We start from the raw sequence: 72,089 nt of genomic DNA on the forward strand, positions 1-72,089 counted from the left end.
AGAGACTACCTGTGTCTGCGTTCCCTGATGACCCCCTATGCTGACCCACAAACAAGGGCACAAATTTAGTGTGGTTCACAGTAGCACAAGGGTCAGGATAGACAAGACATTTGGGGTCACCAAAGCACGCTTTGCTTGTATGCAAGGCTTGCGGGTGTGTCTGGAGCGGGCATGTGAAGTGGTGGCAACATGTGTGGTGCTCCATAACATTGGCACTATTAGAAAAGAAAGAGCACCATGCCAACTGCCGATGCCACCAGATGTAGTGGACTCAGTGACACTGGATCACCAAACAGGAAGAGCCATCAGAGGAGCCATCACAAATCAATTTTTCAACCAATAAAAGACACATGAAATTATTCTTTTTTGATTTATGTATTTATTTCTCCCTTTTCTAAAAACTGAAAAAAAAAAGTTACAGATGGTAGAGACATATTCATCAAAGGGTGGTCAATGTATAGCAAAACCTTTTTGTCATGTTCCAGTTTTTCTATTTCCAGTTTAAGTTTTTTTTTATTATTATTATTTATTTATAGCATTTTTCTGGCAGTCCAGCTCAAGCATGCACTTATAAAGCTACCGCACATTGTCAGATCCAGCCTGCACGGTTAAAGACATTGAGAGAACGAACATGGCATGCAGGATTCATTAATGCTACATATGGTCAGTATGAACGATCCTTTTAATAGCAAAGGAAAAGCCACCCTTTGGGTTCTCTAAGAGGCCTGAGAGGAGGCAGCCATGGGTGGGGAGAGTGGTTCATTTAGCTCCTCCTGAAACACAATAATGCGATTGCCAACTTACCAAAGCTTTGCACTCTTGAAGGTTATTCTCATTCAATACAAGTATGAGTGGAAATATCAGCTCATGACAATTTTTCATACATAGCCTAGTATTAGCCTGTTAGTCACTGTTAAATAGACATAAAAGTACAAGGGATGAAATGGGTCAGCCTGGATGTGTGTGTCAGACATTATGCAAAAACTCCACCTGCCCTGCCAAACACGCCCCTTTTCTGTGAATGCGCACAAAGTCCGAGTAAGTTAACATCGAATCAACTAACCGACATCTTAATAACCTTCGCAGTACCGTTTGACACCAATTTAGGCAATCAGAGTTTGTCAACCCTGACTTTCCTTGATAACCCCAAGTTAAATCTGAGTAGGTTAAGCTCCCTTCGTATTACACCCCTCAGTTTTTAGGGGGGTATTCCAGAAAGCGGGTTTAGTGAAAACTCTGAGTTTGTTAACCCTGTGATGAGGGAAACTCTGGGTTTTACATTCTAGAAAGCAAGGTAACTCGAACTCTGGCTCAGTTACCATGGTAACTGACTCTGTTAACCTAACCTGCTCGCTGGCAGGTTGTCTTCAACAAACCCTGAGTTTCTCCCTAACTCCTCCCTCCGGCTGAACCTGAAGCAGCTGTCAAACATGGCGTGTCCTTTCGTCGCTAACCCGATCGGTGTTGAAGCCAAATTAATTCGCATAGCCTTACGTCGGGAGAGGATTTTGAGACCCCGATTAGATGTATTATCATTCCCTGATGACTACCTAATTGAGCGTTACCGTTTTTCATCACAATCTATCATTTATCTGAACAACTCCGGCCTACATCTCTAATATTAGACACCGTGGACTTCTTGCCCTCAGATCAGAACAAATTCTTTGCTTTGCTCCTCATTTTTTTTACCGACGGGAGTTTCTTTTATAACACTGGCGACGCTGAATATATGGGGAAAGCAACTGTTTGTAGAGCCGTAAGAAAGTGTCCCTTGCACTTAAATGGCTACTGCTCATTTTCGTAGTGTCTCTTGGGCAGAAACCTCTAAGGACCATCAAAGAGGAATTACACAGGATTGCAGGTGACTTATGTAGAATCGTTCAGTTGAAGTTAATGATGATATTTTAAATTATATCGTGTTCATGACATTCTGCTGCGACCTCAGACTGAGATCAGTAGGGTTTCCCAGTGACATGGGCAGCATAGATGGTACACAGATCTCTATCACTGCTCCTTCAGTTAATGAAGTAGACTATTTGAATAGGAAGTCTTTCCACAGCATTAATGTGCAGGTACACTGACTATTGTCTTACAATAACAAAGACTATACATCACAATATACTGCAACTAATATTTCTCATTCTCTGCACTGTCAAGATCATATGTGATGCAACGCACTTGATCACAAATGTTGAAGCCAAGTGGCCTGCCTCTGTGCATGATTCATGAATGTATCATTAGTGTACCCTAAGCAACAGATTTGCACATGGTAAGTAAAGCTTTGCACACATATCATTCCCTTGTCTCCCTCTTTTAACACCTTTTAAATGTATCCACTATATAATTACAGGAGAGTTTGATGGCCACCTGCTTAGTGACAGAGAGTACCCATGCCAGCCCTCTCTGTTGAGCCCTTACCCTGACCCTGAGCTGGGCCCCCAACAACGTTTCAGTGTGGCCCACTGCAGGACTAGAGCCCGGGTTGAGATGACAATAGGCATGCTCAAAGCCTGGCTCTAGCGTCTGCGTAAAGTCAGAGTAACCCCAGAGACGTGTGACATTATTTTGCCATGTGTTGTTCTCCATAATATTGCCACAATTAGGAGAGCAGCACCCTGCCACACAAATGAACGACCCTGAGGAAGACAGTCCCATCCACCCTGCAGATGTCCTGGATGGAGGAGCCATCCAAGACATAATTTGCCAAAATCATTTCACAGATTAAGATACCACCACCACCCCCCGCAGTCAAATAAAGAAAAATCAGTCACAGTTCATTTGGTCTTCTTTATTTCCTACAAATGCAAATGCAACAAGTACTATATTTAGACTGTTCCAACAATTAACAATTCACCTGTGACCTTGCACCCACCTCTAACTGATGTTCCAGTAATTGAATTTCAAGATAGGCCCTTTTAATCTGCTGCTGCTAGTACACCATTTCTAAGTCTGTTTTAGCCATTTTCTTCAGGAGATGCATTTTATGCAACTCCTTAATATAAGGATAAGGATGGGAAACATAAGGAAATAAGGAAATAAGGATAAGGAAATCATAAGGATGACATTAAATTCTACAGTTCTACATGCAGAATTAACCTGGCATTTACTGAACATCTCACTGTATCAATCTGTGCTGTAGAGGTTGATGGACTCTCCTCCTTGTAATGCCCAGTCACACTCTGTTAAAAAGGATAAGAATGTGTCATCCCTTCAAAGTGCATTTTAAACTCAAAATTCCACACGAGAATGTAAAAACATTGAAATGGGGAGAGAAATATCAGTAGCTACCATACATAATATTAAGATGTAAACCATTGTAGGCCTTTCTGAATCCCTCTCTGTGGCAGCAGACAACGTGTCTTCATCATCATCCTGGGATGAAAAAGAGCATTCTGTTTCAGCATGGGGACTCAGGAATGCATAAAAATGTTTGCCTTTGCAATTAATGTTTACATTTTCAAGTTATGAGAATTTGCCTTACTTTTTTTTTCTTTTCTTGATTGTTTGTTTCTTTTGTTTGGATTTTGTTTTTATTTTTTTTTCCCCAGGACCATGGGAAGACTGTAGTTTAAAAGTGATATATTTGAGAAACTGTCACATGCTTCTTGGACCCAGTTAATCACAGCTTGCTAAAAATCTTTCTCCATCATTGCTATTGCTATTTTTCTTTTTTCACTGTAATCATTTATATATTGTTTAACTAATTATCATTGATTGTCCATTAATCTGCATACTGAAGGTCCATTATTTTGACCTACATTTCCCCTGTCTCTTCATGTCGGTAATTTGGCCACTGGTTTTGTCCTTGTTTGACCTCCTTTACGATTTGTTTATTTTCCACACACATCCTCATATTGTCCTCACATGTTAGTCATTCACTCATCTGAATCGTTTCTCCTGTACTGCATTTTCTTTTTAAATTCTCTTTAAATTATCACTTAATGTCTTGCAGCTGTTAGCCTTTGCCTGAATGACATGTGCGCGACAGGCAGATGCATGGATTATACAACACAGATTCACTGCAGCACTGCAGCACACACAAGCATCATCATACCACAACACTAAAATAGCCACAGGCTCTTTAAAGCCAGCATGGGCCAATAAGTCGTTCCATTAGCATTGGAGGAAGTGCAGCACTGAGGTAGAGAGGAAAAGAGTCACCCATTACGAGGGCATGCTAACGAATGGTTCCATTCATCCGCATCTTTCTCCTTTTGTGAATAACACCAACTGCTGGAAATATATTCTTAGGTAACAGCATTATTTCGTGTGATGCTACAATTAGTATTCAGGGTCTTGCAATAATCAATAAGCGACACTTTGAGTTGTCTTAGAGGGGATGTGGATGACACAGTGTATGGTAATGCAATGAGGTGTTGTCCTCCAGCAGGGCTGTCCAGATCAGGCAGTGCACAGAGGACAGTTTAGTCAGGCCAAGAACAGGGATATGGTTCATCAGATTGAGAACAGGGATATGGGGATTTATTGTGAGGAGTAAGACTGTAGATATAGCAGGTTAGAGTACTCCATAATTTCATCATAGGCTGATAACATTCAAAGACTATATATGAACTACGCATTATGAGTGTTCTATTACATTATAGCCCATAATGCATGTAATATCAGAACTGTCTTTAAATAAATTCCATTGTTATTGTTGTTAAGAGTGAACCTCTTTTTTATGTTTCTTCAGCAGCTTTTGATTCTGGCCTGGTACTTATAGACTGTGTTATCAGCTGACCTGAATAATTTAGTCTCAGTTCAATACATGGAGTCCTGGAGGCATGAGCTGAAAAACAAGTCTTGTAACTGCTAGTGTGGCCTGAATTCTTGGCTTGACTTAACAGAGTATTTGTAACAAGCAACTCTACACAAGCAAATCATATGCTTTACTGTATGGGGACTTACCTCACTATGTCACCCACATACACGTCAGCCTTGTGTTGAGGATATGTTGTCACCAAGCCATCTGGTAGATGTGTAACAACCCAGCCCACACTGCTCCGGCAGAATTTTACAAATGTGGCCGCAAAACCTGCTTGGAAAACAATATTAACGCCTAGTAGGTGAAATGAGGAATGCCACAAAATCTTTGCAAAGGAGGACAGCAGAAGTGAAGGAGAGAGAAAAATACCTTCCTCTCTTTAATTTGCAACCCCTCCTAAACAAAGCAGAGCTTAATGAATTGGAAATGGCATTATTCACTGGAGGACATGAAAGTAAATATGGCAGAGCACAAGATCGTGTAACATGGAAATTACTTTTATCAAGTTCACAATGATAGTCCAATGCCAGAGTGCAAATGAGCTCTCCGACATGTGTTGTTTGAAATGTGAGACAAAAGAGTGGTGGGAGGGGCTTGCTTGCCAGACAAGGACAGCAAGAATCAAAGGCAGTTTCATAACGCTCCCGAGTTTCTCTGGTCTTCTGAGGTGAGAAAGATATTAGACATTAAAACACAGATCAGTTACAGATCTAGAATATATGTTCTTGAAGGCCTTCTGACCTGTATCAAAAATCTCGTTCAACATGGAACAAAGACACTAGAATCTAACTGGTTCAGATGAAACACTACTCAAACTCAATAATACTGATTGAATTTTGTTAATTTATCTCGAGTCAGTATAGGACAATATTCAGGTAGTAGCTTTTCCTTGATCCTGGCGGTGGCAGTGAGTAAAGCCGCTGTATAGCACACCAGATGTAAAAAAAAGTATGAAATACAGAAGCCATCTGTCTGAATGTACAGTGGACAAGATTTCACAATGGAAATTCATCCCCGAGTAGCCCCGTTCAAAATCTACATTATTTGTGCATTGCTATACTCTCACTCACTCACTCACTCACTCATTATCTAAGCCGCTTATCCTAACCAGGGTCACGGGGGGTGCTGAAGCCTATCCCAGCGCTCATAGGGTGAAAGGCAGGGAAACACACTGGACAGGTTGCCAGTCCATCGCATTGTTATGCATATTGTTAAAATTATTAACACGTGTAAATTCATTGTGTTGTTGCTGTAGTTCATGGATTTCCGTTTGTTAGATGAAGTTTCTTTTGAGGCATGTTCATTATACTCCTATATGATTGGCTGATTTTTTCAAGTCAAAAGTAACTCATTTATTGTCTGTGTACACTAATGTGCAAGTTTTTTATTTTTGTCTACTTGATAATCGGAGGAAAATTTGTACATTGTTTAAACTAGTGAACAACTTGATGGATCTGTACACACTCTCAAACATACATGTTATACACACACCATTTGGAGTATGGGTTGTTATGGTGATAACTGCTGGGTTTTGGTGTATATGCATATATATATATATATATATATATATATATATATATATATATATATATGTTGTGAGAATGTGTGGCAGAACTTAGTAAAAAAGTCAAACTCACTCCTGTTGAACTGGATTATTTCTTGCTTTCTTAAACACAATACGATCTCCATATTGAGTTGATAAGTGTTTTCACAGATCCACCAAGCTGATGAATTAGCCAAATTCATATCAGTTCACTGATGAGGTGAACAAGCTTTCAGCTGCATTTTTTAGAAGCACCTATAAATACTACTGGCATGAGATCCACTGTTTTGGATTTGGAAATGAATAAAGTTAATCAGATAGTGCCTTGGGTTACCTGGTATGCGCTAAAAGTATCCCTGGCACCGCTGGATGAAAGAACCTAACAGAGGCTGCAGGGGGTTCAAAGTACTTTATGTTCTATTACCTTACCTTACCTTGTGTGTAAAACTGGGGAGGATGGACATGACAGAGCACTCAATTCTATTCTGCTTTAATATTTGTTGAGAAAATAGTTGGGAGCTATTATTTCTAAATTTGAGATCTTAGATAAGTGTGTTATCACAAAAATTATAACTCAGAAGAACACATACTTATGCTACACGTATGTTGACTAACTGGTATGATACACAAATGCTGTGGAGAATGCATGTTAGATCATTCCAACTCTGGATCCTTTCTGTTCTTGAGTACTGCACATACCAGCCTACTTTGTCCTTTCTGCTCTTGAGTACTGCACATACCGGCCTACTTTGTTCTGAGGTCACATTTGGATTTAGTACCACACACACAGAATTTCTCAAAAAGTCAGTATTAACAAAGTTTTTATCTAGTGAAACCAAATCGTCATAATTTTTTGGGGAACTTGAGATTTTGTGTGTGTGTGTGTGCGTGTGTGTGCTGTTTTCTTTTTCAATTTGAATTTCACACAACATGCAGAAAGTGTGGATAGGAGGAGGTATTACTTGTTTTATATTATTGTATGTTTGGCTGACACTGACAGCTATGACAGGCATGACTGTTGGACACTGCAGAGATAGTTATGCCTTCTCCTCAGTATTTTGTACTGAAATGTTATAATATTACAATTACAAATTATCCCTTAACCTTATATGTTGGACTGAGGGGACTCTCAGACTATCAGTGCTGCCCCCCCTCCTTTGATCAGCTTTGAACATTAATTAATGGAAGTGGTTGAACAGGAAGTGTCCAGATGTAGGAGTGAGAGCAGAAGGGACCAAAAAAGTCAGAGGGAAACAGAGACAAAACAAGTGAAAATCTAGAAGGAAGAGGGTAGGTGAGAGTCATGGTCCTAATTACCCCGAGGCCAGGGAGACTGTAGAGACAGCACAACACACCTCTCTGTTTTAGCATGTAACCTTTCCCTGCCACCTTCAAATGTCACGTACCACCAGTACTGGGCTTTGAAAATGAAGGAAAACTTGCCTCCCTCCCCATTTTTTGACCCCTGAATTTCCAAACTGGAAAACCATTCAATGGCAAAGAGGTTTACAAGGAAAATATAATGTATTCTCATCATTTCTGTTATCATGGGTTCTCTCATGACCCATTACACAAAGCTTCTATTCAACCTGCATTTGCCAATATGACATAATAAATGTTTTCTTAAATTAGGCTTTTTTGTTTGTTTGTTTGTTTTTTTTTGTTGTTTTTTTTTACTTTTCTTCTTTATCCCTCACTCCCTTATTACCTTTCATTGATTTTGTCCTTCTGTCTGTCTCCTTGTCTACCTGTTCACCAGTCTGTTTGTCATTCTACAGCATGTCACCTGTCTGTCTGCATGTTTGTTCGTTTGCCTGTCCACCTGTCTCCTCTGTACACAAGTATGTGGACTTATCAAAAACATTTATAAAAAGAAACAAGGAAAAAAAGAAAGAGAAAAAAAAGAGAAAAGTACGATGTGACTCCCATGTTGGAGGGGTGGTGGCAGGCTTAGGAGAAAGAAAAAAAAAATTAGGCTGAATGATTAATACAGACCACAGTATGCTCCAACCAAAGACAAGCTGGTGTACACCTCAGACTCTCTTTATCTCACATGTCTTGTACGTGTTTCACTTAACAAGACTTCAGAAGCCACATTATTTGGATATTCTGTTAATTCTGTTTTAACACAGACTCTATTAATGTGGATACATGACTGGCACACACATGTCTTTTAATTTAGATCTGCAATAAGCAAGCCCAAATTAATCCAGTAATTTGCCCACCTGTTCTCTCCAGTGTGCAACTAGTAGTTCATTATGTAGTTGCATTGTACTGGTTTATTATTCAGTGGCCCTTGGTAAATTGTGGTAATTTGTTGGTAATAATGTTTCATGCTAAATTGGACAGGAAAAAAAGCACTGGCGTTGGGTACACTAATCTATACAACTTGTGTGCCACTTCAGTAGCAGCTGTACTGAAGTTTTCACAGTGGAGACAGCCAAGCCCTGTAACATACCGCCCTGTTACATATTGCCCAACCTCCCCATAACAAAGCATTCAAATGGAAATATATCAAAGAGCAGAAAAACATGCCTAATGTATTTTATCTGCACCGATATTCTAAACTCACCACAGCTCTTTGGTTTTCACTGTAGAAAACACTTAGAGGAAAAGGATGGTAATCCATTTCAGTGCTGAAAATGTCTTTCCCTAATCCATTATTACTCTTGCATATTCATGTACAAGTCCACCTCAAAAAACAAAACAAAACAAAACAAAAAAAACTGCTGTTCATTTACAGCCAAGATTTTCCTCCATTAGAAGGTGGGCTGTGTATTCCTTCTGAAGTGATTAGATTTGTTTTAGTAATATGACATGAAAAATAAAAACAGCTTGTCAACAAAAAAATACAAAAAATACAAAAAAAAAATACAAAAAAACAACTGACCAAAATTAGGCAATAGAAAAACAAATGTTTATGCAGGTGTGCTGAATGTATAAGGAGCCAGTCAACTGATTGGATTTTGATTTATTTGACAAACTGAAAAGACAACCAATGAACACTCTTGCTCTATCATTTCCATTTTTTCTCCTGTTTTTTTGGGGTTTTTTTTGCTTTTTCTTGAACTGAACTTGTAATTAAAGATGGGATTGCTGATAATGTTCACATTTGATAGGAGAGATTACGTGAACAAAGCAGCACACAGAACAGAGGCAAGCTAACACACAGCAACACTCTACATGTCTCTTGTACATTAATCATGCAGTAATCCACATGCACAAATGACTAACATTCAGTAAAATCTAATAAACTAAAAAGTACATGTTCCAAGCATCAACCATACAAACTGTGGCATTTTGAATATTTGAAGAGTAAAAACCTGTGGTGAAATACACATCATTTCACATACATATATGTTAGAACACACTATGATTCAGCTGACTTCACTCAGCTTGTCCTTCATCCTGAGCAGAGATTTCAAAGATTCTCTGAACACACACTCACACACTCATACAAACTTACATGAATGGCTAAGTGCATGGTTTGTGTATTGACATATAAGGTGATAATTGTCTCATAGTATGAACAAAAATGTAAACTCAGAAGACAACACTAGCTTGATTTTGATTTGGCGATGCAATGATGGCAGAATTAAGTAAAATCTTCTTTTTCATTTTCTATCTGTTATCCTCCTTCCTTCTCAGCTGTTCACCCAACTCCCTCTCTCTGCCCCTCTCCTACTGAGAGCTTGCCAAAATCAAGTCTCCCTCTATTCTCTCTGCGTTTCTGTCTCTCTTTCCCTCTTAACCCCCCCCCCCACCACCACACACACACACACACGCGCGCGCACACACGACACATCCATCTCCACTATCTAAAAACAACTCAGTTCACAGGAAATACGAAGTGCACCAGGGACCATGTGTCTGTCAGATCCAGTTAATGTGTCGTCTTGCCTGGCTCAGACTGTGGGAAGGGAAAGCAGTAGAGTAGTGCCAGACAGCCCGTGTGATCTTTCATCCAGTGGACGCGAGGAAGAGGAGTAAGGCCTCATTAGCCTACAGCTATAGCTAGCAGCAATGGATAACTGAGACCAAGCCCACGAGAATACACATACACACAGTCACAAATACACGCACACACATATACTCTAAAACATAAACACACAAAGATACACACACACACACAGACCCACAAACACACGCATGCACGCACACACATTTTCAAACATAAATATACACACACACACATATACAAATATATACGGACAGACACCAGTACACATGAGGCTATCATGCAGACTCACACAGATGGGGTGGAGATGGAGGTGGAGAAGAGAGGAGAGGAGAGGAGAGGAGAAGCAAGGAGGAAATAGAAAAGGAGAGGGAAAAAGAGAGATAGAAAAAGAAAACTGGAGAAAGCCACAGTGACAGACTATGTACAGACTATGTAGCTTAAAGGAAAGACAAAAGGCAAAGTTGGCATCAGTACAATGTAGAATAGATAACTGAGTAAGAGAGCCTGAGTGTAGTGACTCAGTAATGACTCCCGAGAGTCAGGTATGGTAATTCATCATTGGACAGAGGAGGGGGTTTGGGACATGTAAGGAGGAAACATGTCCCAAACCCCAGAGGAAATAAAAAAGATGTGTGTTTGGTCCTGGTCTCCTGAGCCTCTCTGCCCGCTTATAGTACAGAGTTGTGTGTCTTGAGGTGGGATTATAGTACAGAGCTGTGTGGCTGGAGGTGGGATTATAGTACAGAGTTGTGTGTCTTGAGGTGGGATTATAGTACAGAGCTGTGTGGCTGGAGGTGGGATTATAGTACAGAGTTGTGTGGCTGGAGGTGGGATTATAGTACAGAGCTGTGTGGCTGGAGGTGGGATTATAGTACAGAGTTGTGTGGCTGGAGGTGGGATGATAGTGTAATCCAGGTTCTGTGTTCATGATGAGACACACTGTTGTGTGTAAACCTTGATTATAGAAATACAGGTTCTGTGCTGTCTCTCTGACGTCTTTGCGTTGCCTCTCTGTTGTTTCCCTGTAATCCCTCTGACGTCTCTGTGTTGTCTTTCTGTTGTCTCCCTGTCATCCCTCTGACGTCTATGTGTTGTCTCTCTGTTGTCACCCTGTCATCCCTCTGACGTCTATGTGTTGTCTCTCTGATGTCTCTGTGTTGTCTCTATGTCATCTCTCTGACATCCGAGTGTTGTCTTTCTGTCATCTCTCTGACATCTCTGTGTTGTCTTTTTATTGTCTCCCTGTCGTCTTTGTGCTGTTTCTGTGAATTCTTTGCCTGTAGTGTCAACACCAGCTCTATCATCTCTTTCAAAATGTGATATATCTCTCATATTGCTGTCAAAAATATACTGGTAATTGTTATTGAAATTAAAAACGTGTATACAGTACTTTCAACCGTGGTTCAGTTACTTTTTTCACCTGCAGTTAGTGTATTCCCCATGGTAGTGTTAGCTGGACAGTTTAATTGTGCTGTATTTCAAACAGTCATAAGAGTTCGATTAGAGTTAATAACAGTTAACTCACCCAGTGGTGCCAGTTAATGTAATTAATTATGTAAATGAGCTATGCTTGTGTTTCTTAATCGCTTCTATAAACTCTGGATATTTTTCCCCCGTAAATGATATTGCATGTTAAGGCCATGTTCCGTTTATGTGTGCAAATCAAAGTTAATAATGAAAGAAACACATGCAGAATAACAAGAAGAGACAAATATAGTCATATTCCATGATATTATGTTCACAGGAAACTGTTGTTAAATGGAGAATTACTTGTTTTCATGTCATTTTAATGAACATTAAGACTCACTGTCAACCAACACCACGTTTTTCCCAGTATAGTAAAAGTGTAGCAATTTCCATGCTCCTAGAAAACAGGGCAGTTTTTTGGTCTCAATTTAATAATTGGGCTGGACACAGTGGAGACAGATGACCTCTGCTTGTACCGAAGGGTCTTCTTCTGAATGCCTTGCATCTCTGTCCTGTCGTTTCTCCAGCATATCCTCAGTTATTTGTCTTATAAAACAGGGTTTTCTCACACCATCGTTCCAGTCGGCACTGTGAGCACAGCCTCAGCCAATCTGCCTAATCTCACTCTTCATTCTCCTCCCATTAACCTCCTGATATCATTTGTTTTAGCATTAGCCACAGACTTAATTGCTTTCAGGAGTAAATTAGAGTTGATTTCCAAATCATAACACAGATAGTCTCTGTTAATTAGCCCTGCCATATTTTTAACACATCCGATGCAGTGGGCTGGCCTGGGCTCGGGGTGGGGGAGAGGACTGTGGAATGAGTTTATCAGTGATGTGGGAAATCTTCCACTTTGCTTTTCCATGGCACGACTGAGACATGACTGTTCTAGTCACAGAATATCAATGTCAAAAAGACAGTTTAATGGTGAATGAAGGTGTTAGAAACAGTAAAACAGGAGTGTGTTCTACCTCTGTCTTTATCCAGACTAAGAACAGATTGTCAAATGTATGTACATAATATGAATAATGTTTTATTCATTCTTTCAACAGAGGTCCACAGCACACATGCCAATGTTTAATTGTCCTTTAGAAAAATTCATGTGATGCCACACTGCCATTTGATTTAACTTTCTGACCAAATTTAACACTGTGCACTCAGACCATAAGGCAAATTTCTCCCCAGTAAGTCGTGCAATAACAGCCCTGGACAGTGTGTTCACACAATAAAACATACAGACTAAACAGATGAAGTATTGTAAACCTGGTGAAACAAATAATAAATTTAAATACGCATTTAAATAAATTTAATTTAATACAAAATAAATAAATAAACCAGAGAGCAACAGTGGAGACCTCCAATCTCCGTAAGACAGAGTCTCACTGTGACAGAGGGCTCTGTCTCAGGCCGCGGGCAGCGTCTTTTCCCCACAAACTAGCCACTTCCCTCAGTTGTACTTTGTTTGTTCGTGTTTGTGTCCTGTTACGTGTACGCCATTCATACATATCTATAATACACATATTCCGATAACATAATGCGTTAGCTTCGAGGGTGCACACTCGAAGCGCGCAGCAGGTTACCCGGTTTCATACACACAAACATTTCCAATTCACGTTCACAATCGTACAGGTTAAAACACCCCACAAACACCCTAAATTACACCTAAATGTTTGTTAGCGTCTTTACTGTTGTTTGTTTTACCGTTACCGTCTTTATCATGTTACAAACACGCACAATTACTCATTGAAATGTTTGGTCCCGTCTTTATTGTACTTAGCGTTTGGTTTAAATGTCTTTTGTTTTGTTATAGGATTTTGTTCGTTGTCTTGTCTTCCTCCGTTCCTCGTTTCCTCTCTCCGTGTGTCTGTTTGTCTGTACTACAGCGGGGTACAACTATGTATCTACGGTTGTGCAAAGTCTACGTTGACTGTAGACAGTTTACGCGTTCTGATTGGCCTAGAGCGTACAGCGACCGTAGACTCTCACTGTAGACTGCCAATGGGATCGTAGAATCGGAGCGTAGACTACCAATAGAATTTTGCGCTTGATTGTACAATTTCATTCAAGGCTAGAAGAACTCGTAAAGGTATGGATTAACGGACATTAATTATTAACTGTTTAATCGTTACGTCAATAATTACATTAACGCTAAATTGCCCATTTAGGAGGTCTAATATTACTCGTTGAGTAAGTTAATAATTAACGCTAAATTGTCGATTGAAACTTGGTTGTCTTTTGTCGTTTATAATGGGAAAACGTCCAATATTAGCAGCGGTTCCCAGATGTGCGATAATTAGCCTGTCGTATTTGAAAAAGAAAAAGAAAAAAAACGTTTTCTGAAATCACACATTTCAGAAAACGGTGGTTCGAATTACGGGGGGGGGGGGGGGGGGGGGGGGGGGGGGCGAGCTGACCCTGCTTACCCCCGTAACTAAGACACGGACACCTGTAAAAATAACAGTTCGGGGGTGGGGTGTGGGGTCGAATCATTTATAAATATTATATATATCCTATCCCCCCCCCCCCCCCCCCCCCTTATATATATCCTATCCCCCCCCCCCCCCCCCTGTTATTTTTACAGGTGTCCGTGTCTTAGCTACGGGGGTAAGCAGGGTCAGCACGGCCCCCCCCCCCCCCCCCATGTCACTGCATAATTCACAATCTGGTTATGACTACGATAATTGGTATCACACAAGAGGGAGTGCTGTAATACTGTAATGTCTTATTACTGTTACCTAATAAGAAAAGCTTCCATTTATTATTCAATCATTATTATTTTACGTGCCATTTATTAGTTGACAGTAATAGCATACTATAACAGTTCCCATCTGGCAAGGCTGAACATTAAGTATCATTGTTATATTATTAATTAACACCTGATAATAATAATAATAACAATAGTATTGTTGTTATTGTTGTTGTTCTTTTTCTTGTGGCATTACTGTATCTAAGTGTATTACAGTACCTGAAACTGAAGATGGCGACCCCAGTAGTCCGAACTGTGAATCCCAATGCCCCTGCAAATCGCCAGCAGGCCGTACTGGTGGCAACCAAAGGGGCCCGATATTATCGGGACAAAAAGATGACTTTCGACAAACCTTCAAGGGAGCTGCTGAGCCAAGCCACTGCCCTGGCCCACGCGAAGAGGCTCCTTCAAGCAGAGGGTATCCCTGCGCCATCACATCAGCTCTGCCTGGGGAAGCTGGTGGTCCCGTTTGGCCAATATGAAAATGCGCCATTCCACTGGCTTGTGGAAAACGACGTGGGCTACATGAAGTAGTAAGCATATTACATTAAATACCATTGCAGGCTATGCATTCTAAATACCATTTTGATGCTTGCACAAAAGTATGGCTATTATCAGTGTTTATTATTCATCTTTGCAAGCTTTCTTTAATTAATTATCACTATCACAATGGTGCTGACATTAATGAGTATGGTACTAAGTTGATGTGTATGATTCCAGCATCATTGACAAGCACAGGTCAGAGGTGGCCAACCCACACAGAAAGGGAGAGGTGGTAAATGGGTGGGTGAAAGACTACCTCACGGAGTACGCGGAGAGCTTCCCACAAGTCTCCATTGTCCTCGAGGCCAACATCGACAGGTGTATCTATGGTCAGAGAGGCTTCGAGGATCACACCTTCCAGGAGATGTGGGAGCTCTACCGTCAGTACCCCACCCAAAAGGACAGGCCGGAACAGTTCACAGACAAGCAGAGGGAGACAATACAGAGGGCACACGCATCTGTGAGGAGGTGGCTGCACACACCTGTGACTCACATCACAAGTGTGCAGATGAAGAGGTTCCGGAAATACATTAATGACAAGGAACAAGTGAGTGTTACTATGAAACAGGAAGAGCAGAATAGCATAGTAAATGAAAACTGTTGCTTTTGGTATTTAAAAACTGGTACGTCATAAAATCTAGAGACTTACAATACATTTGTTGTCCAGCAACCGCAGGCAAGCACCTCCAAGTCAGATCCTTCCTCATGGCCAGGTGATGACGCTGAACTGTTGGCTGCAAGCCAGGCTGTGGAAGGTAAGTGGGATGCAGAGTTAATGGACATCAAACCATTTTTTTAAAAAAAAAAAATTCATAACACAAAACAACTTTGTTTGGTAAATTCTTAGCCTCGCTCAAGTCCCAAGAGTCTCCATCTGTGGGCGAGCCTAGCAGTCAGCCTCTGAAGTCCCTGTCCCAGGGTTCCCAGCCCGCGGACAAGACCCAGCAGCCCGAGCCCGCAGTCCGACCCAAGCAGAGCGAGCCCGCAGTCCGACCCAAGCAGACTGAGCCCGCAGTCCGACCCAAGCAGAGCGAGCCCGCAGTCCGACCCAAGCAGACCGAGCCCGCAGTCCGACCCAAGCAGAGCGAGCCCGCAGTCCGACCCAAGCAGACCGAGCCCGCAGTCCGACCCAAGCAGAGCGAGCCCGCAGTCCGACCCAAGCAGACCGAGCCCGCAGTCCGACCCAAGCAGACCGAGCCCGCAGTCCGACCCAAGCACGGTGCGTCTGCTAGCCAGCCCACAAAGTCCCCGTCCACAACCCAGGGTCATGAGTGTCCCATGGAATTGTCCCAGAGTGACTCCCCTGTAAGTGATATTAACATTATATGCAAACAATGTAAACAATGAGAGCAATCTGTTTTGTGTGTGTGTTTTATTATTGGCTTTATGTTTGACCATTTCTTTATACGCAATAATAACCAAATGTTGTTTTGTACGTGTACTATGTGTGCTCCAGGTGGAGCTAGAGGGTTGGGTGCGTCTGTGGGAAAACCCCAACGGCATCCCAACTGCCGACATATCCTGGCTCAAAGAGGACACTGAAAGAGGGCTGTTCACCCCCATTCAAACCTACAAGGACAAGACTGGCCTGCTCAAGAGACGACGGGTGATGAAAGCAGACCGCATGTGGTTTTACCCGCCGGAACCTCCCGGCTATGTCAGGGGCGCTCTACCAACCCCACAGCTCTTTTTTCGGAGTCGTGTCTTTGTGTGGCGTCCTGTTGGCGTGTGGAGGTGCTCCCTGAAGTGTCCTCGAGGCGATGAGTGTGTGGGTAGAGGAAAGAACGTGCACCTCTACAAATCTGGCTACCACCACCGGGTACAACTCACTTCACCTCTGTCAGAGTTACTGCATTACAGTTAACTATTTGTTACTATGTATGTACACCTGCAAGAAAAAAAAGCAGAGAGTCATATGCTGCCATTTGATTTTTTTTTTTTTTTCCTCCATACGTACTTCAGGTCCGTCACATCTGTGATGTGTCCGGCTGGTACTCGGTGATCACTGAGGTCCTGTGCTGTGGACCATGCACAAAGGCAGCCAGGGGTGGAGAAGGCGGCACAGTGGGTCGGTGGCTTGCGTGGGATCCTGCTGTGTTATCACAGCTTAGTGAGGCTCATCAAGCCATGTTCCCTGCCATCCTCACCAGCAAGTGAGTATGCAGAACGTCATGTGTGCATGTAACAAACTTTTAAGTGGCCGCTCAAATCAACCTCAACATGTTGTTTGTGTCTCTAACTATAGGCGTGGTGTAGATAAGAATGTTGTGCACCTTCTGAGGGACAGGACCGAAGGGAACACTATGGTCAAGGTGTGGCGGCAGATACAGGAGAGGCACGCTGAGGAGTACCTTCATCGTAAGGACCTGTACACCACATTCCTCATGACTGTAGTGGAACCCGGAGGGATAGTCTCTGCATTAGGGCACACGTTCCAGGCTCCACCTCCTCCAAGAGAGCTTCCCTCTGCGCGGCTCTTGCGCCACGCCTTCCTGCTGGCAGAGGCTGAAAATGTGCGGGATTACAGAAACCAAATCCTCTCCACTTTTGGCACTGTGCTAAAAATGGATTCCACCAAGAAAGTACGTCAGTCAAACCATTATGCCACACTGTACCATGCCAAACACACTGCAGTATTGTTTTATTTTTTATAAAAGTTTCATGTTGAACAAATTTTTACTCTGTTGTAAAATGATTAAAAACAAATTACCTGTCAATACAATCTAACAGAGGTCATCACATTACGCAAACCTGACGTTTTGTAGGTGGTGAAGAAGCTGTCTGGGGAAGGCCATGGCTCGGCGGAGTGGTTCACCAGCATCGGAAACGAGCACTCGCAAATAGTTTCCTTTGTGCTGACCTGCGAGGAGTCCACCGAGAAGCTGGAGCCGATGTGCCGTGGAGTCATGGAAAGGTTTCGGCTGGCCAACCAACCTGTCCCCAGACTCCTGTACGTGGACCGTGGGTGTTGCCGTGCGCAGGGCCCGACAGCGGTGGAGACTTTGTTCCAGCCTTGGGTGGACAATGGGATGGTTGTGCGTCTGGACATCTTTCACTGGATCCACCGGTTTGACGCAGCCATCCGCACAGAGTCTCACTCCAAGTATGCTGTGTTCAAGTCTGCACTAGCTGGGGCGGTGCTGGCCTACAACCGCGCGGACCTGGAGCTTCTGATCAAGGCCGTCAGAGCCAAGGACCCGGAAACACTGAACACTGTGTCGGACGAGGATGTTGTCCGCTGCTACGTTTCCAGGGAGCAGCTGAAACATCACGTGCGGAGGGTCACGCTCGGGCCTCAGGAAACGTTCCGGCTCATCCACCTGGCCATTGAGGAGCTGAAAGGTCCCGCCGGGCTTGATGAGAGTGGAGTGAGCCTCTTCAAAACGCGTGGTACAATACACCTCAAGCAAAAAAGTTATTACAACATCGATACGGATAGTGTGGCATACAAAGTGAACACACCGTATGTATGTATGTAAGTACCTATGCATGTGTATTTACAGAGGCCATTGATGAGGTGTGGGCAGGCCAGCAGCGACACTTGGAGTGCATCCAGGATCCACCAGACATGAACATGTATAGGGTGGCGCGCACCACGACCATAAACAACGTGGACGTGCCCTACTACAAATGTCTGCGTGGAAGCAACAGCCTGGAAGGATTCCACAAGGCTCTACCAAACATGATTCCAGGTGCAGGAGTGTGTAGTCTGTATGCTTGTAACAAATTAAACGTGTGACCCTGTCATTCCTCTAATACCTGTTCTTTGTGACGTTCAGGTCCCCACTGTGCAGCGCGGCCCTATCAGGTTTACCTGATAAGTGGCATTGCACGGTGGAACTCGGACAGGAGCTCGGATGCCGTGTTTGGTGGCAAAGGACGGCGTCACAGGACTTACTCCGCGCCCCTGATCGACCGCCTCAACGCCCGCTGTCGGCGGCTGTTCGGGGAGACCGTGGAGGAGAATTACCGGGCCCCTGCTGATGTCCCCTCCGACGAGCTGCTCGGGTTGGAGTACCTGTTCAGCCAGAGCACCGGTGAGTCTGGGCCCTTCTCTCTTCGGGACCTTGTCAACGACGGACCCGGTCCAGAGGAGGAGGTGGTTCAGCCCGGGCAGCCCGATCCAGATGAGGCTGACGAGGCGTACCAGAGCGACGTGGAGGCACACGACGACGTGCTGGATGCCGTCCTGCCCCACATCACGCTCACCACCGAGGAAACCTCTACTGCTCACCCTCCGGCCTTTGTGAGTAGCTGTGTGTCTGCTAGAGTAAAATACAATGCACTGGTTGCTGGAAAAAAAAGGAAAAAAAAGGCAATGTACAAATTTGGAACTTAACGCATTCGTATGGCATTTTTTTAATAGGAGGACGCCTGCAGTTCAAACCCTCTTCCTGGCTTTCAGAAGCTTGAAAAGTTCTGCTCTGTGCTGGTGGAGATTGGCCTGACAGAGGACAAGCTGTCACTCACCACTGAGCAGAGAAACAAGGTCCTGGAAGCCTGGAACACAGTAGAGGAGCATGACAAGCAGCCACAGCAGTTCAACCAGCTGTACAGGACACACTGGGGCAACACCCTCTACTGCCGCACGAAGAGGGACGATCTTGTTGATGCTGCTGTGATACAGAGGCTAAAGATGGCCAAGCGCTACGCGCCAGCACAACAAGATATCAGTGCGCAGCACAACAGGCTGATGTACACGCTGGTAAAACTGTTGTGGTTGCGCTCTCCTCGAGGGTCTCACACCAGTCCTGAGAAGAACGCCATCTTGAAGGCGTATGAACGAGTCCAGCACCGGATTTTGGTGGAGGATCCAGTCCTGTGCAAAGCAGGCATTCCTCTACCAAAAATCAACATCAAGACTGTGCGGGACTTCATCCATCGCCAAGAGAGGCTTCTCAACCTCCATGCCACAAAACAGCCACTCACCATCTTAAAAACAACCTCCATCTCATCTGCGGACCTGCCTCCAGCACCACACCAGCCAACAGTGCTCCCTCAACCAGACTACCCTGCAATGGAATATGTTCCCATACCCAACACAGCAGGGACAAAGGTGTTGAAGGGAAGGACAGACATATTAATGCCGCTCTCCCGGCCTCAACCACCACTGCCACCTGTGCTACTGCCACCGCCGGTGAGAAAAACCCCTGCCACCTCTACCGTCACCAGACCTGTGCCCTCCCTCTCTGCTACCCCAGGGATAGCTGGCCCCTCCACGCGGCCAATAATGCCTGCCACTTGTGCAACCCCGGGGATTGCTGGTCCACCGACAGTAGTCCATCAAACTGTGCCCATAATCCCTGCTACTCAGACCATTCACACAATGCACAGCACTGGCGGTCCTTCACTCTGGGCAAGAGCTACGCAATACAAGCGTAAGGTGAAGGAAGAACATTCAGAAATAGGAGTCAAACTGTCAAGAGTGAACAACCTGCCTGTCTGTACACTTTGTGGCCAACCGACCCAGGGACATAAAAAATACAAAAAAAAAACGTTCTGCCCGACAAAAATGATGTCACCGTTAAAAGGTCTGAACTACAGGGTATACAACAGCTACGAACACTTCACCTCTGTTGTTGATGGGTTGGAGGAATGACCTGTAAATAATGCTGCAATTAAATTTGTAAATATTGGAAGAGCTGCACTGTACATATTGTATATAGTTTTCATTTTTATTCATTTTTAATCCTGTTCAGTGATACTTTTTGAACTGTAGTACTGTGGTGATCTGGAGGAAAAAAATCTTTGTGTAAATACTTGTGTCTCATTGAACAAATTGTTAATAGTTTTCATTTTCATTACTTTTCATTCTTCCTCATGTTCAGTGACACTTGATTGTCTTCACTGTAGTGCTGTGTTATTTGGAGCACTTTATTCAATAAAATGGTCAGTGCTACAGTAGCAGTGAGTTGTGGAATGTCAATTAATGAATACAACAATGGGAGTTCCTCACTTTATTAAAAATAGGGACACAGATATAGAGCCAGATTACTTGCAAGTAAGGTCATGTGCCTATAGTACAATGATATCAGATTCTTTTGCACATATAGCAACAGAAATATTAAAGTAGCTCTTATCGCCCTCATAAATATCACACTATATTATTAAATATTACACAAAGATAGACAAGGAAAATGTAAAAAAAAAAATGGCATTGAGAAAAACACAAAGCATTCTCACACAAGTATAGTTTTAATAAAATAAATGATATTTTATTCATTCAAAGCAGGGCTTTAAAAAAACAAAACAAAACAGTACAGTAAAACGTGAATAAATGACTATAGCAGCAATCTTCCAATGGCTTCAAGAGGTATCACAATAAATAACTGATATATACAACCAGGTGATGTCAACAATTTCAACAACATCTGTCTTGCAGATGTTACAGTATGTAGAACTCCTCCTTCCTCACTTAGCCCACTGAAAGCAGCCGCAGACATCACCTGCAAGACAAAAAAAAAAAAATCTGACGTCATACTGCTCATTGCTTCACTGTACACTTTAGACCAATCACGTTAAAGACAAACTGCACTACTGTACGCCTCAATCCCCGGTGCAGGGGAGGACCAAACAGAACTGCAGAAACATGAGTTCATTTATTTGGTTTAGCTGGAGTGGCGCATGCGTGATGCCCACGGGGGATGGGGCCACTCCAGCGAAAAGGGGTTTTTTCGTTCAAATGTGATGATCGGCTGTTACTAGCCACAAAGGGTACAAGTTGAAACATTATTGTAGAGTGTATATTGGTGTTGGTGATTATGTGTATGTATTGGAGGGGATAATTAAGGGCTATCTTATCTGAACTTAACAGAACGAATGTGGTATGTTCTGGGGGAGGGGCTTAGAGTACAAAGGGGTTTTTTTTTTCATCATTGTAGGTTGAGGGAGTCAGGAGAGTGACAGAGTGTAGCTGTGGAGAATTGAAGTGAGTTGAAAGTAGCGATTTGTTTGTTTATTGGTTTATTTATTTGTTTACCTATATATATTTTTGTTTGTTTGTTTGTTTTTGTGTTTTTTGTAAATATATATACACTTTTTTTGTTTCCTGTAAATATTTGACATTTTGGACATTTTTCTTCACTTTTCTTCACTTTGGTTGGAACTGGGTTTTTTCTTTGTTGCACTGTAAATAAAACACCTTGCACCTACGTGCTATTTGTGGCGGAGCCATTTTTTTTGTTTATTTTTGGTGCATTTTTGGGCGACCCGAACCCCTGTTCAGTTTCACCCTGCCACACTCACGCAAGGACCTACACTGCACTGAAGTACTGTACATTTAAGGTTCTCATCAGCTTCTAGTGATTTCCACAGTTTACACTTCATCATGCAGTTTTCAATTGTGGATTAGGAATGAATTATTTACGGATGTCTCATGCAAGCCGCCATTTGAAAGCCCTGCCTTCCAGTCTCCTTGAAAAAAGCTCATTTAAGGCGAGAGTGTTATGCATGATGAAGTGTAAACTGTCTGAGTCCATACAGCAGGTTCACACTCACCTGTGATTGGAGTTACAGCCATAGCCTGCTCCCCTGCAGAACACTGCTGGTCACCAAAGTTCACTTACATGGCAGGTAGGTGGATAGATGGATAGATAGATAGACAGACAGACAGACAGATATAGATAGATAGATATCATAATGGTTTTTATTTTTTTATGTTTTAGAGTCAGTGGAGGACTGAATGTGAAGGGAGTAATGTGCATGTGTGAACAGGCAGTGGGCATGATTCAGGCTGCACAACCTTCTGTCTATCTGTTTGTAAATGAAAGTCATCAGGGAAGTGGTTCACAGGCTTTATGTGACATGGCCTGGTGGGTAGGGAACATGCATAACACATGGACTCAAATGAATGAGAGAGGGGGGTATTGGTGTAATAGAGAGAGAGAGAGAGAGTGGAGAGAAAAGGAATCCAGATACTGAGAGAGAAGAGACAGAAACACAATTGTGGAAACAGAGACAGAACTAAAGGGATTCTCCAAACCAGGAAACCTGTATAAGATACAAGATATAGACTCTGCACATGAGAGTGACTGACTTTGACAGGTACAGACAGACAGAGAATCTGTAGTTGTTTTTATGAAGTCCTTACTCACTGCCAACTCATACCAAAGTGCGATCAAGGGGAGTGGTTGTAGGATAGTGCTGGTTCAATTTACCATTGTCTGACTGTTTAACGGTGCTTACTGTTACAGGCATTCCAAATACTGTTTAACGGTGCTTACTGTTACAGACATCCCAAATACTGTTTAACGGTGCTTACTGTTACAGGCATTCCAAATACTGTTTAACGGTGCTTACTGTTACAGGCATTCCAAATACTGTTTAACGGTGCTTACTGTTACAGACATCCCAAATACTGTTTAACGGTGCTTACTGTTACAGACATCCCAAATACTGTTTAACGGTGCTTACTGTTACAGGCATTCCAAATACTGTTTAACGGTGCTTACTGTTACAGGCATTCCAAATACTGTTTAACGGTGCTTACTGTTACAAACATTCCAAATTTGTGGAATGAATACACTCTGGTATTAAGGGGCTTGGTGTAAGCTCTTGTTCTCATACCAAAGCCGTAGGACATAGGCTTTGGTATGAGAACAAGAGCTTACACCAACAATTTACCTCTATAAAAAATATACTTGTTATCAAGTTTCAGCCCAGCCAGAGAGAGGAGGTGGCAGGAGAAAGAGGAGTGTAGCCTGTGTGACTGAGCTCACCTGGGTAGATGAGCATTATGCTTAATGTAGGGAATGGAGCTGCTGTAGTCAGACAGACTCGAGATAGCAGTGTGAGCTGCATTTTGCAGGTAATTGAGGTAACAGTGGTACCACATGAGCCCCCTAGTACTAGAGATGCCAGCACCTCCACTTCTTAAACTTTTCATCTTCATAATTAACACACAAACGCAGAAAAATAAAATGTACACATAAAACTTCTCCACTCAGCTCCTGCTTGCTGACAGGCTTAGTGGTCCTGGGTCATTACACAACAAAAATCTTTTCAATCCTCCATTAAACCTTTTACAGGAAATAGATAATAAACAGTCCTGGAGAAAGGAGAGGACAAAGGCAGAGCTTATTTTTTACACAAACAGGAAAGTGCTATTGAACCGGCAGACTCATCCAGCCCTGCTGAAATGATTTGCCGTCATCAGCAAGGGAAATGATCATTTAACAAATCACCCAACTTTCCTGCGGCTGATTAAAAACCTGTAAGGAGAGAGTTTAAACGTCTGTCAGAACCTCACGCATTACGCCTAGCTGTCTGCACAATGTCATCATTAGCAGAGCAGAAAAGAGAAACTGCTAAAACAGAGACTGGGAAGCCAAGTGAAGCAGAGAGTCATATCCCCAGCTGAAAAATACAGTCTTGCTATAGAATTTGTGTGTCACAGACACTGGTATTCTGAGGGTGCAGGAGTAAAACAGAGCATTTCCAGCTCTGAAAAATGTTTTGTTACAGAATTTATATAGGTAATTAAAGCCAATAAGCCAATCCTCCAGTGCTATCGTATCAGGGCTACAAAATTTCCCTGTGGTTCCTTTTTTTTTGCACGGATATGCTTGTGTCCAGCAGTTCAGTGAGAGAAATGTGTGAGGGTTTGGGAAAGTCAAGTTTACTTTGAAACCATGGATACTTTATTAAGTCTGATGAGCTGTTTTTTTTTTTTTGTTGTTGCTTGTTTTTTTGGTTCATTTTTGTTTTTGTTCTATTTTTTTTACATCAAAACGTATGATCTACATATAATTCAACAACTGAAATGGAAAAAATTGATTAATAGCATAAAGTGAGCTCTGAAGAACTAAAATCTTTTCTGTGTATTTGATATACTCTTCTTTGAGAATTTGAGTTAGCAGGTTGACACTTACCCCCCAGTTCACGATATAACTGGGGGGCAAGTGTATTTGGAATTTAGAGGAATAGAACGAACTCTGGAAATGACTGATTCACACCTGTCAGCGCACGTCTTACTGATAGTAACCAGTTGTACTGCCCTATGTGTGTGTGTGTGTGTGTGTGTGTGTGTGTGTGTGCACTGAATCCAAGCATCCTTGAGGCTCTTTCACAGACTGGGATGCTTACATATAAGACTGAAATTGAAAGAAAGTATACAAATGTTTCAGAATAGGTGAATAACCAGGGTGTGCAGGGACAATGAAAGGGGAACTAAATGATGGAGTCAAAATGCTGAGTTCGAATGTTAAGAAACGGGGTGTTTATAAAACATAGTATTTACCATCACTACCATTTACCATCACTAACTCAAGTATAGTTTTTAAGAGCACAGAGAATGACATTACCATGAATGATAATCAGCCTGTGTTCCCTGTGAAAGGATGGCCTGGGTCTGATAAGTGGACTTGTCAGTGAAACCAGTAGAACCTGACAGAGGTTACAGAGGAATCAACAGAAATAAGCTCATGTCTGTTTCCAGTTCATCAGGCAGTGGGGCTGAGAGGTAACAAGGTGTGGGTCTGAAGGGAGAGGTGAAGCATACAGGCATGGTCACATATGACTTAGAGCAAAGAGTTTCCTCCCCAACTCTGTCTAACTATAAATCTCATTCATTACAATGCTCCTGAGAATTCCACTGTTGGTGCAGAGTTGACAGTGTTAATTTCCACGGGTCCCATCTTAGACCCTCACGTCGGGCACTAGTCCCTGGCCCTTTGGGCTGTCCACTGAATTGACACCCATGCTTCAGTGGGACCGGGGCTGGAAACACTTGACTGCCACTGCTCTAATAGTTGCAGTAATTAGTAGGTTTAGTGGAGTCTCCTGTGTCTGCTCGTATTTGAGAGAGGGCCTGGCCCTGTCGTATGTGTGGGGTTTGAGAGTGTATGAGAGTACGCCCTGCAGAATGAAAGGAAATCGCAAAGCAAAATGTTTGGCTCCTGTGTGTGTGCATGTGTGCGTGTGTGTGTGTGCGTGCGCACATGCATTTGAGTGCATTTACACACACACACCCATAAGTTAGATTCTTTAAACACAAAGCCAGCACACTTATACAGACACCACCAGGATCTGCTCATATTGACATTTTTGTCCAATATGCAAAAATTCTTTCATTAGTTCGTTTTAAATTTTTATAAGAGAGAGACCTCTTAGGGCTCATGTATAAGTAGGAGATGGGGCGAGGGGACTATAAAGAGCACTGGTCATGTCTGGTTTGCACCTCCCAGAATCCCTTACTCTGCACTTTTCAACACAACCAGAAGAAAGTAAGAGCAAAGAGTCAATTAAGCACAATGGCCATGGCTCTGTTTAAAGCAGAGCTACTCTCAAAATTACTCTGTTGTAAGTGGTACTGTGTCCGTTCCACTCTCATGGTTATTGTTGATGTGAGGACAAGGCTGTTACCTGATAGCATGTTCATTATTACTAATTGCTAATAGTAATTCATAGTAATTAAAGGAAGCTAGACAGTTGTGTGATAAAAACTCTGTAGTGTGGTGTAGCCCTTGTTCTCATCTGCTGATCTAGGCTGTGATTGGATATTTGGGATATTATTTATGCTGTTCTTCTATACTCCCTTCCCCCCTCCACATTAAAGTAAGAATTCTCACTTCATTATCAGTTGACAGCGACAATCACAAATACTACAATGGCTTTGGTTTAATCTCAGAGTCAGATGAAAATTTCATAATTTGGAAACATGCAGCTGATGCACTCGTTAGCAGTGTGACTATACTCAGCAGGAGACTGATGTGGCTGTCTTTGGTAACATACGCCTTTTGTTCTATAGTTAATCCAATGATCCATAGGACAGACAGTGGTGCAGATTCCTCTCTAATATTCCTTAGATTTGCAGCGTGGTAGATCCTCAGTGGGGTTGAGCTGAACAGCTGAATTTTCTAACAGGGTATTTTTGTGCTGTAGAAGTCTGTGTGTGTGTCCTCTTCTTTTTGTTTGTGTGGAACCACAAAACATGTATTTATGCTGCTAAAGCACACAGTAGATGAGCTGGAATCCCAGTAACTCTCATTTCACTTAGTAAAGAAAAAGGAATGGGCTTACCCCCCAAAAAAGATCTGGAACAGTAGTAAATGTTGGCTGGAAATATAGTAAACTTTTGCTCAACCTGTGGTAAACGTTGGCTGTTGTAACAAATACTGTGACAAAGTTATCAGTGCAAAGATTCTCTCTAAAATGAATTTATACAGGCCACCATCTTCAGTCCGTGCATTCAAGAGTGAGACAGGATAACATGGTGAAATAGGTGTGTAGTCACAGTTTGTGTCAAACTGGCCAGATGTCAGGGAACTTTTAGCTTTTAGAACATCTAGTTAGATCAGACATTAACCACAGTGACAGGCGGTTTGCCATTAGGTCCAACGTGAAGCTGTTCTGTGAGTCTACTCTGACACTGCTGGCAGAGGAATAAGCTGTCAGCTGTGTTATAACTAATGCAGAATTCATTTCACACTCATTTCAGCTGTATGGAGCTGTAGAATATAGATATCATGTCAGTGCTAATAGGTAACTTATAAATATAATTCACATCTTCACCTTCATATACAGAGAGATGGCCACAGAACAAAGCCACACAATGGCTGTCAAGGCACACATGGGCTGAGTGTTCATGCACCGGTGTGTGTGTGTGTGTGTGTGTGTGTGTTTGTGTGTGTGTGTGTATGTGTGTGTGTGACTGATGCACTGACTGTTAATAGACTGATGCACTGACTGTTAACTGACTGATGCACTGACTGTTAACTGGTTGATGATGTACTGACTGTTAACTCTGGAATGTATGTGCTATATTTTTTGTGCAATGAGACATTAAGTTGAGCCCACTTTAAGATCAAACCAGCTGTAGTGCAGTACATAATATCTAAACTATTATGCACCATACAGCAGTGGTGTTAAAATAAACTGTATTTTTATTTTCATTGTGGTTGACAATGGTATTTGCATTGTCATTGATGTATTTCTGTACCATTCAATGTTTTGAAAAATACATGCACAAATTATTGTTTTCTAATGTCATGTGTAAATGCGTCCTGTTTTAATTGAAAGCTGTGCCTGTGAAATGGTCTTAGATGCACTGATTAATAAAGATACCGAAATGTGGAATTTCATACACGAGCCCGACAGTAATGTCAGTCTGGTCTCCAGCCCTCTTCACTGCCCGTGCACTCAGCATGCACCAGCAACATTTGACCTTCTGCCCGCTGATTTGACCCCACAGTCATCTCAAATTGATCCCACTCCTCTCCCTGTACCTCCATCCTCCAGAGCAATGTTCTGCACTCTTTAAAAGCGGCACGTGAGTGTAATGCAGGCGGCAGAGGCTGGAAGTAAGACGGTGTGGGAGGCAGTTTAATTGGCTTAGCTGAGAGAGGCATGTCTACGACTGGCAGTGTTGGAGGCATAGATTGGTTGCTGTTGTGTACTGGAGTCCCAGGTGAGAAAGCTGGGCAAAGAGCCTTTTAAAGTCTCAAAGCAATTTGAAAGCAAGCGTGTGCCAAGTAATGGATGGCTTGCTATTGCATTTCCCCAACACCTATTAGCTGGCATCCCTCTTTCTCATTGCTTTCATCTGTTCTCCCCCTCTCCCCACAGCAACAACAGCCACTGCACCATAATTAGACAACATTGTGAGGGGTGTCGAATGCCCCAGTATTGTGTCCATTCACACAACCTCAGTCTGTCTTAGCTTAACCCTCACTTCTCTTACCTGTCTTTCCACCCGTCTGCTTTAAATTTTTCCCCCTCTGTCTTTTTCCTGTTTTTTCTCTATTCTCTCATTCCACCTCAGTCTGTTATCTCTTCACATATGTTCTTTTGTCTTTCCACTGCCCCTTTACTTTCTTTACTTTTTCACTCATTGCTCTTGTCTTCATTTTTTCAATCTTTCCCCTTTTTTTTCTCTTTCTCCCATACAACTTTCCCCATTCTTCTTCAGTCCCTGACTTTCGCTTTCTCCATCTATGTTCTTCCTTCATAAACACACTCACTCTCTCTCTCTCTCTCTCTCTCTCTCTCTCTCTCTCTGCTGGGCATTTTTTCATTATTTAATTTGCTGTATGCCATGTGAGATGGACCTGACCTGTTTTATGGATTGTCTGGGCATTACCATACATCATATCAGGCTGCCAGAGCCTTCCAGCACTTCACTATGGAAATGTTTTTTGTGCAGGTGGGCTCTTGCCCGGTGGCTTGAGAATTGGTGGAGATATTGTTTCGGTTGCTATGACAGTTTGTTCCACAGGCCCGGACGAGAAACAAATACATGCCATACTGAGCCTGTGGCTCCTCATCCCTTTCACTTTGTTCATGCACAAAAAAGAGTTTCAAAGCTTGGAGGATGTGAAATATATGTTTGCTTGATCGTTCTCATCTGTGTACCGACATTCATCAGTTTGTTTTTCTATGTGATCCAATGTATGTGTACACATTCATTCACATGTTTTCCATGTGAGTTAGAGTTTAATCTAGAGAGTTTAATAAGAGTTAGCTTCACACACTGTCTCCCTCTGTTTAGAGGTGTGAACTTAAGTCTTTGGAAACTCCATCTGTTTCACTGCCATGTTGACTTGATTGTGATGGCATGCTAACGGTGGCCTTAACACAGCTCCCATTGAAATTCCAGTCAGCCATCCACTGGGCTGCCTGTCAGGAGCCATTTGTGTTGAAGAGAATGGAAGAGCATTGGAGACACAGGGAAAATGCAGCACGAGGAAACATTAAACAGGAACAAATACACATGGACGTGGAATGGCAAAGAGGCCCAGAGAAGGGAAGACCCAGTAGTTTCTCCCTCAGACGCATAGAAACCAGAGCATGTTTGCTTTACACTTTGATCTGTGCTTGCTGTTTTTCTTTCTTTCTTTCTTTATTTATTTATCAAACTAACTTTCCCACGGGGACAGGGCAGCTGTAACCTTGGCAACAATGGTGATGGATGTAGAAGCAAAAACAATACCTGCTATCAATTATTTGCCTGTGTTTTTTGTTTGAAATGTGGTTCACGAATGAGCAGGATTGTGAGAGAGGTCTAATGCTGCATCATACCAAATGAATTTCTGACACTCTGGAACTTAAAGGTGCAATATTCAAGCCATCCTGACATTTAGGTAACAGTTCAGTTATCTCGGTGTGCCTCTTGGAGCAGGTCTGTGGTTTTCCAGTTGAGTACAAACACTGGGCTGGCTGAGGAGGAGAAGAGCTCAACTGTGTGGATGTGCAGGGTGGTTGATAATGTCCTGCTTGGCTAGCTGTCCCTTTTTGCCCTTGTCAACTTCCTTTCTCCAGTGGATAGAAATAATCAGAGAGTGACCCATGAGTCATAACTGGGGCATGAAGGTCCAATCATTTTTGATGTTCAGAGGGTCAAATGTCTCTGAAGAAGGAACTAGGAGGTCTTGGGTGAAAGTGGAAAACCTCTCAACAAAGTGAGAGATCATATTCTCCTTTTGTTCAGTCCTCTTCAAATGTGCCTGTGTCTGTAGGGTTTATATATGCGCCTTTGAAAGGCAGTGATTTGGGTTTATTCCCTGACCCAGGGAAGAGTTAGGAGGGGTCAGCCCTCTGTAACTCCTCACTCCAGATTAGTCATAATATTCTTCATATTTTACATTAGTTATATTATAATGTTCTTCCTATTTTACATTAGTCATACTGTAATGTTCTTCATATTTTACATTAGTTATATTATAATGTTCTTCATATTTTACATTAGTCATATTATAATGTTCTTCCTATTTTACATGGGCACTTCATCGCTCTGGAAGTCCAGAGAGAGCTAATCAAGGCCGGTCACCACATGTCTGCACAATAGCAATAGCATGTACAGGAGATACTTTGACAAAATCATTTGCTTCAAGTAAACTATCAGTGAACACGCTGAAGAAGAGCGTAATCAACAGCATGGCCAGAGATTAGTGGTCAGAGATCTGTATGTGTTTCCACTAAAGTACCATCATTAAGTAGGAACAGACAGCAAGATGATTGCCCCAGCAATGAGACTAATGTATGGGGTATTTCTCTGACATCCTCCATACAAACCTCTCTTGGGTAAATATGTAAAGTCTTTAGAAAACAGCCTTTATGAAACCCTTACAGTTGTGTGTGCGTGTGCATGCTCGTGCACACATGCACATAATGGCGAGAGAGAGAGAAAACTCTACATGTGTCCTGCATCAATTCAGTTTACCTGTTTTTTTTTTCAGTTGTGGGAAGCCTAATGAAGACGAATATTCTCTCCTGAACATGATCACTTTGCTTCCTGTGAAGCAGGCTGTACTACAACAGATAAAAACACTTCATAACCAAGGCTGTCGAAAGAATATATCAAATTTCAAAATAAACACAATACTCACTCCTTGGTGTCCAAAACAGGCAACAGTCTATGCTGATTTGTTGTGCTTATTTATTCACTACAAGATCATTGAGTCATTCCTGAACTAAACCTAACCCATACTCATGTTTATTAAGGTCATCATTATCAATGATGGGGTCAAATGTGACTGTAGTATGATGCAACAACAGATGATTTTTCTGTATGTCCCAGTCAGTTTGCCTATGAGCTAAAAAGTGTGAATACTCACAGGTTACGCGAATTGGAGATACTAAATTGCCCCCAGGTATAAATGTTTGTCTGTGTATCTGCCCTGCGATGGACTGACGACCTGTCCAGGTCGTTACCCTGCCTTTTGCCCTATGAGCGCTGGGAGAGGCTCCAGCACCCCTGCCCCCGCAACCCTAATTAGGATAAGTGGCTTAGATAGAGAGTGCACTGCATGCTGTTTGTTTGCTTCAGTAGAAAGTGCTACATGTCAGCAAAGCCCACAAGTAATCCATTCCTATTATGAAGAGTTATGTAATAAATAGGTACTGTTTTTCTCTTCAGTGCAAACTTTATTTTCACAACTGTTGGCACTTAATTGTCTTTGATACAGGCTCTGTCTCAGGCCGCGGGCGGCACTCATACCACTCGTACCCCACTCCAACATAGCTGAATAGTTAATACAGTGCTTGTTTGTGTTGTGTTTGTGTCCTGTTACATGTACGTGTTTGCATACATATCACTACCGCACATATTCCTCTAAAATATCGCGCTAGCTTTGAGGGTGCACACTCGAAGCAAGCAGCAGGCTACCCAGTTTCATACAACCAAACATTTCCAATTCATGTTCACAAGCCCACAGTTTAAAACACACTGCAAACCCACCCAACTACACCTACATGTTTGTTATCATCTCTGCTGTTGTTGTCTTTACCGTTACTGTCTTTATCTTTATCGTAATACATGCACACACACACAACTGCACATTTGAATGTTTGTTCTCACCTTTTATTGTACTTATCGCTTGGTTTAAAATGTTCTTTTTGTGTTATAGTATTTTGTTGGTTGTTGTGTCTCCTTCCGTTTCTCTCTTCATCCTTTTGTTTGTCTGTGCCATAGCGGGGTACAACTACCAGTACAGGGGATGACCAAACCGACCTGTAGCAATGCGGGCTAGTTTATTGGGGTTGAACTGAGTTGCACATGTGCAGTGTAGTATAGGAAGGCGCCACAAAACCAGCGAAGGAGTTTGATGTGAAAACATGATGATCTGTTGAAACTACGGGGATGTTTGAAATTGTGATTGTATAAATATGACGTGTATAAATGTAGTGGTGATTTTGTCTGCACAATGAAATGATTATGAAACGCAATATTATTTTTAAATTAACAGAACGAATGTGGCATGTTCTGGGGGAGGGGCTTATGATTGAAAAGCGGGTTTCATTCGTTGTATGAGTTTGTTTGTTTGGTTTGTTTTCTTACTTGTGAATATTTGTTCTTCGTTGTATATATATACATATTTCAATTTTGCACACTTTCTCACTTTTTGCACTTTGGTTGGGACTATGGATTTTTGCACTGTAAATAAACAACTTGCACTATAGTACTAATTGTGGCAGGGCCATTTCTTGTGTTTTGGGGCAACCTGAACCCCTGTTCGGCCTATCCTACCACAGTTACGTTGGAACAAAAGCGTTTATACAGATCTTTGTTTCTCTCATTATTTGTGTGTTATGTTCATCATTCTTAATTATGGGCCAGTCTGCGTTGTGTCAGGTAAAAGGAAATGTGAAGTCTTATACTGGGGTGGAGGGTTTCTTTAGAAATCCAGATACAGGAGGGATGTTCTCCTGATGGGCAGATTTCACAGATTTGTTGTGTCTTTCAGTTGTAAAGATGCACAGTAGACAGTTGAGTAAGGAGGCAGGGGACTCCCACTCTTATTCTGATAAGCTTTTGAGAGCTTAACACAGGATTTTTAAATCTCTATTCTCATGGAAACACACATGAACTCACTATAATGTGACATCCACAAAAATATAACGACTATGACCCTTCTCTTTTCACCTGTGCCATAATAAGCCTCATAATAAGTATCAGATACTTTGAGCCTGTGGGTATTGTGTGCATCTCCATCAGCAAGTGCATCTGTTTTTGAAGTTAAAATAAAATTGCCATGACTTGCTTCTCTCTCTCTCTCTTTCACTCTCTCTCACTCTCTCTCTCTCTCTCTCTCTCACACACACACACACACACACACAGTCTTTCTCTCCTCTGTTTTGAGACAACACACACTGGTGCATTAATTATGTGATTTTATTGTCTGGCAGTCTTCACAAACAATAATTACTCAGCTCTACAGTGTGACCCTATGTAGAAATGTCTCTCCCCCAGTCCATGTTCAAAGCATAATGCATTAATTTGTAAATTGCTCTTACATTTCATACCAACAGATACAGATCCATTCATCCTCTGCCTTTCTCCTCCACTGCCTGAACCAAAAAGTCAAGCTCTCTATCGTGAATGAAGATCAGAGAATGCCCTTCACTGGGTGTTTTCTCTTGGCTTAGCAAACAGCCTGATTCCGGAGTGTGTCAGTGATCGCATGTTTGTGGGGCTAATCCTGCTTTATGTACATTAAACAGCACTCAGTGAACCGTGGCAGTAAAGGAAAACACAGAGGCCATACAAGCGCCTCCGACACTGGCCGACGCTGCTCTCCACTCCATACGTCCAGACCTTTAGGTTCTGAGTGTGATTCTAAACTGCCGCCTTTGCTCTTCATGTTAAAGGCTAATTGAGCTTTCTCATTTCTCTCCTTTTCTCTTCTCTCAATAACCTCCTGACAGCTGCAAATGAAAGAGTGACAGGGACCACATGTTCATTTAATGTGCAAATTCTACTGGTATTCAGAGTAATTTTCTCTTTTGTGTATAAAAATTGGAGAAGCATCCAACACTTAATTTTCATCTGGCAAGTAGTAGCACGCTGACAAAGTTAGAATGACTTTTTGGACATGTTGCGTCTCGCGATTTCAGAGTGCGTGAAGCAAGTGTGTGCATGGTGGTTGGGGCTCAGATGTGACACACACGTCTTAAAGCAATATGAGAGGAACCAGCATGCTTCTCCGAACCACAGCCTCTCCACCTCAGTCTCCTGCTTGGCTGCAGCAGCAGCTGGTGTGTACCTGCCACCTGACTCGTGCCTTCTCACCTGATTACTTCATTTAAGCTATTGACCCATTCCCTCAGGCTACCCATTTCACTTCTTTGAGCCCAAACATTTAGTGATAGAGAGATAAATGCAGAAAATGCATCAGAAGATAAGTGTCTCACAAATTCCCCCGTGTAGACCAGAGCCTCACTTTCACCCTCTTTTTCACATTTGCTTTGTAATGCCTGATGTTTTGCCTCTGAAAAATGTAACAGGTTGCTATGAGCTTGAAAATGATAATTAATGAGATGAATATTATTTTTATTGATTGTTTGTCTTATGAGTATCATATAGAGTGAATATAATGTTATGACAGTGCATTGTGAGGTATTCTGAAATGTGTGCATCTTGCAGAGTTGTTTAATAGTCTGATGCATTATAGAGTGCATTATAAATTCTGTAAGGTCTTGTGATAGTCCTGAATTTTGCAGTGTCATTGCAGTATAAGCTGCTTTCTCTGCTGCATCACACAGATTGTTAAAAAGACCTGGGCTATTTACAGTCATAAACTGTGTCATTACAAACAGAGCTCAACTGTCCGTTTAAAACAAATCGCTGTCAGACTGGTGATGCCCGGTACACCCAAATAATTACAAAGGAACAGAACAATGCCAATGAAAGGAATCAATGCAATATATGCTGTGGCTAAACAGAGAGCTCTCTCCTCACTCTCCTTGTTCAGCTCAGGGTCCTGCACTTTAATTTTGAATAACAAAGGCTTTGGTGGTGGCCAATTTAAAACAGACTGAGGAAGTTCAGTTGGTGAGAAGGGGTGACAGAGAGCATGATGAGACCTCAGGAGGGACCCTAATGAGCACACACTGCTCTCCCCCTGGTGTGAAATGACTATTGTCAAACTCATCCAGCCCGAAAGTCCCACAATCCACAACCAGACACCTTCCCTAATGGCACAGCAGCTGAAACAACAGCTTCTCCAGCGTAGCCTCTGTATATGTGTGTATATATATATATATATATATATATATATATATATATATATATAGAGAGAGAGAGAGAGAGAGAGAGAGAGAGAGAGAGAGAGAGAGAGAGAGGCGGGGGGGGGGGGGGGGGGAGGGAGAGAGAGGGGGGGGGGGGAGGGGGGGGACAGATAGATAGATATGTTCTGCCATATCTGTGGTATGATGTGGTGTATAATTAAGCTGGGTTCTGTAAGCATGTATGTGCTGGGTAGAGTGTAATTCATAAAAAAACAGGATCTGTTCATATGTCAAGCTGGAAAAAAACAAGATATGACTTGAGTGAGTCAGAAGATCTTTTTTGCCTGTCTTGGAGAGACGAATAAATATGTTCTGGCCAACAGCAGGTACAATGACTGCTTTAAGAGCCTGGAATCTCACACCTTTATGAATAGCACAGTATCATTTGCTGTGTAGAGTCTGGCTGTGGTTAACAGCAGTGTAAAACATTTATCACAGAAGCAGTGACCACGACAAAGCAACATTCCACATAGCTATCACAGAAACACAACACAGCCACCACAACTAAGCAAAACTCTACACAACTATGACAGAAACACAACACAGCCACCACAACTAAGAAAAACTCTACACAACTATGACAGAAACACAACACAGCCACCACAACTAAGCAAAATTCCACACAGCTATCACAGAAACACGACAGCCACCACAACTAAGCAAAACTCCACACATCTATGACAGAAGCACAACACAGCCACCACAACAAAGCAACATTCCACACACAGCTATCACAGAAACACAACACAGCCACCACAACAAAGCAAAACTTCACACAGCCATGACAGAAGCACAACACAGCCACCACAACAAAGCAAAACTCCACACAACGATAGAAACACGACAGTTACCACAACAAAGCAAAATGTCACGCAACACCCTAACACAACAGTATCCACAACAAAGCAAAACTCCAATGACAGAACTGTGACAGAAACACGGCAGTGAGCATCCCTTAGTCTGATGTCAATTCAGTGGCAAAGCTGCACCATCCATGGCACAGACTCCTGCGGTCCTCCAGACACGTTTGTTGTACATTATGTGACCATGTAAGAGAACAGAATCAGACTGTTCACTGTTCAAGCTCGTCTGCATGACAAAATTGAACACCATGGCTTTACAGTGGATGGAAAACACAGGCTAAATTTGCCATGCTACTTGTTTGATATGCTCTACGCTATCAGTATTTATTACACAGTTCCTATAGCAGAAAGGCAAACACAGATGCCAAACTCTCTTGGACTGTTTGCCCTTTTGCCTCGAGTTGCGGGTAATTGTGAAATTATTTATGGAGAGAGAAAAGAATGTGTGAAACTTGTTCAGTAATGGCACGAAGCCACGCATCATATCTCCACGACCGTTGTTAACATTTGTGGCGGGTCCCATTAGCTTTGAGTAATGGAACTTTGACATTGACAAGTGAGAGGAGACGGGAACAGGGTGTGTACATGTGACAAACAATCCTGTCACACTTCACACACACACACACACACACACACACACACACACACACACACACACAGATTTGATTAACAGACCAAAGCTCCAAGATTCTGATTAATAGAACACATTCGTGTTTTGTTAATGGTATTGTTTACAGCAAGCAAATAAAGAGGACTAATCTTTAGCTGCCAGTCATGCTTCAGAGATGATGAGACGAACCTGTCGACGGTCTGTCTGTTTCTATAACATCAACCTCTGGGCAGCCATGTGGAAAATTGACTAATGTGGATTAATTCAATAGTGTGTTTGTCTGTGTGTGAGGGAAGGGAGGTTTATTGGGTTGATGTGAATTAGATCACAAATTTAAACAGAGGAAAATTGTGAATGTGTATGTCAATGGTAAACTGTTTGACTCTCCTGCCCTTGGATTGAGAAGTGAACAACAACAGCATATACAGTACAAAGACATTGTCATTTAGATTTAAACTGCTTTTATTGTCATATCCACATATGCATGACTCATACATACAGGGGAATGAGATTGCGTTACACAAGGACCACAGTGCCACATAAAACAAATAACAAATAAATACCACATGAAACAATAAATAACGCACAATAAATACGGAGGACAAAAAAAAAAAACAAGAAGTGTTGAGTAATAAATATGACACAGAAAGTACTGAGTAAGAACAGAAAGTACTGGGTAAAGAACAGAAAGTACTGAGTAAAGAGTAAAAACTTCTACAACATAAAATATTTTTTAAAAAAAATTAAAAAACAAAACAACAACTACATATTACAAACCTAGACATAACAAGCACACCTGACACGGGCAGTGAATTACTAGCAACAGCATTGGCATTGTGCAAGTAGGTGAGTTGTTTGGGGTGTTAGTGCAGCTGATGTGAAAAAGTGCAATTTATTGTGCAAAGGACAGGTCATAGAATTGCTGTTTGGAAGTTCTGAGTGTTCAAGCTGTTGAGGAACCTCACAGCCTGAGGAAGAAAATCACTTAGAAAAATAGGTATTGAAGCCATGTTATTTTATTGATGTGGAACATGAAGAACAAAAGAAAGAAACAAAAGAATAAATGGAGTCCACTCTGGTAATTCAGTTCTCATTTTGCTGATATAATTTACATAAACTACAGCAACTAGACAATCACTCTGTTATGTGAAACAAGTCGTTTGGTTTCTCCAACGAGTTTGTAATTTAAGATCAGTTATTTTACTCTGGAGTTTATTTTTCAGTCAGGTCAATCTGGGTCGTCCAAATGTACAATGACCTTGAAAACATTTGCTGTTAGCTAACTATCAGACCCTGTTTCGCTCTAGAATGCTAAAAAAATGGATTTATAATTGGAAGAAAAAATTGCTGTCACACAAAAGTGCAGGGAGACTGAGTTGCACGTAAGACTTTAAAATGAGTTTTAGAATATTCCTAATGTTTGTGTAGCTATTGCACTAACAGATGTAAAGTTATGCACTTGCTTTACACAAAACTGTTCATCAGGAGCACTGGGAGAATTCCTGTGGATTACAGGTGACTAGTGGTCTAGTGGACACGTGGATTCCCTGTTCCCTGCACTGTTGTTTGGCCCAGTCCTGTGGCCCTGTGTAGCGCCCCATTGCTGTACTGGCATTAAATTAGGGAGCTACCCTGAGTTGTTTTATCAAACAATATATTATTGTCTCCTTTAATTATCTTCTTCTTTTAAGGTGTTCGATCTCCAAGCATATGTATTGAACTCACACTATAATGAACTGCACTCTTACCTCTCTGGTAAAGAGCTATGTTAATATTATAAAGTTTATATATGAATAAACATTGAAATACAATAAAGTGGTTTTAAATTTAAATGAACTACTTACTTATTTACAAATGCGGCAATACAAACAGAAAGTATTTATAGCTTTTAAACAAACCAAATCATCTTTTACATTGTCTTCATCCCACAAGTGCTTTAATCAAATGAGATACACTTCAAATGAAATATATGTTTAAATATTGATACCTTAAATAATGGGCCCGAAAACCCTCTATCAAAAAAAAAAAAAAAACCGGCAAAATAAAGTACCACAGTCAAGTGCGTTGCAGGCCTGGTATGTAGCTCGTGTGCGTAGTAGCCTACACTATAGCGGCTCCTTGACTCTATTGAGCAAAAGAAAAAAAAACTCACTCACAAGTTCCAATAAAGATACGGACGTCACTTGACTGTTTTGTATCCACCGTCATGTTGGCAGGAAAAAAGTGAGCAAAAATGAATGGGCCAGCGTAGATTTCAAACCGTTAGAGTTCACCGCACACTTTAATGATGAGGACATTGAGCGCTATACTGCAAAACTTTGTAGATTAAACGTTACTGACCCTTACAATGTCCCCGGGGTGCTTTTCATGGGTATTGAAAAAAAGTATCGGCTAAAAATTGCTTTGCTGTCACTGAAAGGGTAAGCGCCACTTCATTGTAATTGACATTAGCATAAGCAACAGGCAGTGTAATGTAATTGGCGTGGTAATCGAAGATACAGACTAGATTTACACTACATACATGTTGGTTAATGTAATGCAATTGGTATGCCAATTTGTATGTAGTGTTAACCTAATCTGTATCTTTGATTTACCACACCGATTAGCTACATTACACTGCCCATTGATTATGCTAACACTACCCCTCCTGTGACTACAAAGCAATTTTTAGCCGGTAGACTCCGAAGCAGAATATTCATCACAAATCCAGATTTAGTCCATTTGTACTTCTCCAGGCTTCTGTAGGCTTTCAAAGAATCTCCAGTGTATGATGAGGGAACGTTTATCAAGTAATTGTAAATGTCTGGATACTTCAGGTCTGGAACGTTGTCCGCTCCGGTTGTTTCAATACTCGTTAAAAACACCCCGGGTGCATTATTGTTATAGTATATCATAGGCTATAGTGTATTAGTGTATTTTCATAGTTGTATTAATGTTTAAAGTTTTGCAATATAGCGTTCAATGTCCTTGGAATTAAAGTGTGCAGTGAACTCTGACGGCTTGAAATATTCGCTGGCGGCATTCATTTTTGCTCAGCTTTTCCTGCCAACATGGCGGTGTTTTGATTTCGACTGTTCAATGCCGGATTGCGTGACATCAACTACCAGAGCTCTATATACAGCAAGGTGGGCGACTCCCCTCTCCTCCATCCCCTGTTGAAACCAGGAGGACAGTTAGCCATCTCACTCATTTGGAGGACTGGCAGGACGATGACTCCTCACCAAAAACATTGTTCAACACAGTCCGACAGTCTCGTTTCATAACTCGTAAAGTCCACGGGTTGCGTGCGTGCGTACGTACGTTATTATAATACTTAAACACAATTAAATACGTGGGTAACGTATTTACACTGCTAAGTCTTGACTCACACACACAATAGCTCTTTCCACGCGCTCTCGTCCTCTATCCCCCTCTCTCGCTCGCACTCTCTCACTCACGCATCCACTTCCTGCTAACCCCATGACCTCCGACTCACTTCTGATTGGTTCATTAATTAAAAATAATGCAAAATTACACGATTAATTACACATTCTCTGTGTACCATATAAAGCAATATTACAGCATTGCCATCACTATAAATTTAGTATTAGACAACAAAAATATATTTCACACCATGTACACAATACAGTCCATGAACTTAACCATGAAATTAAATGCACTCTGCAAAATACACACAACTATAGGATATCACACTGAATGTGTTTAACCTTTTAATTCTTGCTATACTATTTAAAAACTTACTCTATTTATGAATGTATCAATTTAAATTATAACTTTAATTCCCATATGGCTACATCCTCCCCCTTCTAACTGTCTGCATGTCCTAATGAGACATTAAACTATGACACACAGGGTTACAGAGGGATTTTAGATTGACTTAGGACTTTGCTCTAATACCTAGTTTAGTAATAATGCCCCTGTGCACAATTGTAATTGGCTGATTCTTAGCTTTTCCTGACTCATCATAAGTCAGACAAAATACTGGCTTCTTAGAACTAGTTCTTGTTCTAAGATCTCTAGTTACCCTTGGTGTAGACATTGGCTTAGTTTTAGGTTTACCAATAGGTGTTTTGTGAACTTCCTGTTCTAGCTCAGATTCAGAGGGATCAGAGTCAGTGGTGTTGGCACTGGCATCGTCATCTTCTGACTGACATCCCTCCTCACCTCTTTCATCAGGAGCACGGCTTTTATGTTCCTCATTTCATCAGGTTCCTCACGGACAGCGACTTCATCATCCTTGTCATGAATGGAGACTCATCCTCCTCACTTTGCTCATGGACATAGGGCTCATATTCTTCATCACTGGGACCTGCAGCAGCAGGCTCATCATATGTCCTCCTTTGCAGGAACTTGTCCATGTATTCTCTGTAGGATCTTTCATACTCCATGTCTGAAGGTGAATCAGAGTCTTCTTGTTGCACCACAAGTGTTTTTTCCCCACTTTCTTTCTTTCTTTCTTTCGTCTGTTCTTCATTTATAACTGTGTTTCTGGTCTCACTGGTGACTCACCTCGAGCGTTGACCTGTGGCATTCTCGTTGACTGACTGATGAGTAAGAGGTGATCTCTATGCATCATTCTCACGCCATCCTCTTCCTCTGGCTTCACCCGGTAGACAGGTAAGTTGGGTAATTTTCCTATCACCACATAAGGCACAGAGCTCCAGTGACTTTCAAGCTTGTGTTTACCTTCAAGTCCTAGGTTTCTCAAAAGCACTCTGTCTCCGGTGTCAATAGTCTGGAAACTCATGCTCTGGTTGTACGCTCTTTTGTTTCTTTAGTGTGTCTTATCTGCAGCTTTACTGGCTAGTTGATAGGCTTTCTGCAGATCTCCCTCTAACTTCTCCTCATAATGGGAATGGTGTCTTGCTCTGGTTCCATGCGGTGAAGTTCCGATACAAAGATCCACGGGCAGTCTTGCTTCTCTGCCGAACATCAGTGGATATGGAGAGTATCCCGTCGCGTCACATCTTGTACTGATGTAGGCATGGACTACGTATGGAATATGTTGACTCCAGGAACATTTCTTTTCATGTCCCAAGGTCGCAAGCATGGAAAGCAGAGTACAGTTGAACCGTTCTGATTGGGGGTTCCCTTGGGGATGATAAGGTGTGGTTCAGGATTTCCGTACCACCAGGATCATCAGGAGCTCTTGTATCAACCAACTGTCAAAGTCTCTTCCCTGGTTTGAATGTGTTCTGGTGGGCAGACCATAGTACACGAAGTATTTTTCTACCAAAATTTTTGCTACAGTGAGTGCTTTCTGATTCTTCAAAGGAAACGCCTGTGCGTACCGTGTAAAATGGTCTGTCACAACCAAAATGTTGCTGATCCCCTTTGAGTCAGGCGCCATGGAGAGGAAATCTATGCAAACCAGATCCATAGGACCACTGTTTACAATCTGGTGAAAGGGTGCAGCTTTCTTGCAAGGGGCCTTCTGTATAGCAATCTTTCCACAGTTCCTGACATACTGTTCCGCATCCCATGCCATCTTGGGCCAGTAGAACCTACCCTGTAGCAAGTCTGTGAACCGCTCCACTCCTAAATGACCCATGTCATCATGCAAGGAGCACAGGACAGCTCCTCGGAACTGAGCAGGTAGCACAAGCTGGGTTACCTGGTCTCCAGAGGGTTTCTTGCTTGTCCTCTGAAGCAGTCCATCTTTCAACCTAAGATGGCCTATCTCTTGCTTCATCAGCATCATCTCAGAACCAGTTTCTTTAGCCACTTCCCTTGTCGCATGGCTTTGACCACTTGTTCTTGCCAGGCCAGAACTGAATATCAAAGTCGCATGTGGCTAAGGCAGCCAGCCAGCGATGACCTGCGTTAAGCTTGGCTGTCCTTAGCACATAGGTAAGTTGGTTATTGTCGGTACGTACGTTAAATTTCACTCCATATAGGTAATCATGAAATTTATCCACAACCGCCCACATTAGTGCTAAAAATTCCAACTGGTAAATTGGGTGGCACTGTTCAGTGGCACTCACTTTTCTGCTGGCAAAAGCCACTGGTCTTAGTCCTTCTGGGTGTTGTTGGTACAGTACAGCGTTGAGCCCTTTCAAGCCGGCGCCTGTGTAGAGGATGTATGGCTTGGCGGTATCTGCAAAGGCTAGAACTGGTGCATTGGTGAGGCACTGAATAATGTGGTGGAAAGCATCAGTACAAGGCTGGTCCCACTGGTCACCAAATGGCTCAGACCCGTTCAGGTAGGTCTTTGTCTTTTCTTTTGCTTGCTTCTTTGCTTTCTGAGTTGGTGCATACCCTTTGATGAGCTCCGTTAGGAGTCTGACAATAGCTGAATAGTTTGCTACAAACCGCCTATAATATCCGCAAAATCCCAGAAAAGACCTCAAGGACTTCAGATCAGTGAGCCTAGGCCAGTGGTTGACAGCCTCAACTTTTTCAGGATCAGGGGTGATGCCGTCAGCTGATACTACTTGTCCCATATATTTTACCTTTGGTTGGCAAAACTGGCATTTGTCCAGAGACAGCTTTAGTCCTACCTCTTCAAGTCTGTCAAGCACCTTGAGAAGCCGTTCTTCGTGTTCCTCCAGAGACTTTCCAAATACTATTAGGTCATCTAGGTAAACCAGTACTTGGAGAAGGTTCATGTCACCTACTGCTCTTTCCATAAGTCTCTGGAAAATCACAGGGGCTCCGGTGATACCCTGCGGCATCCTTTCAAATTGATAAAACCCTAGCAGGCAGATGAAGGCTGTTTTCTCCTTGTCAGCTTCAGAAATTGCAATCTGATAATATCCACTCCGCAAGTTTAAGACTGAAAACCACTTGTTCCCTGACAAACAGTCAAGCGTGTCATCAATGCAGGGAGTGATATATTGGTCAGGCACTGTTCAACTATTCAGTGTTCCATAGTCTATGCACTTTCTGACACTTCTGTTCTTCTTTCTTGCTATGACTATTGAGCAACGAGACTCCTTGATAATACCAGCTTTCAGAAGGTCTTGTAAGTGGCATCACAGGATCAGCAGAGCACAAGTGACCCATAACTGTTCCGACTGGAGGAACTTTGTCTCGTACTGACTCATTGTGTATCAACACAGTGAAGTGGATCACCTTTACTTCTGAACTAGGCACTACCATGGGCTGTAGCAGTGCCCCAGCTGGAAGTGGAACCGTTGATGAAGCTTTCACCATCAGCACCTCTTTGTCAAATGGCTTCTCCAACTCCACACTGCATACAGCACGGCAGTCACCACCAGCAGGTAAGGTCAGTGGGCCAGGACTGATCCACCTCACCCAACCTATGGCATTCTCTTCTCCCCCACAGGTCACTGGAGAGACGCCCCCTTTACTAGCCACCTTTGTCAGGGACTGCTCTAGTCGCCTCAGGAAATCAGACAGTTTTTCATCTTGTTCTTGCTGCAATAGCCTAAAATCAAAGTAGAGGTCTTCACCTGACTCAGCTGTTCCAAATGCACTCTCAATCACGTCCAAGCACTTAGATGGGGTAACGTCAGCATCAGCTGTCCGCACTGCTTTTATTACAGCTAGAGCAGGTCCTCTGGGGCTTTCCATAATCCGTCGACGCTTCTCTTTGGCAGAGCAGCTGCTCTCTTCTACCATCAAACGGGCCTGTTCGAGCCAGTGCTCCAACACTTCTTCCCCTGCAGGTGTTGGTACTGTGCCTGAGAACATCCGTAGGCGGCGATAACTACTATGTTCTCCTGAGGGCTTCTCTATTTTGGACAACATGTCACCAACAGCCCGAATGGACTCAGCAGAGTCACTGGGTGCTGACGCATCAAGCAGGACTTTCAATGGGGTCTGTATATCTTCATCTGAAGCTGGACATCCAGACGCAAGGATGATAGGCCAAGCCTCATATGTAGTGGTATGTATTACTTCAGAAGGGACTTTTGTTGGATCAGTCTTCTCTTCACATTCACACAGAACTGTTAATCGGTCAAATTTTGTATTAAACATTCTTCCTCTTACTCGCACTCATCCCAATGCTTTGACAGTTTCCAGAGTTTCTTCTATCTGGGCTACTTCACATCCTTTGGGGACAACTGCAAGCAATGTGTGGTCTTCGTCGAGGGACTCACCTTAACACCAGTCTCTGAGCTCTTTTACTGGCTCTGAATGCACTGACAGAATCTCCATGGTTATTTATTTTGTTATTATTACTACTCGACTTGGTAATGATAAACTGCTTTTTTTGAATAAACATTCAAATACAATAAAGTGGATTTAAATTTAAATGAACTACTTACTTATTTACAAGTGTGACAATACATGTATCGGCCTTTCAATGTTTTCGATTTTCCAAGTTAAGACCGTGGAATGAATGAACAGATAGTTGTTTTCAACGCACTTTCGAGTCCTTTAAATCAATGAAATTCCATTTATTGGCACAAAAAATGTCAACCAAAAAGACTTCATAATTCCAATAAGACATAAAGGTAAACGAAAATAACTTAGATTGTAATACGAAGTGAAACGAAGTGAATCAAAAGTGAATCAAAAGTGGTCAAAAAATCGTATTCAATCACCGTCCCTCCATCCGCATTTACCAAATCAAGTTCCCATTCCAACTCTCCCGGGTTTTTCCCTCGGTGACATAAGTGTGCCCTGGCTCTACCGTAAACACAAGTATAAACTGTCATCCAGAATGTCATTTTTCCACTTTAGCACACACAGATGCATAGGTGCATAATAATATTAACATTCAGATATATTTACACAACAAAAGTTATTAATTCACAAAATGGCTACAACAATACAAACAGAAAATATTTCAATGCTTTACCTTATAGCTTTTAAACAAACCAAATCATCTTTTACATAGTCTTCATCCCACAAGTGCTTTAATCAAATGAGATACACTTCAAATGAAATATATGTTCAAATATCAATACCTGAAATAATGGGCCCGAAAACCCTCTATCAAAAGAAAAAGCCAGCAAAATGAAGTACCCCAGTCAAGTGCATTGTAGGCCTGGTATGTAGCTCTTGTGCGTAGTAGCCTACACTATAGCGGCTCCTTGACTCTGTTGAGCAAAAGAAAAAAAACACTCACTCACAAGGTCCAATACACAGCAACGCGGGCCACTCCTCTCTCCTCCGTTCTGTATTGAAACCAGGAGGAAAAGTTAGCTATCTCACTCATTTGGCGGGCTGGCAGGATGATGACTCCTCACCGAAGAATTGTTCAACACAATCCGACATCATAACTCATAAAGTCCATAGGTTGTGCACCTACGTTATTATAATACTTAAACACAATTCAATCGTGGGTAATGTATTTACACTGCTAAGTCTCGACTCATACACTGAAAAGGACTAAGAGGGTGATGGAAGGGTGTTCTTAATTTCCGGTGGCAACCTCCACAAGATGTCCAATCAGAGGTGTCATTCAACCTCCACAAGGTGTCATTCAAAGGCAGAAATTTTTATTCGGTTGTCACACCCCCAACACGAATTTAATGAAATAATGGTGAAATTCTTTAATAAAAGAAACGAAAAGTCCTTCAATTAAATGACACTGAGTTAAGACGTCTCTGAGCATAGGATGTGAACACAAAGCCGAATGCCAAACAAACACAATTCCATGAATGTACAAGTAAGAAAATATCAATACAAACATGCAAATGCATAAATGAGGCCGAACATGATGCTGAGGAAAAATGCTAATCGCGATTAACGCATTACCATAGCAGTTAACATCAACAAATTAACAGTGCATCGAGTCAGCAGTCAAACATAAATACTTGTAACAGACCTAATGCTCACCCTTAGATGCATGCACACCAACAAATGAAATGAGATAAGTGACTGTATAAGTCAGCTTGCTACCACTGTGGCTATTTCACTTGACATCACCTCTGCTGATGACTGATCATGAGGAAATGAGGAGCAAGGAGTCCTAAACAATGTCCAGTAGGTGGCCTAATTTACTGCCTGACTAAATATAACAAAATAACTAAAGGGAATGGCATTGGCATAAGAGTAAAGGATACTTTTTTGTACACACACAGTAGCTCTTTCCACACGCTCTCATCCTCTCTCCCCCTCTCTCGCTCGCACTCTCTCACTCTCGCATCCACTTCCTGCTAACCCTGTGACCTCCGACTCACTTCTGATTGGTTCATTAATGAATTGTCCTCATACTCCCAGACCTCTCCGCAGCATTTGACACAGTCAACCATTAGATTCTCCTCTCATCCCTTGCTGGGCTGGGCTTCGTGGGTTCTGCACTTGCATGGTTCAAGTCCTACCTGTCTGACCATTCCTACCAGGTCTCTTGGAGGGAATTGGTCTCCTCCCCCCGCCCTTTCCACATGGGAGTCCCACAAGGTTCAGTACTTGGTCCACTCCTCTTCTCTCTCTACACCAGATCACTCGGTCAAGTTATCTCCGCCCATGGTCTCTCTTACCACTGCTACGCTGATGATACACAGCTGTTCTTCTCCTTCCCCCCCCTGACTCTCAGGTTCAACCTCGTATCGCAGCCTGCTTAGCTGACATTGCCTCCTGGATGTCTGCTAACCACCTCAAACTCAACCCAGAGAAAACGGAGCTTCTATTCTTTCCCGCAAAGAACTCCCCAACGATTGACACTGTAATCACCATCGAGGGATCTGTGGTGTTCCCCACCACAGCAGCCAAAAACCTTGGCGTAACCCTCGATAACCAGCTGACCTACTCCGGTCACATCGCGGCAGTCACTCGATCCTGCAGATTCTCCCTATACAATATCAGGAGAATCCACCCATTCCTAACACAACAGGCGACCCAGCTCCTGGTCCAAGCGCTTGTCATCTCCCGCCTGGACTACTGCAACGCTCTACTGGCTGGCTTACCGACCTGCGCCATCAGGCCGCTCCAGCTCGTGCAGAACACCGCTGCACGCCTGGTATTCAACCTCCCTAAGCACTCTCATGTCACCCCACTGCTTACTGCACTCCACTTGCTTCCGGTAGCTGCCCGCATCCAATTCAAGACACTGATACTGGCCTACCAGGCCACAGGAGGCTCCGCCCTATCATACCTTCAGTCCCTAATAACTCTGTATACCCCTACTAGAACCCTCCGCTCTACAGCCTCTGGTCAGCTGACGGTCCCTTCACTTCAGGAACCCGGCAGCCGCTCCTCCCGACCACGCCTCTTCGCCGCCATTGCTCTGCGGTGGCGGAACGACCTCCCTCATACAGTTAGGACTGCGGAATCCCTTACCATCTTCCGCAAGAAACTGAAAACCCACCTCTTCAGAACCCACCTATCCCCCAATGCCTAACCTCCTTTCCTTCAAAAAAAAAAAAAAACCCTTGTCTTGTTTCTATGTTTGTCAAAGAATTCCAGGAGCGCAATACGAAGGAGTAAATTGACGCTCAGTCTTACTGCGATGTCTGCTTATGAGGTATTAGGAATCCGACCAATGCACTGATTGTAAGTCGCTTTGGCTAAAAGCGTCTGCCAAATGCCAAATTGTAAATTGTAATTAAAAATAATGCAAAATTACACAATTAATTACACATTCTCTGTGTACTATATAAAGTAATATTACAGCATTGCCATCACTATAAATTTAGTATTAGACAGCAAAAATATATTTCACACCATGTACACAATACAATCCATGAACTTAATCATGAAATTAAATGCACATTGCAAAATACACACAAACTGTAGGATATCACACTGAATGTTTTTGACCTTTTAATTCTTGTTGTACTATCTATAAACTTTATTTATGAATGCATCAATTTAAATTATAACTTTACTTCCCATAGGGTGACACCTGTAACCAGCCCACTGGACCAGCCCATTTCTTTTCCTTATAGGTCATTATAATCATGCAACACATCTTTTGAGTATGAAGTAATAACTCATCCTACAAGATATGAACCTAATATAGCTAATAAGACTACACTGATTGGTGTGATTTTTGCTAATACAACACTTGTACATTCTGGTGTGTTTTGCAATGACATTAGTGATCACGGTTTTATTGCTTGTGTTCAGAAAAGTTATATGACTAAATTACCTGGACAGATTAGCCTAAACAGAGTTCTCAAAAATTGTAATACTCAAACCTTTTTATGTGACTTGGCTGAGGAGAACTGGAACAGTGTTAGCCTGATTCCTAATGTGGATGCTGCTTCGAGACTGTTTAGAGATTGTTTCAGTGCGGTTATTGACAAGCATGCCACATAAAGAAGTTATGAATAAAAGATCGTAACAGTCCATGGTTTTCTCGTGATTTGATAATGCTGTTGCAACAAAAAAACACTGCTTGGTACAAAGCACGCCGAACTGGATGCCCAGCTGACAGACTTGCATTTCGTCAAATTTGGAACAAGGTAACACAAGCAGTGCGACAATCAAAATCCAACTAGTTTAAGGAGAAATGTATACATAGTGGCTCTAATGTATACATAGTGGCTCTACAGCAATTTTGGAAAACAGTGAGACAAAAAATCTTCAGACCTGCCTGACAGTCAAAGCTGATAATCTTCTAATGACCAATAGGAATCGTATGGCTGATCTTTTCAATCATTGTTTTATAAAGTCTGGGCATGTCTCTGATTCCCCTAACTGGAATTACCTGAGGAAGAGCTCTTTGCACACTTCAAAACCTGCATCTTGTTTACAGACAGCCTCTCAAAGATTTTCCCTCCAACCATTTGCCAAAAGAGAGGTTTTAGAGGAACTGCTCTCATTGGACCCAAAAAGCCACCTGGATTAGATGGGTTTGCTCCATTCTCTTTAAAAATAGCAGGTCCAATCATTGCGGCACCATTAACTGACAGCTGTTAATCTTTCTATTCGTACTTCTGAATTACCAGCAGACCGGAAGACAGCCATTGTACATTCTCTTTTTAATCAGGTTATGGATGTGTTTCTGCCATTTTAAAAGTTTTAAACGACATAACATCTGCACTGGATGCCAAACAACAACATTGTGCAGCAATATTTATTGACCTGGGAAAGCTTTTGACTCAGAGGATCATTCCATCTTATTAAATAGATTAGATCGTATTGGGGTCTCTGGTCACTCATTGGCTTGGTTTTTCTAACTACCTCTCTAATAGGGTGCAGCATGTAAACTTAGACCTCCATCTCTCTCAGCCCCTCCATGTGTCCTTAGGTGTTCCCCAGGGCTCAATACTTCCAACTCTCTTTTCCATACTTTTTAATGACATTCTTTGTGTTGTTATTAACTCCCATGTTCATTTTTATGCTGGCTCATCTCCTGATGCAGTGATAAAATCACTTCAGGATAGTTTTCTTGAAATACAGCAGGCTTTTACTAACCTCAATTTATCATTAAACTCTGCCAAGATTAAACTTATGTGGTTTGGTCAGAAGGGCGCTGTGTCGCCTTCCACCTTGGATATTACTACCCGAGATGGAACCGTCCTAGAGCAGGTTATGGTTTATAAATACCTAGGAATCTTGCTAGATAGTGCATTGTCCTTCTCATACCATGTCACCATGTTGCAATCAAGGGTTAAGGCTTTACATCTACTACCAAACGCAGGATTGTTCAAATGACCATTCTTCCCTTGTTAGATTATGAGGATACAATTTTTAGACTGGCTTGCAAAGGAACACTTCAAAAGCTTGACACAATCTATCACTCTGCTATTCGATTTGCCAGACATGCCCTCTTCAAAATACACCACTGTCATCTGTACTCTATGGTCAAATGGCCTTCTCTGCATACTCGTTCATGCTTATTTATAAAACTCTTCTTGGATACTCGACCCCCTATTTAAGTATGTTATTGCAGCCAGTATTCGTGGCCGAGTATAACATACAATCCTCTCTCTACATGAGAGTAAAGGCCGCTAAATCCAACACATCCTTTGGCCTGATGTCATTCCAGTCTGCTGGTGCTAGTGATTGGAACCTGTTACAAAAAACACTAAAAGTGGATAAATTTATTTCTTTATTTCTTCTTAATGTCTTGCCTGGTAAAATAAAGGTCAAATAAAAATAAATAAATAAAAAATTGCCATGTGTCTTGGGTTTGAACATCAGCCCATCACAGAGGGAGCTGCCAATAGTGCCAGTGGAACTCATACACCAGACACAGACACTAATAATGCCACTGGAACTCACACTGTACACACTGTAATTAAGTTCAGTCTTCACATGAGCTCTTGGGCTCTTCAGACATATATAAATGTTTTAAAAGGTCAAATTCTCCTCTGGACACGGTGGAGAAAGACTTTACGTCTAACGGCCCAGTAAAAACAAGGCCATATATTTAAAACTTACAGTTTTACTCATAAATTATCCATCATTGAATCTAAATTAGCACTGGAACACGGTAATTATGACACGTCTTGATATAAAGTGAAAAATTATCAGTATATGCTGGCTATGGGAAGAGCAGAGCAAAGCTCAGCTGAGCACAGTAAATAAAAATAGATGGTTTATTTAAAAACATGCCACAGCTGAACACAGTAAATAAAAAGAGATTGTTTATTTAAAAACATGCTACAGCTGAACACAGTAAATAAAAAGAGACAGTTTATTTAAAAATATGCTACAGTTGGTTACCATGGCAGTATAACCGCCAGAAAAGCCTCTATCTAAATTAGGGCTATACAAAGATATAAGGGGGCTTCAACATTGATACCACAATATGCACAACAGGATTGAGGTGCAAGAGGATCTTAATTTTTCAGATGTGAGAGGGAGAGAAATAAAACAAAAACAAAAACCAAGAAATAAACAATCTACAAAATATGTAGCATACAGTCAAATAATGTCCTAATGATTCATGAAATGTCCATGGTGAGACCCAGGTAGCAAAAGTCAGTGAGATTAGCTTGTTATTCAGATGTCTCACCAAAAAGGAGGAATAATCAGTTGATGGCATGATGAAGATGGATGGATGAGTAGTAGAGCAGATGAATATTAGGATGTCTATAGTTAGTCCAGTTATGATTCCAGTCAAACAAAGGGAGGTAGGCCTCTTTACTGAGTCCCAGCAGTCAATTCACCCATTATTTTAAAAAGTCCTCTATGTGTTGAACAATAAACACAAGTTTATGAACACAGCTTTTATCCACCGATTCAGTGAGGTTTTTTCTAACAAACAAACCCTTCCAGCTACACCCAAGCTCCTTTGTCCCCAGTTTCCATCTTCTTCTTTTGTCTCTTACTGCCCTAAGTGGCTGGCTACTCTCACCCAACGGCTGAAGGAAGTACTGCTCTTCTCGTGTGCAACACGCAAATACACACATATACATCTTACACATTTTCATTGCATACATATGCATGTAGTAACAGGCCACTGTGGCGGTTACAGCGGCACGAGGGAACAGATTACTGGCATGTTTGTCAGACGGCTTTGTGTGAAGTGAGGAACTGACAGAGAAACGTGTACACTGACTTCCTTATTTTGGTATGTTACCTGAGACAGTACACTAAACAACAGATTCAGTTTGGATCACTGTTGGAAAAAAAAAAAATGAACCAACTCAGAGCCAAAGTTTTTGTTTCTTCTTAAGCATATATAAATATAGTACAAAAAGAAAAAAAATAGTGCAAACAGCAAAAGGCATTAAAGTAAGAATTAAAAGTAATCATCAAGACTGTTGCATGAGCATGCCATTTCGGCAAAAGAAGAAACACGTTGACTACAAAATGATGACCAGCTGCTCTAACCTTTTTCAGATCAATCTATGACTACCTGGAAAAAGAAAAACAAGAAAAAGAGGTTCCCGCCTTGATAAACCTAGGATTTAGATCTGTTTCATCTGTTAGTGGGATTCATGAATTCCAATAAACTTATACTTTTATGGTCTGCATAATGACACAGTGTGTTTTGTTGTTATTTAAAGTAGTTACTCGGTCAACATTGTCATTAAAGCTGTTATGATCATCAGCACAGTTGAAGCATAAACACACTGCGTGATAGGCATGGTGCATGTATTTTCCTCCGGTGAGAAATGAAAAGAAAAAGAAAAGGCATTTCAGTCTCAAGTTATGATTATTCCAAATAATCAAAAACATAAACAGTGTGGACTATTCTCTAATACAACAAATATGTATTCACTGTGATTTGGCATTATATTTGAGAGACAAAAAAACACAAATAAAAAAAATGATCAGAAACTTCACCTGTAAGAGCTGAACTGTATTTGTTACGGGTCCCAGGACTGGAATCGCCTTAACAAATGATTTGTATTCGTTGTTGTTTGCCTCTCTGAAAAACACAAATGTTCCGACTGAAAGAGTTAGGAGGCGAACCACCGTTTCTCTTCCCAATTATCTCTCTTTATTGTAGAATCCAGAATATATGTAATAAACATAATACATATAATAAACAGACTCTCCCTAATGCATGGTGTCATTGTTACATTGCCCGCTGATACATTTAAACAAGACACATTGATGTGGGTCTTTCCATTGTAATCAGTTAAATCACACCTTGCACATATTCATTCTTTCACTTAGCTTACACACTCAGTCAATGATTCATTCACCCACCTCACACATTCATTCATTCATTCATCTTGCACAGATTCAGTCAGTCAGATTCATTACAGCAACGTAAACTGGCTTACTTTCTATTTATAGCCAATTTTAGTGGTTCAAGACGTTTCTCGCCACATAACATTGGACATGTCTCACAGGGAATGTCAGTTAACTCAATGCTTGTCTGGTTCTACCTCACAAAATCGAAATTCCCGCCTTAACTTTAACTAGCTACATACATTTCTGCAACGAATTCGTTCATCAATCTTACAAGATTCCGTCAAAAAAAGATAACCATAATCAAAATAATGGTCAGATGTGCAGAGCTCAAACACTGAAAATGTTGCCGTTCAAAATACGCAGTCGAACTCATAAGGCGTTCAGTTTACAAAGTGATGATCGCCATTTTCTAATAATGTCACCGTACACGGCTCTACACTCTCACACTTTCATACACTCGAAAATCAACACTCACTCTCACTAACTACCTCTGCTTAGATGGGGTACCTATTTGACCACCCCGGAACAGTTTTCTTCAGCGTGTTCATGTCAGGACTGGGTCATCATGCTTCATAACTTTTACCCTTCATAACTTTTACCCCTCAGTCGGAACAAATGTTCCGACTGAAAGAGTTAGGATGCAAACCTCTGGCATACTACATACTACTCGCACACTGATCTTGACGTAAAAGTAGTAAGTAGTATGCAGTACATGAAAAATAAAAATTTTGCAGTACACGACAGTTACCCGGATGATGTACTACTCTGGCGAAAATTTGCAGTATACAACCAGAGCTCACTTCGTTGGGTACTGCATCCCATGAAGCAGCACAGCTGTCCAAAAACTTCAACTGTTTTCAACTGTCAAAAAATTCAAACATGGCGGACAGTGACGGAAGCGGCTTCAACTGTAGCTGCAGTTTCGAATATAAATGTATCAGTTGCATATTTTGGTGTAATAAATCTTCATACGCTTTCTTATAGGGCTACTTTTGATAGATATTTGTTGTAGTCGTGTGTTGTTCGATTTTAACAGAACAGATAGCCTAACCGATAGCAAACGTGTAGTACACTACACAAAAGTTCTCATAATTGCGTACCATACTGTATACTAGCGTGTGGAGTAGTGTGTAGTACACAGTGTATACTAGGCTAGTATGCAGTATTCAGTACGCTAGTATGCCATTTCGGACACAGCCACTGCAACACCTGCTGGGTTCATTGGTTCCGCTCCTCTCTTTCCAGTGAAACTAAGGCCTAATTCAGACGTTTTGTAGCTTATAGTTAGCTAAAAAAAAAACCTGAATGAATAAGGTACATCACCAATACTTAATTTAACAATATTTATATATAAGAATTATTATTTTTTTTTTTTAAAGAACACAAAAGTGCTCACCTATTTTAAGGTGCACCACATATACACTACATAGGCACTGTGCACCATACTGATCGTTACAGAGCCAGTTTAGGTAGGCATACAACCTTTCTGTCCCATGTGAGTTGTCATGAGAAGGGAAAAGAAGAAGGGGATTGGGAGGAATGGTTCTGTAAAATTCACTGAGTCATGACTGGAAACATCAGTTTGGAAATGCATTTTGACCAGATGCGGCATGCAATGGTCCTGCTAATTGATCAACAGCTCCCTATCTACTGGCACGGTTCCTTCTGCCCTGAAGACAGCACGGGTCAAGCCACTGCTCAAAAAGCCCACTCTAGACCCTGCTGATGTCAGTAGCTACCGTCCAGTCTCTCTCCTACCGTTTCTCTCCAAAACCTTGGAACGTGCAGTTTATAACCAACTCTCTCCATATCTTCTGCAGTACAATCGACTGGATCAGAATCAATCCGGATTCAAAGCCGGCCACTCCACCGAGACAGCCCTCCTTGCTGTCACGGAGGAGTTCCACCTGGCCAGAGCGAAGTCTCTCAGCTCTGTCCTCATACTCCTAGACCTCTCCGCAGCATTCGACACGGTCAACCACCAGATCCTCCTCTCATCCCTTTCTGGGCTGGGCTTCGTGGGTTCTGCACTCGCATGGTTCAAGTCCTATCTGTCTGACCGTTCCTACCAGGTCTCTTGGGGGGAATCGGTCTCCTCCACCCCCCCTTTACTCACAGGAGTCCCACAAGGTTCTGTACTTGGTCCACTCCTCTTCTCTCTCTACACCAGATCACTCGGTCAAGTTATCTCCACCCATGGCCTCTCTTACCACTGCTACGCTGATGACACACAGCTGTTCTTCTCCTTCCCCCCCTCTGACTCCCAGGTTCAACCTCGTATCCCAGCCTGCTTAGCAGACATTGCCTCATGGATGTCTGCTAACCATCTCAAACTCAACCCAGAGAAAACGGAGCTCCTGTTTTTTCCTGCTAAGAACTCCCCAGCGATCGACACTGCAATCACCATAGAGGGATCTGTGGTATTCCCCACCACAGCAGCCAAAAACCTTGGCGTAACCCTGGACAACCAGCTGACCTACTCCGATTACATCGCGGCAGTCACTCGATCCTGCAGATTCTCCCTATACAACATCAGGAGAATCCGCCCATTCCTAACACAACAGGCGACCCAGCTCCTGGTCCAAGCGCTTGTCATCTCCCGCCTGGACTACTGCAACGTCCTACTGGCTGGCTTGCCGGCCTGCGCCATCAGGCCGCTCCAGCTCGTGCAGAACACTGCTGCACGCCTGGTATTCAACCTCCCTAAACACTCTCATGTCACTCCACTGCTTACTGCACTCCACTGGCTTCCGGTAGCAGCCCGCATCCAGTTCAAGACACTGATGCTGGCCTACCAGGCCACTAGAGGCTCTGCCCCATCATACCTTCAGGCTCTTATAACTCCATACACCCCAACTAGGACCCTCCACTCTATGACGTCTGGACAACTGACGGTCCCCTCACTTCGGGAACCCGGCAGCCGCTCCTCCCGACCACGCCTCTTCTCCGCCATTGCCCGGAGGTGGTGGAATGACCTCCCCCATGCAGTCAAGACTGCGGAATCTCTTACCATCTTCCGCAGGAAACTGAAAACCCACCTCTTTAGAACCCACCTGTCCCCCAATGCCTAACCTCCCTTTCCTAAATAAATAAATAAATAAATAAATAACTTGTGTCTTGTATCTGCGTTTGTCAAAGTATTCCAGGGGCGCAATACGAAGGGGCAATTTTACGCTCGGTCTTATTGTGATCTCTGCTCACAAGGTATTAGAAATCTGACTCTGACTGATGCACTGATTGTAAGTTGCTTTGGTAAAAAGCGTCTGCCAAATAACTAAATTGTAAAATTGTAAAATTGCTAATTAAAAACGATAATGTATAACAGTTTCATTGGGTCCAGTGTTAGCCCACTTATTAGCAAACTGAACAGACCTAGACCAGTCCTCACTTCAGTTCTCTTCTTCTTTGTGAAGCTTGACTTGTGTTGGCTGTGTTGGGCTGATGAGCATATGTGGATTGGTGGGGCACACGGATGTGAAGGGAGCATGTCTGTAAAATGGCGGCAGACTTCAGTATGCTGCAGATTGTCTTATATGGATATTGCCACAGATATGAATGGACATGTGTTTCCATTCCATCTTCATTATTAATTTACATTGTAAATGGTTCTTAGTACACTTTCATAAATATCTGGATGTGAGGAAGGTGAAAGAGGGCTCTTAAGGCTTCTCTTTTTCAGTGCTGACACAATGTACATATATATATTTTTTCACTTTCTCATTAAGAATGTCACTGGATGGATCGGGTGAACCAGTTACACATGGTCCTGGGGGACGGAGTTTCGCTCCTCCCCTTGGAAAGGGCACCGGGACTTCTTAAGACCTCCTATTTAATAAACAAATCAACTGCATGATGATGCTAAGACTACTGATCTGATCTGAGCTTGTGGCCAATGAGGTGGGTTAGATCTTTCAGATGTCCTTCATGAGACACTGGTGTCTCTGCTGCTTTAATGATTTATTATTTCCTGTCAACCTTCAGAGGTCACTTCTCACACTACATTTCTATCATTCACCTCCCCTGAAAGGAGACAGAGCGTTTTGCCAGTCTATTCCCCTCAGTACTTTTTTCTCTGACTTGTCTGTGTGTGTGTGGTACCACAAGTGAGCCCTTGTCCCTTCTTTGTGTGTGTGTGGTCATATACCTTTTCAGTTAGAGGACCACAGTGTGTGTGCTCATATTTGCAGGGATTAACAGCTCATTCTCTCTGTAGTTTTAATAAACGGTAAATAAATGAAATTGTCAAGAGGTCTCTGTCAGACAATTGCTTGCCTAAATGTTGTTTTGGACACGTATTTTAGTCATGTCTGTTTTTTCATACAGATGTAGGTGTGTCACATGGGGAGTATGAATGTGTTTATTCTTGTCAGATAAAACCAGTCTTTTGAACCAGGGTGGAACATGGTGAAGCTAAATTCTTACTCATTTTTTCCCAAAAACTAAAAAAATGAATAAATTGAAAGACAGACATTGAGCATTCAGTTCAGGTATTCTGCACTGAGACTCTTCCCCGAGCATGACAGAGAGATACAGAAAAATATTTCCCACAAATCAATGGATCAGGTGGTGGTAACAGCTAGTGTTACTTCTGTTGAAGAGCGGTGCTGTGACAATAAGATAAGGGGGGGAAAGGGGGACATGTGATGGCCAAAGTGAAATCTGAAGATGTGCTATCTGTGTTTGGCTGGCTGCCCCCCAATAGGGTTGCCCCCCCCAGGGGAACGCTAAGGTCAGCCCCCATCACTCCAGCCATCGAGCAAACACTGAGCATTCCAACCACCATGCAACTTAGAGTACAGCTTGTGTTTGTGGTAGGGAAAAAAGTTGATTTTTTTTTCTTTTCTTTACTCTTCTTTTCTTTTCTGAAGAGCCTGCACCCTATTTTCTGGGGTGTCTTGAGTCAGGCAGTTTTTATGCACAGTCTGACGATTAGAGTTGGGTGCTCTCTCTTTTCTGTTTGATAATCTGAGGAAGAGCTCTGTAAGAAGTGTTCCTTTTCTGTCGGGCAGTCTGTAAAAGAGAGACAGTTCTGTAAAAGAGAAGAGATCTGTTCCTTTTGTGTTTCCCTGTCTGACGAAGCCCCATCTTTCACGTTCTCCTTTTTTGTCTCTCTTTCGCTCTCTTGTCTGGCAGACATTGACTGACATCATACATCTTTCTTATTTCTGTTATTGTTTCTGTTCAGTCGTTATTTCTTATTTCTGTATGTAACAATTAATCCAACCATCCTGGGTAAATTATATTTAACATGAACAACATTCAAGCATCTTAAAGTATGTAAGGACATTAACTTTCATAGATCTTCGCTGTTTTCTGTTTAGGTAATAATCTATCAGTTAATCTAACCACCCTGGTTACATAATGGATAACACTGACAATATTCTGACATTTTAATATTTAAGGACACTAACCTTCATAGATCTTTGTTGATTTCTGTTTATGTGATAAAGTATCAATTATCTCAACCCTCCAGATTAGATTATTAAGAATTTGCACTTTGCCTTACCTATGATCTGTGGTACCCTGACCGAAACTATTCAAAGTATTTCAAGTTGTTTTAAAGATAAGATTTTGTGAGTTAGTGGACTGATTTAATGGACTGTGTTGCTACTACCCCCCAAAAAATATAATTTTTCCTTAGATATCTTTTTATTTTCACCCTCCCGAAGAATATCTCTGATTGTTTTGGGTTTTTTTTTCCTTTTTTTTTGGTCAGCTGATTGAAACTGTGCACACACAAGCATGTGAAGATTGTGAGGGAGAGGCAACAGTGAGCCAGGACCACGTGACCCTGGGACATCTATCCCGCACAGTTTCACAGGCTGAGCGGAGTAACAGATAAGACTGAAACCACACTAGAGAGACATTACAGAGAACACATACATTGGGACACTGCACAGCTCACAATACCTGGGTAGCAACATGTTGATTTTTTTAGTTGAAGATGTATATATACTTTTCTACAGAGCTCTAAACTTCTGTAAATCTCTGTGAACAGTGAGCTTGTCCTCTGCAGTTAACACACACCTGACACAGGAGCAGGGGCATTAGGATTAAGCGCCTTGCCCAAGGGCACACAGCCATGGATGTCAGTCCTAGGAATTGAACCAGCAACCCTTTGGTCATGAGACCAGTTCTCTAACCTCTAGACCACAACTGCCCTGTGTATAGTTATTTCACATATATGTGTTCAGTGTCAGGCGCTACTGAATAAACTGACTGCATGCTGGTGACAGAAGTATTGTAGAAAATATATTGGTTTTACTTAGGTTCAGTGTGCGAGACAGCTGAGTTCATGGCCTGTGTTCAGTGAGTGTAGGGTAGAGGTCAATTCACTACATAGACTCCTTGTACAGGTAACATAGATTAAAACACAGACTTCACAACTGCAGACACTACTGTGGAGTGTGTAAGAGGAGAAAATGAGAGTGTGAGTATGTGTGTGAGTGAGAGTATATGTGAGAGTGAGTATGTGTGAGAGCGCATATGTGAGAGAGAGCATGTGTGTGTGAGTGAGTTGTGTGTGAGTGAGTTGTGTGTGTGAGTATCTGAGTAGCTGAGATTCCGCTTCCGCTTCCAGTTTGTCCCTGTGCGACTCTGCAGCTGCCCTACACGTGAACTGCCTAATTTTAATACCAACGCCTAATTTAATACCAATTAAATCTGGGATTAAGGTACGTGAAACTTTCACTATGGCAAATACTCGGCCTGTTCAGTGTGTCGAGTGCAGGATGTTTAGCCATTCTTCCTCCGTCATTAATAATAGCTCTGTTTGTGCTAAATGTGCATTAGTTAGCTCCCTGACGGAGAAGATTGTAGCATTAGAGATGCGCATCCAGATGCTAGAGAGGCTTAGTGAGAGTGAGAATAGCCTAGTTCCTGTAAAAGAAAATCTGGATGGCTCAGGAAGAGTTAGCAGCTCTCCGACTCCGGCACCAGAGCCCTCACAGCGGGACGAATGGGTGATGACTCGGCGGCATAAGTGCAAAGCCAAAGCTAACGCTAAGGTTAGCCCACGAGAGACACACCACTCCCCGCTTCACGTGTCAAACAGGTTTGCCTTCCTCAGTGAAACACCCATTGAGAAACCTGAAAGAGCTCTGGTTATAGGAGATTCCATTCTACGGCACGTGAAATTAGCTAGACCTTTAGGGGCACCAGCAGCCTTAGTTAGCTGTATACCAGGAGCCAGGGCGCCGGACATAGCAAGTAATCTTAAAGTGTTACGTAAGCACAGGTTTTCTAAGATAGTTTTTCATGTAGGAGCTAACGATATATGCCTTCGTCAATCAGAGGTTACTAAAAGTAATATCGTAGAGGTGTGTAAATTAGCGAAGGCGATGTCCGATGCAGTAATATGCTCTGGCCCCATCCCAATCCGGTGAGGCGATGTAGCTTACAGCAGGTTATGGTCGCTGAACTGCTGGATGTCCAGGTGGTGCTCTGACAACAATGTGGGCTTTATAGACAATTGGAATAGTTTTGAGGGCAAGGCTGGCCTCTTAGGGCGAGACGGTGTCCATCCCACTCGGGAAGGTGCTGCTCTCATTTCTTGTAACATAGCGCATAGTCTCAGAACAGTTAATCCGTGACAATCCAGAGCCAAGGCCAGGGAGCAGACAAGCAGGCTAAACCGACCGTCTGCTAGCTGCACAGAGTCGTCACCCAGGTTAAACTATATTGAGACTGTGTCTGTTCCCCGACCTATACGAAAATGTAGAAATACTCAGAGAATTTGTTCTAGTAATTTAATTAACATAGATTTAAATCATACTGAATGTACCGCCAGCACCTTCGATCTAAAGCTAGGACTGTTAAATATTAGATCTCTTACGCCTAAAGCGCTTATTGTCAATGAAATCATTACTGATCAGGAGTTTAATGTACTGTGTTTAACAGAAACGTGGATCAAACCAAATGAGTACGTCGCATTAAATGAAGCTAGTCCTCCCGGATACAGTTATATACACCAGCCTCGTCTAACTAGCAGAGGAGGAGGCGTTGCAGTTATTTATAATGATAACCTAGGCGTCATACAAAAACCTCTACATAAATTCAATGCTTTTGAAGTTCTCTATACAAACATAACATATGTAGCCACAAAAAATACCCAGTCTATCACACTAATTATTATCTATAGACCGCCTGGGCCGTACTCTGAATTCCTCTGTGAATTTGCAGATTTTATCTCAAACCTTGTTATTTCTTTAGACAAAGCTCTAATTGTCGGAGACTTTAACATTCATTTTGATAACCCACAGGACCCTCTGAGAACAGCGTTCGTGTCCATTCTAGATTCAGTAGGGATTAATCAGACGGTCATAGGGCCCACTCATAATGGTGGCCACACCCTCTATTTTATACTAACACTCGGATTAAATGTAGGAAGTATAGTCACATTTCCACAATCTGAAGCTATCTCAGATCATTATCTTATCTCATTCAAAATGTTTCTTAGTAATAATGTATGCAGCTCGCCACGCTATCATAATAAACGTACGTTTACGCCAGCTACTACGCAGAACTTTATCAATAATCTCCCAGAGTTATCAGCTTTGACTGGAACAATGTCACACCCCACAGAACTTGATCAGGCAACTGAATCTTTAGAGTTAACATTCCGCAACACCTTAGATAATGTGGCCCCACTTAAAAGGAAAATAATCAGAGAGAAAAAAACTAGCTCCCTGGTATAATGAGCACACACGCGCCTTAAAATTTACCACTCGAAAATTAGAACGTAAATGGCGCCAATCTAAATTGGTAGTATTCCAGTTAGCATGGAAGGAGAGCCTCCTCAGCTATAGAAAAGCTCTTAGTGCCGCTAGATCAATGTATCTCTCCACCCTAATAGAAGACAACAAAAATAATCCTAGATTTTTATTTAATATCGTATCAAAACTAACTGGGAATAAGAGCACCTCGGAAACAGGCACACCATCAATGTTCAGTGGTGACGCATTTATGAACTTTTTCAACAGCAAAATTGAAAATATCAGGCAAACAATCCAGGTTATAAATTTTAAACCAGATAATTTGATCACTAACACTGTAGATAACAATATAACTATATCAGATCAGCGATTAGAATGTTTTACTCCCCTTCAGGCGACCGAATTGACCTCACTAATTTCTTCATCAAAATCACCAACTTGTGTACTAGATCCCTTACCTACACGTTTCCTTAAGCAGATACTGCCAGTAGTCATCGAACCGCTTCTAAGAATCAATTCCTCCCTTAGTACTGGCTATGTACCTAAATGTTTTAAACTAGCAGTTATCAAACCCCTAATTAAAAAATCTGACCTTGACCCCTGTTGGTTGTCCAACTACAGGCCAATATCTAACCTCCCCTTTATCTCCAAGACCCTAGAAAGGGCTGTAGCACAGCAGTTATGCTCATACTTACATAAGAATAACATCCATGAACTGTATCAGTCAGGATTTAGGCCTCATCACAGCACTGGTTAAAGTTGCAAATGACCTCTTACTGGCCTCTGATCAGGGTTGTGTCTCCTTGCTTGTGCTGCTTGACCTCAGTGCAGCCTTTGACACCATTGATCATACCATTCTCCTTGATAGACTAGAAAATGTTGCTGGAGTTAAGGGAACGGCCCTCTTATGGCTTAGGTCCTACCTGACTGATCGTTATCAGTTTGTTGATGTAAATGGTGAGTCCTCTGCACATACTGAGGTAAAGTTTGGAGTCCCACAAGGTTCTGTTTTAGGCCCACTGCTTTTCTCTTTATATATGCTACCTCTAGGTAATGTTATTCGTAAACACGGTATTAGCTTCCACTGCTATGCTGATGACACACAGCTGTATGTCTCAGCGAAGCCAGACGAGAGACACCAACTTAACAAAATTGAGGAATGTCTAAAGGATATTGCTTACGAACTTTCTCTCACTCAACTCTGAAAAAACAGAAGTACTTGTACTAGGATCACATGCAGCTAGGAGTAAGCTTTCCGATCACATAGTTACTCTGAATGGCCTTTCTCTTTCATCAGGTGCGGCAGTAAAAGATCTTGGTGTAATTATTGACCCCAGTCTTTCATTTGAATCTCATGTAGATGATATTACCAGGATAGCCTTCTTTCATCTTAGAAATATTAACAAGATAAGAAATGCATTGTCATTTCAAGATGCTGAAAAATTGGTTCATGCTTTCATTACCTCTAGGTTAGACTACTGCAATGCCTTACTGTCTGGATGTTCTAATAGATGTATAAATAAGCTACAGTTAGTTCAGAATGCAGCAGCCAGAGTTCTTACTAGAACCAAAAAATATGATCACATCACCCCTATCTTATCCACACTGCACTGGCTCCCAGTCAAATCTCGTATTGATTATAAAATCTTACTATTAACTTATAGAGCATTAAATGGTCTTGCGCCACAGTACCTGCGCGAACTCCTGGTCTCTTATGATCCACCACGCCAACTTAGATCAAAAGGTGCAGGCTATTTGTTGGTACCTCGAGTTATGATGGCTACAGCAGGGGGCAGAGCCTTCTCTTACAGAGCCCCACAGTTATGGAATAGCCTCCCAATTAATGTTCGAGAGTCAGACACAGTCTCTATGTTTAAGTCAAGGCTGAAAACTTATCTGTTTAGCCAGGCCTTTTGCTAATAGCTCTTCACTAGGCAAAGGAGCAGATCTGGAGGGTTCTCGGGCATAGATTGTTTGGTGAACTGGGATGTTTGGATGCTGTCGCCCCCCCACTCTAACATGTTCACTCAGGTTTGTTGACTGAGGAGTGGGTGGCTGCCTTGTGTCCCAGAGTGCCATCATGTCCGTATTACCTTCTAGCTCTCCCTTTTAACTATGCTGTACTAGTTAGTCTTGCTGGAGTCCCTGCCTGCACTCGGCACACGATGTATATTTACCTTTACCATTATGTGGAAATGAACATCTGACAATGTGTCTCTCTCTCTCTCTCTCTCTCCCTCTCCCTCTCCCTCTCTCTCTCTCTCTCTCTCTCTGTCTCTCTCTCTCTCTCTTTCTCTCTCTGTCGAGCCACACATGCTACTCCTGAGACACCAGTGATCCTGACTCCTCCCGCCCTGTGGACTGATCCATCCTGGTGTTATCATCTTCCATCCCCCGTCAGCCTCCTGTCTACATCGCCATCCCCTTTGTTCATGCCCCAATTTACTTTCAATTGTAACTGCCCACGTGGTCGGCACCTATTGCACACCTGTCTGGCCAAGGAGGGGTCTCCTCTCTCTGTGGTCCTCCTCAAGATTTCTCCCATTTTCCCATTTCCCTCTTGGGTTTTTGGGGAGTTTTTTCTTGCCCGCCATGAGGATTAAGTCAGGGGGTGCCGTCATATTTTGATTTGACTGTTGTGGCCTGTAAAGCCCTTTGAGACTGTAAACAGTGATATTGGGCTCTAAATAAACTTGAACTTGAACTTGAACTTGAGTATATGTGAGAAAGAGTATATGTGTGAGTGAGTATTTGAGAGACTGGGTATGTGTGAGAGTGATTGAGCATGAGTGAGTGAGCATGTGTGTGAGTGAGCTGTTTGTGTGAGAGTATGTGAGTGAGTATGTGTTTGATTGAGTTGTGTGTGTAAGTGAGTTGTGTGTGTGAGGTGAGTGAGTATGTGTGAGAGTGAGTATGTGTGTGAGTGAATATATGTGTGAATGAGTATGTGTGTGTGTGTGAGAGTGAGTATGTGTGTGAGTGAGTATGTGTGTGTGTGTGAGAGTGAGTATGTGTGTGAGTGAGTTGTGTGTGTGTGTGAATCAGTATGTGTGTGAGTGAGCATGTCTGTGAGTCAGTTGTGTGTGTGTGTGTGTGTGTGTGAGTGAGTATGTGTGTACGTGAGTTGTGTGTGAGTGAGTTGTGTGTGTGAATGAGTATGTGTGTGAGTGAGTATGTCAGTGAGTGAGTTGTGTGTGAGAGAGAGTGTGTGTGTGAGTCAGTTGTGCACGAGTGAGTATGTGCGTGAATGAGTATGCGTGTGAGTGAGCTGTGTGTGAGTGAGTATGTGTGTGAGTGAGTTGTGTGCGTGTGAGCGAGTATGTGTGAGAGCGCATATGTGAGAGAGAGCATGTGTGTGTGAGTGAGTTGTGTGTGAGTGAGTTGTGTGTGTGAGTATATGTGAGAGAGAGTATGTGTGAGTGAGTATTTGAGAGACTGGGTATGTGTGAGAGTGATTGTGTGTGTGTGAGAGTATGTGAGTGAGTGAGTATGTGTTTGATTGAGTTGTGTGTGTCAGTGAGTTATGTGTGAGAGTGAGTATGTGTGAGAGTGAGTATGTGTGAGAGTGAGTATGTGTGTGAGTGAGTATGTGTGTGAGCGAGTGTGTGTGTGTGTGAGAGTGAGTATGTGTGTGAGTGAGTTGTGTGTGTGTGAATCAGTATGTGTGTGAGTGAGCATGTCTGTGAGTCAGTTGTGTGTGTGTGTGTGTGTGTGTGTGAGTGAGTATGTGTGTACGTGAGTTGTGTGTGAGTGAGTTGTGTGTGTGAATGAGTATGTGTGTGAGTGAGTATGTCAGTGAGTGAGTTGTGTGTGAGAGAGAGTGTGTGTGTGAGTCAGTTGTGCACGAGTGAGTATGTGCGTGAATGAGTATGCGTGTGAGTGAGCTGTGTGTGAGTGAGTATATGTGTGAGTGAGTTGTGTGTGTGAGTGAGTATGTGAGACTATGTTTGTGAGTGAGTATGTGAGTTAGTATGTGTGAGTGTGAGTGTGAGTATGTGTGTGAGTGAGGTTGTGTGTGAGAGTGAGTATGTGTGTGAATGAGTATGTGTGTGTGAGTGAGTGTGTGAGAGAGTGAGTATGTGTGTGTGAGAGTGTGTGTTCAATCCAATTTGTTCAATCCATTTTATTTGTGTAGCACTTTTTACAATCAATATTGCTTTACAGCGATCAGTGCCTAAACCCCAGTGAGCAAGCCAAGGCGACTGTGGCAAGGAAAAACTCGCTAATGCAGTGAATAGGAGGGGAGGAACCAAGACTCAACAGGGGGAGCCCATCCTCCTCTGGCCAGCACATAAAACAATCATGCACAGTGTGAAGAGAAAGTATAGCTTTTATATATAAATTTTGATGTTTCGCACTTATAGATGGCATAATTTAAGTCATGAAAGGCTCTAAGTGTATTCTTGGGTTGTCCATATCGGGCTATCCCCAGCAGCAGTGAGAGGTTTCCTAGTGCGGCGAGCTCCAACCAGAAGTAGCGCATCAGGATGGATCAGGTCCGGAGAGCAGAAGGGGTCAGGATCGCTTGTATCTCAGGAGTAGCATGTATAGCTCGATAGAGAGGGGGGGGCAAGAAAGTGAGAGAGAGAGGGAGAGAGGGGGAGTGAGAAAGAGGGAGAGAGAGCGAGAGAGAGAGAGCAAGATAGAGAGACAGATTGTTAGGTATGCTTATTGTCACGCAATGGTGAAGGACAATGTACGTCGTGTGCGGAGTGCAGGCATGGACTCCGGCAAGACTAGCTATGACAGCATAACTAAAAGGGAGAGCCAGAAGGTTAAACAGACATGAAGGCACCCTGGGACATAAGGTGGCCAGTCACTCCACTGTCAACAAATTTGAGTGAACACATGGGAGTGGGAGGGCAACAGCATCCAAACATCCCAGTTCACCAAAATACACTATGCCTGAGAACCCGCCAGATCTGCTCCATTTACCTAATAAAGAGCTATTAACAAAAGGCTTGACTAAACAAATAAGTTTTTAAGCCTAGCTTAAACATTGAGACTGTGTCTGATTCCCGAACACTAATTGGGAGGCAGTTCCATAACTGTGTGGCTTATAAGAGAAGCTTTGCTCCCTGCTGTAGCCCTCACAATTCGAGGTACCAGCAAATGGTCTCCACTCTTGGATCTAAGTAGGCACGTGGATCATAAACATCCAGAAATTCGCTCAGGTATTGTGGCGCGAGACCATTTAGTAACTTTATAGGTCAACAGTATTATTTTAATAATCAGTTGTGAAAACTTCATTGGGAGCCAGTGCAGTGTGCACAGGATAGGGGTGATGTGATCATATCTTCTGGTTATAGTAAGGACTCTGGCTGCTGCGTTCTGGACTAACTGGAGCTTGCTCATGCACCTACTGGAACATCCAGACAGTAAGGCATTACAGCAATCTAACCTAGAGGTTATGAAGGCATGAACTAGTTTTCCTGCATCGTGTAATGACGTTACATTTCTTTTCTCAGCAGTGTTTCTGAGATGAAAGAAGGCTATCCTAGTAATATTATCTACATGAGCTTCAAATATGTGTGAGTGAGTATGTGTGTGAATGAGTTGTGTGCAAGTGAATGTGTGTGAGTGAGCTGTGTGTGTGAGTGAATATGTGTGTGAGTGAATATGTTTGTGAGTGAGTATGTGTGTGTGTGAGTGAGTATGTGTGTGAGTGAATATGTGTGTGAGTGAGTTGTGTGTGTGAGTGAGTGTGTGTGTAAGTGAGTTGTGTGTGTGAGTGAGTATGTGTGTGAGTGAATATGTGTGTGAGTGAGTTGTGTGTGTGAGTTGTGTGTGTGAGTGAGTTGTGTGTGTGAGTGAGTTGTGTGTGTGAGTGAGTATGTGTGTGAGCGAGTGTGTGTGTGAGTGAGTATGTGTGTGAGTGAGTTGTGTGTGTGTGTGAGTGTGTGTGTAAGTGAGTTGTGTGTGTGTGAGTGAGTTGTGTGTGTGAGTGAGTATGTGTGTAAGTGAGTTGTGTGTGTGAGTGAGTATGTGTGTGAGTGAGTTGTGTGTGTGAGTGAGTATGTGTGTGAGTGAATATGTGTGTGAGTGAGTTGTGTGTGTGAGTGAGTATGTGTGTAAGTGAGTTGTGTGTGCAAGTGAGTATGTGTGTGAGTGAATATGTGTGTGAGCGAGTTGTGTGTCTGTGAGTGAATATGTGTGTGAGTGAGTAGGTGTGTGTGGTGAGTGAATATGTGTGTGAGGTGAGTAGGTGTGTGTATGTGCCATGATCCCTCAGAGGACAATTCTGTAAAATCAATAGTGGTGCGTGTGTGGAAGGGGCAGAGGAAAACATACTGTGTTAAACCACGATATCCTTGTCTAAACAGCTGCTTCATTTTCTATGGGTAGCCTTATCCCTGCACTCGCTTTTTAAAATTTAATTTGTCTCTTGCTGAGGTTTCTTTCTATCTCCGTCTTTCTCTAGCATCTCCTACGTTGTCTGTCTATCCCCTTTCTCTTTCTCCTTTCATCATGCGCCAACCTCATATACTAACACCTTAAGTTTGTTCATCATTTCTCTTATTTTACCATTCCTTTGTCTAAATCTCCCTGCTCTCCTCTTTCTCCCTCCGTTTCTGTGTGTATGTGTGAGGGGACTCAGACAGTGTCTGGTTACAACAGTGTCCAAACCAGTCTCTTGAGAACTGCCATCACTGATCTTTTCTTTTTTCCTTTTTGCTAGTCGTTTCTGTCCCTCCTGCCCTTTCTCCATGGCTCTCTAGATCTCCTGGCGGTGCCTCCTGCTGGCTTTCCTTCCCCCATCTGTTTTCATTCATTAGGACAGATCCGGTTCTGTGGGTACCTGACACCTTTTCACGTCGTGCTGCAACAATCGTAATAAGCAAGGCTGGGCCAAACATGGCTGCCTTCCACCCACCTTACACCACCTTTCAGTTTCAGTGAAGGAGAGAGACACCAGCAGGCTGGGCAAAGTCCACTGGATGTTACTCCTGTTTGCCTGTTAGGCACAGTGTGATGAAACAGCGGTAGTGATGTATTTAGGGACACAATAGCTTATGTGTTAAAACTAAATAAGATTTATTATAATAATAACTGTAACACTGTCATCTCAGTGATGAAGCATAATTCTGTAACTCCTCATGACACAGACCCCACAATATCCAGACTAACCCAAAGCTTTACATTCAACAACACAATGAGACAAAATATATGTGCATATGTATAATTAATGAAGAACCCGCAGATAAAGTCAGACATGACCATACTGATCAGGCCCAGGCATATTGGATCCATTGGAACACCCCCCTCTGCCCCCCCCCCCAACCGTCATGAGTACAGCAGTCTGTTCATCTCAGAAAACTGCTCTCTGAACACACCTCCCACGTCCCTGTAATGGACTGTGCACGTATGGAGCCGAGTAATATGCACTTGAATCCAGATAACCTTCTTCCATATGTGGACTCACTCTCATTTTGTCCTGGGTCTGTCTTTGGTGTTCCATGAGAGACGGATTTATCGTTGAGTGAAACATATTTTTAATCAGACTTCTGGCAGGGAGTCCATCCGCTCAACAGCAGACTGGGCACAGTGTGTTTGGGCAGAGGGGCAGCTTGCATTGGTGGGCCTCCTCTCGCCTTGATTTCTTCATCAGCAAGGTGTCGGATAAAATTTTTCCTCACCAGTTCTGACCACCCCCAGCTCTTCACCAAGTCCATTTGACTGCTTACACCAGTCTGTGATCATGGCTAGCCAAATGAGTGACGCAGAGTGTGGCCTTTAAGCCAAAAATGGTTGGGTTACTGTGAGGTCAAAACCCACAAATCTGTGTACCACATATTAGACTGAACAGGCTAGTGGTTTCAACTAATGACAAAATATTACTGAAAATATTTGTAATAGAAATGTTATTATTTTGTCAAAAAAGAAAGACATAAAAGTAAATGAATTCATATTTTATTGGGCAAGCTCACAAATAATTGCATTTTTAATCTAACAAAAAAAACACTGATTAAAGGGGGAATGACATAATTATTTTTATGTAACCATTAACAAGCTATGCATGGAAAATATCATTCTATAAATAACAGAACAGACACTGAAAGCACAGTTCTCTGATTGACTGGTGCAGATATAAATTCAGCAAAGTTACATTTGAGATACATGTTTAGATTTCTCTTCTTATTGAAGACATTTCTAGTTTTGACAGTTCTGCTAAAAATTCACCTCACTGTGAAGTTAGTCAAGCTATGACACTGGTCTTTATTTCCCTTGTTTTAGCTGTGTTCTTAGCTAGAGAAACTGCTGACTGAACTGCTTGTACACAGACACTGCACTGACAAACACATAAAGCCAAATTTTCTACATATTCCAAGTGTTAAGTGCCACAATGTTGTGCCACTACATAATATATGAAGGAAATATTAAAGATATGCTTATCTGAAATTTTGCCTGTTGTAATACCCCTGGGCGAAGACATTATTGTCTACCAAGCAAATTCCATCAGTTTTATGCGTGTTGGATAAAGGGTTTAGGAGATGTCTTTATTGGAATTTAGAGTCTTCATGGGACGTCTGAGTTACACTGAGTGTGAGGTTTGATTCGCACTGAGTGTGACGTTGGAGTTGTACGGAGTGTGAGGTTTGATCTGTACTGAGTGTGAAATTTGAGCAACATTCATAAGCACTACTGACATAGCATTAACTGTAACTACACAGGCTCTTGATGGTCACTGATCCCAACCCAATCCCTGCCCTGAGTTCTCCAGCCACAGCACAGGTGGGTCTCAATCTGATTATCCCAGATTTAAGAGACGTCTCTGCACCCTACATCAGTACCTGAGGTGACACAAGTGGATATTTTTTGGTTTGTTTGTTTGTTTTTTAATTAATTAATTTATTTCCAAGACAGCCCGAGCAGCGGTGATAATGACATAAATCGTGCGGAGCACAGTATTGTTCACCATATTCAGGCATGTCTGTTGGTGGGGCTATGATAAACATAGAGACGTATATAGAGATGGGCAGTATTTCAATTAAATGTATTTAAAATACATATTTAATTACTTTTCAGTATTTTGTAATTTGTATTTTGCTGGATGGAAAATAATCAGATGTAATTTGTAAGAAAATACTTTGAGAGATTGTATTTTGTGCATACTTAAATACTTAAAACACTTAATCAAATATGTCATTTTATTGTCAAGGAAGACAAGAACTTTCATCACCAGGCTTACAGTAGGACTACCAACTATAGGACTTCTAAATATAGTCTATCACAGTCTTTGGCTAGACGCAAGTGAATCACATGACACATCCTGTTGGGTCCTGCGCATTCATTGGGAACTGTTGTTTTCCTCATTGACCAGTGGTTCAAGTTCTCAACTCCAGTCCAGGGGGCCTACTGTCCTTCACACCTTTGTTTCAACTCTCTTGAGCTCGGGACTGACACACCTGATTCCACTGATCAATTAATCAGCAAGCCCTTGATTAGCTCAATTAACTGTGATAATAAAGAGTTCAAACGAAGACGTGCAGGACAGTGGGCCTTGAAGTCTGGAGTTGAGAACCATTGCCTTAAGGTAAAGTATGTAGTAGAATATACTATCAGATATTGCTCACTGAATGTATTATAGGACACAAGAATAGAGCAATTAGCAAATAGCTGTGCTCTAAAACTTGTGAATTTACTTGCTAGCTTGCTAGTGGTATTCTATCGCCACAGGCATGCTCAGACAGTCTGGGACAGTGGCAACTTGTGGTTAGTCTTATGGAGGCCTTCATTAGCGAAAAATCAGGCTAGCTACTTTTGCTCCTAAGGACAAACTTAATTTCTAACAGCTAAATTTAGGCATTTTTACGAATAGCTGTTAATCTCTTATACTACATGTGCTTGCACTTCTTCAAATGACTACTTGTAAAGTTAGAGATCTAGGAAATTAGCTTACTCCACTGTTGGAC

The sequence above is a fragment of the Chanos chanos genome, chromosome 4, assembly GCF_902362185.1.
Source record: "Chanos chanos chromosome 4, fChaCha1.1, whole genome shotgun sequence".
Lineage (NCBI taxonomy): Eukaryota > Metazoa > Chordata > Actinopteri > Gonorynchiformes > Chanidae > Chanos > Chanos chanos.